We start from the raw sequence: 71,379 nt of genomic DNA on the forward strand, positions 1-71,379 counted from the left end.
AATAAAAGCCTGGGTACCCTACTACCGAGGCTGGATGCTGACAGACGCAGTGCAAGTCGTCACTCACCGGAGAGGCTGCGTGTTTGCGGAGCTGTGACACAAAATCAACTTCCTTGTGGGAGTCAGATGGGTTGTCTGCTTTAACTCTGCCGTCCGTACTGAAGTGAAACTCTTTGGGTACAGTGATGGACAGGGCCATCCTTTTTGGCAGGTGACCTGAAATCAGGAAATGGTTTAGGAGAAATTAAAAGTCTTACATGGTCACAAACTTGAAGATTTTGACATAACTGAATTCCCAAACAGTCACTCACTGCCACTCAACGCTGCCTCATTTTTCTTCCTATGTTCAGCCACTTCCATCTGTAACCGTTTGATGTGCTCCAGCTCCTGCTGCTCAGAGCTATTTGGTCTGAAGTGGAGGAATATATATTGCATTCAAACAGTTTCCCACAGAATTTCCAACTACATGTTGTCAAAATGCTTTTACTCACTGTACAGGCGCTGCTGCCTGCGTCTTCCGGGCAGCCGCTTGTTTCTTCTGGCCACTCCTGATGGTACTTGATGCTATCTTTGGTCTGACCACCGCCTCTGGCTCCTTGCGCTGCCTTTTCTGCAGAAACGGCATCAATAATGGGTTAGGGGTCAGAACATAGTACAACCACAACTTTTTCCCAGCCCTTGTGGTTGTGATATTTAGCAGGAAATTAAAGTCATTTACAAAAAGACACTTCAGGTAGTTCCGACGAGTGTTTGCAAGTTGCGTGTTTACATGTTATCACACGTAAAGATGAAATTACCTACCTAGGTTCCATCCTGGAGGCTAATCTTTCCAGTGATAAAATGGCCACCAACATAATCAAAAAAGTCAACCAAAGAACAAGATTCCTTTACAGCAGGGGTGCCCACACTTTTTTGACTTGAGGTCTACTTTTAAAATTGCCAGCTCAAGGTGATCTACCAACCAAAAGATAATTATCCCTTTGCTTAAAGGGTAAGACCACTTTTTTAGAGGTTTGGGTTGTTTTCTTACCTTATTATGGTCAAACTAGTCCAGTCCAGGAGTTATTTCGCTCCATAGTGCAGTTTTACAGAAAATAGCGTTATAAAAATACCAGCCCATTGACTTACATTGTACACTGAAACAGCTCTCAAAATCACTCTTTTAGTTCGTAAACAAACACAAACAAAGTTGTTTCAGACAATATAGAGCAACACCAAACCTCATGTGGTTTTTTTTTTTCATAAAAATGTTTAACTTCCTGTTGATTTGTCCATTTTTATTCAGAAGAAAACCCGGACTGGATCCATGGATCCGGATCCAGATCTTCATATAGTAAAATCAACAGGAAGTTAACATTTTTATGAAAAAAAAAAACCACATGAGGTTTGGTGTTGCTCTATATTGTCTGAAACAACTTTGTTTGTGTTTGTTTACGAACTAAAAGAGTGATTTTGAGAGCTGTTTCAGTGTACAATGTAAGTCAATGGGCTGGTATTTTTATAACGCTATTTTCTGTAAAACTGCACTATGGAGCGAAATAACTCCTGGACTGGACTAGTTTGACCATAATAAGGTAAGAAAACAACCCAAACCTCTAAAAAAGTGGTCTTACCCTTTAAAATACTAAAAATATGTACCTATATGGCGAATAAATAAATAACATTAAGGCATTAGGACTTTCAAAATCTAGGTTTCAAAATCAATTCTATTTATTTATCTTTTCAGTTTCCCCGCATTGCAAAGAAGAGACTTAATTTCTGACTTTTTCGGATTTTCTGACTTGATCTGGCCTGTTAACATTTTCATAGACCTGGTTGCTTGTTTCTCTCTCAGTCACGAAATGTGGCAACAGTCAAAGCTAGTCCTAGTTTGTTTTGGTTGTGATGCATGGTATGGCATCATGATGCTACCACACAGACCACACAGAGACTACCGTGGAGGCGCGGACCCCCACGCAGACTATCGCGGATCCCCACGCAGACTATCGCGGACCTCCGCGGGGGTCCGCGCCGACCTCCGTGGGGGTCCGCGCCTCCGCGGTAGTCTGTGTGGGGGTCCGCGGATAATGGGGGTCCCCGCAGAGGAGTCTAGTCCATTTATTTTTTAGAAAAGGGTCCTTTGGTTCCATTTGAAGCAGGCTAAGGCTACACTCGCAGTTACAGAGACCCAGCTCCCATACCCAACTTTGAGAATGAACAATGATGGATAGATATCCTTTTAATTTGTTTGTTTAACAACAGAACAGACCCGACGTTCTCCTTCAAAGCCACCGGCGCGCCGCCGCCTGCCCGAGGCGAGGATTGTTTTTCTTTTTTTCTTTTTTCATGGCAAGGCCAAGCGGTCTACCTGCGCAGCGCTTGCGATCGACTGGTCGACCGCGATCGACGTAATGGGCACCCCTGCTTTACAGGATCTCCTCACTGGTCAACAAAAACACCTTGAAGACCTTAACAGTCTTTGTATTGAGTTTGTACTTGAGTTGAAATGTACTGTAATTCTGCAAACTGTTAATAAATATTGCAAACTGTTAATAAATATTGCAATCAATCAAAAACACAAACCTGGGCAGGCTGGCTTTCAGAGTCAGAGTCAGCGTTGGCCAGGAGACGAGAGACGGTCTTGGGCGGACTTGCGTTCTGTTGTATATTATACACAAAGATTTAAGTTAAATCTTAGAGCAAAGAACCACCGAGAAAAAAATAGTTACCATGATAGACCGTGTCGGGTAAATAAATTTAACACCGGTGACCCACCTCCATTGTGTTCCGTTGATGTTCTTCGCAAACAAAGGAGATCTTCTTCCTACAGAGAAACTGTTGTTTGGTAACCTCGGCTCGCCAGACTTTATCTCCTACGCTGATTGGCACACACGTGTGTTCGAATCAGTGTTGCCATGCCCGCTTATAATAAGCGACTTTGGGCTTTTTTCGTGTTTCATTTTCAAGTCAAGGACAACATTTATATATTTGTCTGCGGGCCGACCCCCATCTGAAAACATTTTATGCCAGGGACCCCATACAAAATTTGTGTTATTAAAATGTTTAAAAAATATTCAAAATGTTTAGAAATGTCTTCCAATATTTATTTTTAGCTTGTAGTTAGCTCGTCTCCATTAGGACTTCCCCCTTAAAGAAAAGTCAATATGGACCAGAGCTAGACCAGAGCCAGCCTGCCCTGTAGCTGTAACTTGTAGACTAGAGTATACCAGTAAAACGCCTTAATATAGGTGACGGGCGACCGAAGGGGCTTGTAACGGACCCACATGGGAGGGTTCCAATTGTCACAATGTGTTGTCCCTAAGGCTTTTATTTTGACTGTTTCCTGCACAAACTGGTACTGATTACACAGATCAAGATCACCTGTGTGGTGCTGACACCCAGTATGGGGCTAGAAGGAGGCATTAGCTCATAAAACTGTCACTTGCCCACCTCGCTGGTAGAGGAACAGATATTGCCAGATTTGCCACAAGAGAGGAATGGCAATGGCAAACATGGAGAAGTTTATTTGAAGAAGGGAAGGACGGACGGACGGACGGTCAGACCGCAAAGGAAGGACGGATGGCCCAAACGAGCCCTGGTTTGATTGATTGATTGATTGATTGATTGAAGAATTTATTAACAGTTTGCAGAATTACAGTACATTTCAAGCACAAACTCAATACAAAGGCTGTTAACTGTGAGTGGACGACCCAATTAAGCATTACACTTGTTTCCAATAGGGTCCACCATGTTCAAATCATCAAAACATTTAGAGACGTACAAATAGACACTTCTATAGACAGAACAGGAATTCATCATAAAGGAGGTAAAAAGGGTAAAAAGGGAAAAGAAACATATACAGTGAGGGGAAAAAAAGGGGTGGGCGGTGGGGGGGATTCACGTTCAGCTCCGTTAATTTGTTTGTTTTCCTTGGAGGAGCTGCGTTGGGTCCCCAAGTCGGCTCCGTGGCCGTACCTTGAGTTGGCTGTGTGGCCGTGACCGTCTCTTGTGTTGTCCTTGCGTTGGGTCCCCAAGTTGGCTCAGTGGCCATACCTTGAGTTGGCTGTGTGGCCGCGACCGTCTCTTGTGTTGTCCTTGCGTTCGTGTTTGAGGGATTCCGATTTTACAGGGGCCAGTTTCGAATTGCAGCCGTCCGTAGGTGCCCTTTGAGAGCGGTTTTGAAAGAGTCAAGGGATTCGCATGTCTTAATGACAGTTGGTAGGGCGTTCCACATTTTGGTGGCATAGGAGCGAAAATAATTTAGTCCCTTGTTTGTGCCGAATCTGGGTTGTACATGGTTCGTTGCACTCCCTCTGGTGTTGTGGGTGTGGACTTCGTTAACATTAAGGAAGTATCTAGACAGGTACATGGGTATCTTGGTGGTGTATCGAATCTTGTGGACCAGACCCATTGCAAGATGCTGTACTCTGTCGTCGACCCTAAGCCATTCCAGCCTGTCGAAGTGGGCAGGGGTGAGGTGGGTTCGGGGGGCTAGGTCAAGTAGGAGCCTGACCAGTTTGTTTTGGGAAGTCTGGAGCCTGGTTTTAAGGGCCTTTGAGGTGCTGTGGTACCAGGAGGTGCATGCATAGTCAAAGAAACCCTGTACAAGGGCTCCTGTTAAGGTCTTCAAGGTGTTTTTGTTGACCAGTGAGGAGATCCTGTAAAGGAATCTTGTTCTATGGTTGACCTTTTTGATTACGTTGGTGGCCATTTTATCACCGGAAAGATTAGCCTCCAGGATGGAACCTAGGTAGGTAATTTCATCTTTACGTGTGATAACATTGTCACCCACTCTAACCAAGAAGCCATTTGCCTTGCTGAGATTACTAATAGAGCCAAAGAGAATGGATTCAGTTTTTCCCAGGTGTAAAGATAGTTTGTTATCAGCGAGCCAGGTGCAGATTCTACCGAGTTCAGAGCTGAGGGCATTTTCAACCTGCAGTTTGTCCCTGTCCGAGACCAGTAGTGCTGAGTCATCTGCGAACAGGAACAAGTTGCAGTCACAAACTGAAGTCATGTCGTTTACATATATTAGGAACAGTAGAGGCCCTAGTATGCTTCCTTGTGGAACGCCACAGCTCACTGGGAGGGGGGGGGGACAGTGTTCCGTTCACTTCCACCATCTGTTCTCTCCCCTCCAGGTAGGATTGCATCCAGCTCACTGATGTGCTATCGAAACCAATTGCTTTTAGCTTGTTAACCAGTATGGAGTGGTTCACGGTGTCAAAAGCCTTTTGGAGGTCCAGCATGACCATGCCGCAGTATTTGCCAGCGTCCACCTCTTGTTTGATGTGGTCGCTCAAATAGAGAAGGCATGTGTCAGTGGAGTGGGATGTTCTGAAGCCGGATTGGAACTCGTACAATAATTTATTAGTGGCAAGATACTTTTCAACCTGTTCATAGACTATTTATTCCATCACTTTCGAGATGGAACTAAGAATAGAAATAGGGCGGTAGTTGCCGGGGTCTAATTTACTCTCTTTCTTGTGCAAGGGGGTTACTTTGGCCAGTTTGAAATCTTGGGGGACCTGTCCCTGTTTGATGGAGAGGTTTACTATGTGGGTGATGATTGGAGCTATAGAGATGGCTGAGTCTCTGAGAAATTTGGAGGGAATGTTGTCATGGCCTGTGGCATTGTGGGGTTGGAGGGCACTCAGTTTCTTAATTACCTCATCAGTTGTTACCATAACTAGTTTAAAATCGTCTTTACAAACACCTAGGTTTCTGTAGAAGGTTGTAATGTGCTCTACACCAAAGAGCCCAGAGTGGGAGGGCAGTTTGTTAACCAGAGTTGTTGCTATGTTTGTAAAGAAGATATTCAAGTAGTTGGCCACATCAAGGTTGTCAGTGATGAGAGTGTTGTCCGATTTTATGTTTATGTTTGAAAACCTGGTTTTTAGTTTCTGACCATAGCCTAGTTGATTGTTTAGTAGCTTCCAGAGCTCATGAGGATTGTTTTTGTTTTCCTGTGCTTTATCATTGATGAAGTTACTTTTAGCTGATTTGGTCATGGCAGTTACACTGTTTCTTAGCTTGATTCGTTGGGTATTTAGGTTGTTCAAACGAGCTTGGCGAACACTGTCGAAGCGCTTGGCTAGCTTTGACTTGCATTTTAGAAATTCAGAGCATTTTTTGTCTCTGGCTTTCATTGCAGCCAGTATGTCCGAATTCATCCATGGTTCCGAGCTGGAACAGAACAGTTTTGCACAAGCCACTTTAGCACCGAGCTGGAAAGGGGAAAAAGGTGATACTTTTATTGTTGGTCAATCTTGTATGAGGGATACTGTTAATTAGTCTTATTGTTGTATGTATTGTCTGAGGGTTATTTATTTCTATATTGCATGTTGATATGATGGATTCAATATTGTATAGTTTTGTGATGTATACAGTATGCTCATGGATGTTATGGAAAATGTATTATGCCTTTTGATTATGGAATGTTATATTGATATAGCCTATATGTTATGTCCTTTTTCCAGTTTCTAGGTTGGGTTCTGAATAAAGAGAAACGTCAAACTCATCAGTCGGCTTTACCCAATTATTATCCAGCCGATCCGCTACAGTAGAAACTTTACCCAAGGACTGCAACTCTTCACCACTCATCTACACTGGAGCTCAAACTATGCCATCAGGCCTGCAACACATCGGACAGTCAAATGAATCTGGTGAACGGTTACATTAACACAAACGCTACAACTGCATGACAGAACATTACACGGTCAGGAGACGGAACATATATGGACATATTGTATATAAGGGTTCTTGAATTTAATTTCAGTTAATGGTTTACATGCAAAGATTATGGTGTTTTACAGTGAGATTGTAATACAGTGATTTAAGGTCTATATTTGTTTTTGTGTTGCATTTATTTATGGTTATTATATTCAAGGTCTTTATTTTCAGTCACACCCTTAGCCTGTTTTTACATTTTATTTGAAATCTAATCCAAAATGGCAGACATTAGCATGATGGTGAATGAGTCAGATGACAATGCAGGTCTAGAATTTGTTGAGAATAAGGTAAAGAGGCTTCTATCTATGTATGACCAGTGGAAGGCTATTGCATGGATCACAAAGACACAGTTAAAGGCCAACATTGCTGAGAGCGACCCAGGACATGTCCTTGACACTTTGGTTAAGTGTAAGGATATTTCGAAACTCTACTCTGACATCTTTAAACATGGCACCCCAGATGATTATGTGAGAAGAAGAGTAAATTTATATCGAAGGACATTTTTGAAGTTCTTTTTGAAAGAATTGTTGATAATGAATTTGGAACAGGGATGCAGGATTGTTTTTATGAACTGCTTGGCCATGATCCTTTTCACTCTCTTTTTGGTACTTCATCACACGTTGGTACCAAGAGTAGCTATCACTCTGCATCTGTGGCAGTAGAGCTTGCCAGGAAGAGGCAGGGGAGGAGTTTATCAGAGCAGATTGAAGATGAACGGAAGGAGCAGATTGAAGCTGAACGGAAGGAGCAGATTGAAGCTGAACGGAAGGAGCAGATTGAAGCTGAACGGAAGGAGCAGATGGAGAAACCCCTGACTGCCATGAAGGAGCAGCAGGAGAAACCCCTGACTGCCATGAAGGAGCAGGAGGAGAAACCCCTGGCTGCCATGAAGGAGCAACATGAGGAGATTCAACAAAAACGGCCAGGCCCGGGTGCTCCGGCTGGCGAGGAAGAAAAGGGCATCAAAAGGCAGCTGGAGGTGACTGAGGGAGCAGCAGCAGTGAAGCCCAAAGACCCGGCCCAGCAGGGTGCAGCTGCCCTGGCCTCAGATCCCGAGGCGCCAGGGGTTTCAGTTGGAGCTGGTACTCTACAGGCCGGAGGGGGTGATCCTAATGCAGTGGCTGCGATGGCCTACAAGGTGACTACCAAGGAAGACGCCCCGGCTGCAGTCGAGGTGGAACGGCGGCCTAGAGGAGTGCCACTGCAACAACGACAACCAGACGAAGAACGGGCATCCCTGCCCAAACAAACCAAAAGGAAACCAGCCATGGCTGGAAGGTTCAAGGCCCAAGACACTATGCTCATCAGTCAATGCTCATCGGAAGTCAGTGCGGAGCATGTTCTCATTGGAGATGGAGTATTTAAGGTGGGAGGAAAGGTGGGAGACAGACTGCACAGCCCCTTCCTACATATTGTATTTAGAATTTTAAATGAGTATGGGGTCACGTAAATTGACAAAAAATCTTTGATTATGCCAAGTTTTTAAATCACTATGATTTTGGTGGGAGTGTAACGGACCCACATGGGAGGGTTCCAATTGTCACAATGTGTTGTCCCTAAGGCTTTTATTTTGAAAGGCTTTCTGTCCAAATGTCAGGTCTCAGGCCTTATTTTGACTGTTTCCTGCACAAACTGGTACTGATTACACAGATCAAGATCACCTGTGTGGTGCTGACACCCAGTATGGGGCTAGAAGGAGGCATTAGCTCATAAAACTGTCACTTGCCCACCTCGCTGGTAGAGGAACAGATATTGCCAGCCGCCCAGATTTGCCACAAGAGAGGAATGGCAAAATGGAGAAGTTTATTTGAGGAAGGGAAGGACGGACAGACGGTCAGACCGCAAAGGAAGGACGGATGGCCCAAATGAGCCCTGGAACAGAAAGAACAGTTTTGCCCAAGCCACTTTAGCACCGAGCTGGAAAGGGGAAAAAGGTGATACTTTTATTGTTGGTCAATCTTGTATGAGGGATATTGGTAATTAGTCTTATTGTTGTATGTATTGTCTGAGGGTTATTTATTTCTATATTGCATGTTGATGTGATGGATTAAATATCGTATAGTTTTGTGATGTATATTATGCTCATGGATGTTATGGAATATGTATTATGCCTTTTGATTATGGAATGTTACAGTATATTGATGTAGCCTATGTATGTTATGTCATTTTTCCAGTTTCTAAGTTGGGTTCTGAATAAAGAGAAACGTCAAACTCATCAGTCGGCTTTACCCAAATTATTATCCAGCCGGTCCGCTATACCATTATACCGGAATAATGTCACTTCATTATGTCAGCACTGTCATAGAAGTTTCATTTTAAATTGTCTCATATAAGCAGGGGTGCACATTAATATTTTGGGCTAGTTCTCAAAGGAGCACCTGGACATGTAAGTTACGTGTGTCACGGGTAGTGTACTAGTACTCAATAGTCCACCAGATGGAGGTGTGTGTGTGTGTGTGTGTGTGTGTGTGTGTGTGTGTGTGTGTGTGTGTGTGTGTGTGTGTGTGTGTGTGTGTGTGTGTGTGTGTGTGTGTGTGTGTGTGTGTGTGTGTGTGTGTGTGTGTGTGTGTGTGTGTGTGTGTGTGTGTGCACCGTTCAATATTAATGTAGTGTTATACGTGATATAAACCAGTTTTGTCAACCTGTCCAATGGGAACGTGTTGTTAGTTAACGTGTCTGGTTATATAGCCTAGAACCTTCCACTTCATTGAGAATATGTTATTAGTTAACTGGTTTTCAGTATACCTTTATATTATTTAAGTAATTCTGCCAGTCAGGTGAGAATAAGAGGAAGATAAAATGTCTCAGTTTTTGAAAGAAAATTCAGCAAGTTGAAGAGCAGATTGAGCAGAGTGTTTTCAGATAAATGTTTCTGATTCAGCAGTTGCCTGTCACAGCCATAGGCTACTATCATGGCAATGTGTGCAGTCATTGGTTTTATTGATTTGTTTTATTAGCCTAATTGATCAATAGTCTGGGGCTTTTGAGAGGGAGAAATGATAGACAATTTTGACTTCAATAACAAATAAAAACTCTTTGCTTTTAGGACACAAACTACAAATAAAACCAAAGTGGGGCCTTTGGTCCATGGATTATTGAGTGAGTGATTAATATGTGTAGATAGATGATAGATGAATGATGGTAAAGTATAGTACAGCTCAATTATTTACTGTAAATCAAATGCAGGTCAAACTAAAGCTAAATTAAAGAGCTGGAGAGACAGCTAGGGATCGACACTACAGGTATAGCAATGATTACTATCAGAATATTATAGTGATTTAACCTTTTAAACAAAAATATATATAATTTACCCTCCGCGTGTGTCCGTCCGTGTGTGTGTCCGTCCGTCTGTGAACAGCTAATCTCCGGCACCGTTAACCCGGTCGATGTCAAATTTTGCACACACACTCCCTGGATGCCAACGATGAACCTCTGCCCCAACATTTCCAGAACGGCCTGTTATAGCGCCACCAGGAGGCCGCTTTGTGCAAAACAAGTTTTTGGACAGTACACCTACAGATTTTGTCCAAACATCACACAAATTGGTACACAGTCTCTCTAGAGCCATTCAACGAAACGGGTCTTTCAGATTTCTCAGACTCCATCCTGATTGGCTAAGATTGGCTTCCAAAGTTTGCAGGAGTGCTCAGTTTCAAACAAAATGCTGCAAATCATGGACACATCGTGTGATTTCTGTGAAATTGTGCACGCACATTCCCACTAGTCCGAGGAAGAAATGCCACGTGACCATTTTCAACTCGGCCTCATGGTGGCACTATAACTCGCCAAAAAGTGTTTTACCTCTAACTGCACGGATCTGTGGATAACTTTGTATGCCAACTCCCTAGAGGCCAAGGAAAAACCTTTGCCTGGAATTTTTCACATCTGCTCTTTATAGCGCCACCAGGAGGCCGACATATGTAAAACACATTTTCTAATATTACTCCTTCAGATTTTATCCAAATTTCACGCAAATTGGTACACATGCTCTCCATAGTCATGTGATCAAGACGCGTTTGTTTGATTTCTCATAATCCACCTTCATTGCCTACGATTGGCTTCTAAACCTTTCAGGAGTAGCCCGCTTTGTACCCGTTTTGTACAAATTGCCACAATTACTCAACGCAGCGTCCGATTGCGGTGAAACTGTGCATGCATATTCCCACTAGGCTGAGGACGAAATGCCACTTGACAGTTTTCAAATCAGCCTCATGGTGGCGCTACAACAGGTCACACACACACACACACACACACACACACACACAAAATACTAGAAAAGATTGTATTTAACCAAATACAAAGCTACTTCATTATTAACGATTTGATTAGTGAATATCAACACGCTTATAGAGAGGGTCACTCAACAGCCACGGCACTTACACAAATGACAGATAAATGGTTGAAAGATATTGATAGGAAAAACATGGTGGGAGCAGTACTATTAGACTATAGTGCTGCCTTTGATGTAATAGATCATGGAATTTTAATTGATAAATTGGAGTGCTATGGTTTTGCCCCTGTCAAGTATACGAACGCGTTGGCTTTGCTTCAGTAACCCCACAGGAGTCCCGGTTTATTATAAGAACAACAGACAGGATAGATAGAACAGCTTAGGCTATAACATGTGTGTGTCTGGCGTGACCGCTCAACCACACTTGACTTCATACAACACTGGCTCTAGTCAATGACGTCAGAGCATTCCTATTGGTTGGAAGGTCTGTCCTTCAACATACCTTGACATCTCCCCTTCAAGTTATCATCCCTCTCAATAACAAGTTTACAATCAGTCACTGAGCATCAATCACAAATCAATCACAAATCACCAAATCCCCCACTTCTCTTCCCTTCCTTTTTTTTTTCCTTTGTGTGTGGGGAAACAAATCAATAAACAGCGCACTTTCCAGTACCAATATTCAAATGCAAAATACGACATTCAACTTTCCTTTGTCAACCTACAAAACATTACAATGCCTTTCACATATGTCCCTTTTTTCCATTTTTTTTTATACATTTGGCTCACAAATCCATCCTCAAAACGCGTCTGCACACTCTACCCGACCGTGTCACCACCTGACCTTCTGGTGCGTGTCTGACAGGTCCATCGTTTTCACCCTGTCCCTGAGGAGGGCCCTGCGTGTCAGCCCTGTCCGATCCTACAGTCTGTGACAGTCCAACAGTCTCCGTATTCCCTGTTGTAGCAACAGTTTCTGTATTCCCTGTCGTAGCTTGCGGCACGCGTTGCAGATGCCGTCTGTTCCTTCGCAACTCTCCGCCCCCTGGTGTATTCACCTGATATGAGCGCTGTGTACAGCTCTCACGGACGACCGATGCCGGCCCTTTCCATGTCTTTTCCTTGTCCAACCTCAGCAGGACATTGTCTCCCGGATGTAGTTGTGGCAAGTCCCTTACTCCATGTCTCCTGTTGAAGTAGAACGCTTGTTGTTGTTTGGCCTCTGCGTCTCTGCGTCTGATGAGGTCCGCATCAGGCCACCCGGGAACCAGATTCTTCTTGAGTGATGGGAGTGTGGTTCTGATCTTACGTCCCATGAGTAGCTCCGCTGGGCTTACGCCCGTCGACGCCGTTGGTGTTGCTCTGTAACACATCAACGCCAACACTGGATCATCTTGTTTGAGTATGCGCTTAGCCAATTGCACAGCGCGCTCTGCATGACCGTTTCCTTGCGGGTTGTGAGGACTGGATGTGATGTGTTCAATGTCATATTGTCTACAAAAGTCCTTCCAGGCCTCGCTAGTGTAACAGGCGCCATTGTCGCTCTGGACTTGCTCTGGGGCCCCGAATCTGGCAAAGGTCGCCTTCAGTACTTTAACAACTTGGTCTGTTGTCATAGCGGTCAACTGTAATATCTCCAGGTACCGTGAGTAATAGTCCGATACCACACAGTAGTACTTGCCGTTATGTTCACACAAGTCAGTTGCCAACTTTTGCCACGGACGTTCTGGCAAGGGCGTAGGTTTCAGTGGCTCCTTGCGCTGTGTGCGTCTATTAGTCTGACAAAAGCGGCATGTTTCCACCCTCTGTTTGATATCCCCTGATAGTTTGGGCCACCACACGGTCTCCTGGGCTCTTTCCCTGCACTTTGATAGGCTCTGGTGTCCCTCATGTATGCGCTCTAGTATCTCTCGTCTCATGGACTGTGGAATCACAATGCGACAGCCCAATGTCACCAGGCCCTCACATAATGACAATGAGTCTTTCACTGCATAATAGTCTCTCGTATTGAGCGGTGTGTTACTCACTTTTGTTGGCCATCCCTCCGCGATCAGCTTCCATACATTCTGTAGCTGCTCATCCTCCTGTGTAGCGGCTCTGATCCTATCCAGTTTGTGCTGTGACACTGGCCAACTGTGAGTGACAGCATCCACGTGACATTCGACGATCTTCTCTGTAGTGTTGTCCCTGTTCTCTACAGGACTGCGTGACAGGGTATCTGCAATCACCAGTGTCTTCCCCGGTGCATATTCCGCTCTGGCGTTGAAGCGCATCAACCTCATCAGGAGACGCTGACACCTCACTGGCACTGTATCCAAGTCCTTACTGTTTATCAATGGCACCAGTGGCTTGTGGTCTGTGATGAGTCGGAAACTGTCCATGCCAACCAGGTATTTCTGGAACCTCTCACAGGCCCATACTCCTGCTAAGCATTCCTTCTCGATCTGTGCGTATCGAGTCTCTGTATCCGACAGTCTCCTGGAGCAGTAGGCGACAGGTTTCCAGCTCTCCCCACTGTGTAGCTGTAGCAGGACGCCTCCTATCCCATAGCTGCTTGCATCCGCCGAAACAGTTGTCAGTCTTTGTGGGTCATAGTGGGCCAAGACTGGCGAGGTGATAAGGGCTTCCTTCAGTTTCTGGAATGCCCGCTGTTGTGGCTGGTCCCATGCCCACATATGTTTCTCTTTCAGTAGGTCATACAGAGGACCTGCTGTTGACGCCAGGTCTGGAATATATTTGCCCATGTAGTTAATCATGCCTAATGCACGTTTTAACTCGTGTACATCAGTGGGCTCCTTTAGCTCGCTGATGGCACTGACTTTGTTTGGGTCCGCTCTCACTCCATTGGCATCCACGATGTGGCCCAGGAACCGCAGCTCTGTTTGTCTGTACACACATTTTTCCTTGTTGAGTTGGAGACCAGCCTGCTCCATTCTCCCCAGCGCTTTCTGCAGGCGTTGGTCATGTGTATTCATGTCTTTTCCATGGACCACCACATCATCGACGTATATAGCCACGCCCTCAAGCCCCTCCAACAGTTCATTCATTTTCCGCTGGAAAATCTCTGATGCAATATTTATCCCAAACGGCAGGCGCTTGAAACAGTACCTCCCAAAAGGTGTGAGGAAGGTTGTCGGGAGACTACTGTCGTCGTGTAGCGGTATCTGCCAAAAGCCGGACGCCGCATCCAGCGACGTGAAGACTGTAGAACCTGATAGCTTGGCCAGGGTCTCTTCTGTCGTCGGCATTTGATATTTCTCTATTTTGATGTTCCCGTTGAGTTTTTGGAGCGCCACGCAGATCCTCACTGCGCCTGTTGGTTTCATGACTGGCACCATGGGTGCGCACCAGTCAGTAGGTTGCGTGACTTTCACTATCACGCCCTGCTCCTCCATTCTCTGTAGCTCCTTTTGGACTTTAGGTAGAAGTGGTAGAGGAATCCGTCTGGCAGTGTGTACAGCATACGGTTCGGCTCCGTCATTCAAGTGGATCCTAACAGGGTCGGTCTTCAGTGTCCCCTGAAGACTTTCTGTTGCTCTGACCTGCTGTACTCTCTTAACTAGGCCCATCTCTACAGCTGTCTCTCTGCCTAGTAGGTTACTAACTGTAGGCCCTCTTGCTACGTATATATTAAAAATATACTTCCTCTGCTTGTGAAGTGCACTGGCTGTAAACTGTCCCATTATATCCAGCGCCCCACCCGGGCTGTCCAGTGGTGCTCTTGACTCTACTAGCTGTCTCTCGGGTCTGAGTGCACTGAATGTTTCTAGGTTCATCACAGTAACGTCGGCACCTGTGTCAATCCTGAATTTAACTGGAGTGTGCCCTATTTTTATCTGTTCTGACCAGTTATCTGTGCTGCCCTGGTTCACTTTGCTCACTGCCCCCAGGTAAAAGCTTCCCTCATCCTCTGTATTATCCTGAGTGACTTCTCTCACTGACTTAGAAAAACATAACCTTTCCCAGTGGCCTTTCTTCCCACATTTCCTACATTCTGTGTCTGATGCTGGGCATTTGGCCTGGTCAGTATGTCTTTCTTTACCGCACCGACGACATCTGTTGTCTCCCGATTGGGCTTGCTCCCATCTGCCCCTGGTAGGCTGTCTCCCGCCTCTTCTCCACGACCGCCGCTGTGTCACCTCCTGTACGTTGAACGACGCTTGTTGTTGTTGCTGGTTAATCTGCACCTCGACGTCCTCCGCTTGTCTCACCCGCTGTATTGCCTCTTCTAGAGTGAGTGTGGGTCTCAGCTGCAATCGTTTGGAGAGTTCTTTGTCCCGGATGCCGATGACCAGTTTGTCTCTGATGTTTTCATTTCTTGATTGTCCAAAATCACAGTTCTCGCTCAGCTCGTAGAGCGCTCTGATGAATGATTCTGCTGCCTCTCCTTGTCTCTGTGTTCGGTGGTGAAAGCACGCTCTTTCGTGTATCAAGTTCTTTTTCGGTATGAAATAGGCGTCGTATTTAGCTAGCACTGTATCGTAGTTATCGTCTTTCTCACCCGCAGCAAAGGTGAATGATTTGAAGATATTCTCCGCCTCGTTGCCCATGGCGTAGATCAACGTGCTAACCTGGACTTCCCCGTCTTCAGCCCCCAACTTTGTAGCCGACCGGTACCTGGAGAATCTCGCTCGCCAGGCGGGCCATTCCGACGGTCGCTCAAAGTTGAAACTTTCCGGTGGACCAGGTGGACCAAACTTCGCCATTGTTGTATTCGGTTCTTTCTCTTAGACTTCTGACACCATGTCAAGTATACGAACGCGTTGGCTTTGCTTCAGTAACCCCACAGGAGTCCCGGTTTATTATAAGAACAACAGACAGGATAGATAGAACAGCTTAGGCTATAACATGTGTGTGTCTGGCGTGACCGCTCAACCACACTTGACTTCATACAACACTGGCTCTAGTCAATGACGTCAGAGCATTCCTATTGGTTGCAAGGTCTGTCCTTCAACATACCTTGACAGCCCCTAAGGCGTTATTATGGCTTGAAAACTATCTATGTGACAGAACTCAAAGTGTATTCTTCAATGGCAGTATATCAGATGCTAGATGTGTTACGAGTGGAATCCCCCAAGGAAGTTCATTAGGTCCTTTTATTATTTTCCATTTTTACAAATGATTTTCCACTAGCCCTTGAAAAAGCACAGGTCTCCATGTATTCAGATGACACGACAATATATACACAAGGTACTACAATAGGTGAGATAACAGAGATTTTGAACAAAGAACTGGAAACAGTAATCAAATGGGTGACCAGTAACCAATTAGTGCTTAACATTCAAAAAACAAAAAGCATTGTATTTGCCACAAATCATGTATTAAGTTCCAAACCACAGTTGAATCAGACGTTGAATAATGTAAGGGTTGAGCAGGTGGAGGAAACAAAGCTTTTGGGTGTTAAGCTAGTGAACAATCTATCATGGTCGAGACACATTTATTCAGTGTTGGCAATGAGATGTAATGTTAGAAAAATGCATGTCAAGCTCTCCTGGACGACAGTCCAAGAGAGGCTGACAATATCACTCCTTGTTTTCTTGAGACATATTAATGAAATGAAACATCCTACCTGTTTATACAATCAACTTACACATAGTTCTAAATTACATCAATATGAGACTAGACATGCCACAAGAGGGTGCTATCAAGTCCCTAAAGCCAGAACAGGGTCTATGCAGCACACAGTACTGTACTATAGAGCCATGGCTGAGTGGAACAAACTGTCAGCTATGATCACAAAAGAAAAAACTAAATCAAGTTTCAAGAGACAATTGAAGAGGCATCTTGAAACCCTAAGACTGTAGGGCGCTCGAACGTGCACGGACACGTATACACACACACACACACACACACACACACACACACACACACACACACACACACACACACACACACACACAGCAGTCATGATCGATTAGGATAATATTTTCAATTTTGATCTCTACTTTTGTTTTCTACCCCAGGAGAATGGAAGGCTAATATGTAACTGAGGCAGATATGATGATATGCTTTTTGTTTGTTTTTTTCTCTTCCAAGAAAATGGGGAATCAGAAGGTGGATGAGGAAATTGTTGATCAAATATATATTTTTATTTTATTTATATATCATTGTCCTGTAATGTCATTCATGTCGAATGTCATGTTTTTATGTTCTGTGTGGACCCCAGGAAGATTAGCTGCTGCTATGCACCAGCTAATGGGGATCCTAATAAAACTCTAAAACTCACACACACGCACACGCACACGCTCACACACACAAAACATCCTCCTGGTGGAGACCTGTGCCCAGAAGGGCACTTTTTCTAGTTTTACCTCCACCTAGTGATCATCACGCAGCACCACATCACATCAGTTCATTCACTGACTGACTAGTGACTACACTACACTGTCCCTATTAGTTGTGTTATTGTTGTAGTGTAGTGTCATGATCAGGTGGTGAATGGAGCTGACCTAACTCAGAGAAAAATGCTTAATAGACTATTATTGAATCAATAAAGCAAAGGAAGTGGAAAACACATTGTTCTCTTGGTGCTGATCAGGTGCTGATTCATATCAGCGTCGTGTCGTCATCGCATGTGACCAGGTCACGTGGTGGTGTATGTTGGTTTCAGAATCAGGTCACGTGGTTGCAGGGAATAAACTCAGAAGTGAATGTTGTTTGATTTCAGTTTGTTTGGAAGCCTCGTCGCTGAACACAACTTCAACTTCAAAGCAACAACTGATCACAAAGAAAGAAAGGGCTACAGGAGGTAACGTTCACATTATCTTGTCCAGGCAGCGTTACTTACTTGACTTGTCCTGGTTTATAGTGTTAAATGTGCTCCGATGTCCGATCTATTTCTATGACTTAGTGCTGAGGGAACATATTGGGGCTATGACTTAGCATACTTAATGATATAAAGACAAAAAATAACAATACTCACGTACTTAAATATACACGTGATTTTCTGCGTTTCACCAAAGGTCATTGTTTGAAGTGTTCGTGTTCTGGTGCCAGGCTAGTTCATTTAGCAGTTTGAAACATACTTGTGTCTGTCTCTCTGTCTGGCCTATGTTTGATTTGTGTAAACACTTGACGAGATTTGTGTTTACCTACCGTCGGTGCTACCAGAGTATATATATTAATATTAGCTCTGGTCCATTAGAGCTATGGACCAGAGCTAATATTAATATATACTCTTACTCCTAAGGTGTTACCCTGTTACATTTAAAGGAAGGAGTCACACACAATGAAGGCTGTGTCATTACACAATTACCTCGTCTCAGTCTTTGGTAAGGCTAATTTAAAAGCTTTAAATTAAAAGGAACCTATTGTTAGACAACACCCTCGCTACAATTTGCTACAATCTCAGACAGAGCCAGACGTTTCAAAACCAGAAAGTGAAAGCCAAGGTGCATAATATAATAGGCGGCTGCTGCGAATGAAACCTTGGCTCACTCCATTACTTTGAAAATTGGATCTATAGATTTCATTGGCATGATGATGAATGAACATCAGAAGATCTTAATCGGTGGTAATTTCCACACTGTTCCTCACTATGCATAGGTGAGCCGAGCCACTGATGACTATCTGGCATATTATATACATGCAACAGTATCATTCATAATGTAGAGACACCCAATCCTGTTGATTTTACTACAAGAGAAGAGAGGTCTACGAAATGGTGCTATAAAATGCCTAAATTGTACAAATGGTAAATGGAAAACCATTCTTGCTATTTGTTATAATGACCCTAAATGTATAGTTTCCTCCGACATAATGTGGTGGTGTTGCACTCTATAAAATGTCATCCTTTGAAATATGTTATAATAACTTGACACCCCAGAGGACTTAAATTCAGACTCTTTGCTGTAGTAATGGAACTGTCACAGAGGACACATAGGACAGTGCTCAGAACAAAGCACCATATGTAGGCGTACATGTAGGTTAATACTGTCTGACTCATATATACAGGCTCACTCACAGTTATGACTGTAACCGTACCCGCTCATTGTGGTAACCTGCAGCTCTCTGATTAATGCAACTTGAGCACCACAGAAGTCAGTTTCCTGGAACGCGATGAACTGTATTTTCAAGCCTATACAAATAGTATCACGTGACGTTACCAATTTGTATATTATTTAATATTGTGGACACCACAAAGAGGAGGTGCTGCACGCAACATTGTTGTGACATTTTGCACAATTTGCAGTCTTTTGCAGTTTACGGTATTTGCCTTTTATACTGTGGTGGCTGGACATGATTGTGTGGTGGCCACCATGCATATAAATAACCGTGGACCCATGTCTCACTTCCCTGTTCTATGCCTGTGGCGGAGTCTTTCCCTACTCTCTCTTCCTTTTACGACCACCCACCCACCCCCCCCCCCCCCCCAATCAGTCAACATGCTGATTCATTGAACCCACAGATTGGAAATATTTGAAATGACACGATTTGTTTCACTGACATTAACTTTACCCATAGTCTATACTCTATAGAATGAATCATACGCTACAACCTGTGGAGGGAGAGAGTGTGGGACTGTGACTCGCTGTGTGGCATTGTTGGAAACGGAACATGTTGTTGTTAAATCAGTTCAAATGACAAAGCAGCACTTCCCGTTAAGAGTATCTGTCACCTGTCATCATACATACAGCATATCTCTCAGTCAGGAAGAGATTCGGTAAACACATTATGATTTCATACATAGCCCGAGAGCTGTGATTGGCTAGCCTGGGACACAACCAGCCTCTGTTGTGCTGGGAGCTTTTAGCAAATCATATTTCAAATTCTTATCCAATCTTATCTTTTTTCTGTTGCTGTGAATACCTTATGTTCTGCAATATGATCTATCTGTTTTTTTCTTGTGCACTGACTTGTGCACTCATACAGTCTACTAGTGAAAACCATCAATTTACACTCAATTAAATAATTTAATATCTCAGCTTGTCCAGCCCAGTTTTGTGTGTGATGCATGCCAATGATGCCATTATATGCTAATGTCTTGAGTTCATTAATAGTTTTGTTGTTTTAGTTTGTTTTGCATTTGACTTATTATATATTTTTTTAAATTTATATCCCACGATTTTGTAACCCATTTTTCACCCCTGTGTCAATTATCTAATGTGATCCTGGGCTCTACACACCCTCTGCCAACCTGGGGAGAGCAACGGACTTGAACTCATGCTTCCTTCATGCCTGAGTGTCCAAGTTGCTCCTTTACACCTGACGGGGGAGTTTCCCTGGTTGGACGTAGCGCGTGGAAGGAACACATTATAGAGCGTCGCAGTCCCGCCCCCTACCATGGACCAGGAAATGAATCCCAATGCATTTTAACCATAGACATTTCAAAAAGTATTTATTTAAGAATCATTTCCTGGGCCATGGTAGGGGGCGGGACTGCAACGCTCTATTCCAACCAGTTCCTTTCCCCTCCATCAGGCGCCCCGGCTGGCCAGGGAGAGGCGGTATTAGAGACCAGGATTACTGCATGTTTTTTGTGAGGGGACGTAACCAAAGTAAAACTATGCGTAAACCTAACCTTTATCCTAATCTTTTCTTATTTTGTACGATATTTTTGGGGCTTTTCTGCCTTTATTGATAGTGAACAGTAGACTGACAGGAAATGGGGCGTGACCCGCAGCAACAGTCGCAGGCACCGCTACACTAGCTGCCTGGGCCCTTATTCCTAATCTTAACCTCAGTAAAACTATGCCTAAAGTTAAACCTAACCTTATTCCTAACTTTAACCTCTGTAAAACTAACGCATGAATGCAAGAACCGCTGGGGGCGAGTGGTCCGCGAGAAGAAAATGGAGGGCGGGTCTTCCTCTGTACTTACAGTCTTTACAGGAGTTGAAACAAGGACATGAGTCAACTCATGACAGGTCCCAACAGGAGTCTCTCAACTAACCATCAAGAGTACTAGCTAAACATCCTGTCCTAGAGGTCTTTATTATGAAAGAAATTGTTGAGCTTCCATTGATTGCCACAGTCAGTGTTAACTTACCATGGAACTTGGTTATAACTTGTGCATTTCAGCTCAATAGGTAATTGTTGATATTTTGCTTGTTTTAAATGTCTGTAATCTTGATGAAATTGGAATGAGGGAAACCTCACCTGTCTTTTTGAGAATCAATAAATCAAGGTCCTGAAAGGAAAATAAATGTGTTTTGTTGAAATACAAGGCATTGTTGTTTTCCTTCTTTTGCAAGCCCCTTTGCAACAACATGGCTAGTATCTACAGCGTGACATTCTGTTTTTCGGATGAGAACACCAGTTTGAGATACGAATACAGTGGTGTTTACACAGGGATTTGTTTGGTCTGTACTCTGGCTGCACTTATGTGACCTCTTTATCAGGTCTACACCCAAATGCTGCCATTGTATAGGCTCCATGAGGACTTGAGTTGATAAGCCTGGATGGATGTAGGAATGTAGGCTAAGCCTGGCTGGCTCTGGTATTGATAAGGGCTCGGCCTGCAGTGCCACCGAAACCGACATTAATGAATGTAGTTTTTGTTTGTGGATTATTTCGTCCAAATACATATTCATTCACATTTGTGACAGCGTTTCACAGTACTTTCAGACTCGATGCTATTTGATTATTTTGTCCCACTACCAGAGAGAAAGAATCTACCTGAGCAAGAATCAATTAACCACACATTTTGATTCTTTGTTACTTAGGATAACCAAATGTTAATTTGATCTATTGTGCCTTTTTTATTTTAATAATTGTGTTCAGTATGATTTACATTATGATTTCGGTTGAAGGAGTTGGTTTAACCCATTTAGGCCGGACGTCAAACAAAAAAAAAAGAATATATGTTCAAAGATTTGTGCCGCATTTTCATGATATTTTTCAAAAATAGCAGACCTACAAGCTTGTAGCGTGCCACTCGGTGGTGCGCTATGAGCTTGTAGATCTGCTATTTTTCAATAGCTAAAGTATAACAGTTAAAACACCAAAAGGGGTTCCCGCCCAAAATGGGTTTAAGTAATTTGAGTGGGTCTGCACAACCAGGCACGTGAATTTTGGCATGTGTAGCAAGCTGTTCACCTGTTATCACTGAGTGACTGTGGCCTCTTAGTTCTGTTGTGTAAACCAGAGAGAGAGGGAGAGAGAGAGAGACTGAATAGCGTGCGTGTGGCTTGTTACCGCAGGCAATGTCTTTCTTATCACATGACACAACTGGGTTATGCGTGAGCGTGATTAGAGAACCTGTTATTTTGTGATAGCGTCACACAGCGGGTTGGTTTTCACAGTGTGAATGTGCAGAAGTCTCTCGTTCTTGTCATCTATCTTTGGAATTATCTTTAAAATAACCAATTTATTTTCTTTGTGGTAATAGCGTGTTATGTAATTATGCTATGTATGTTTATTAAATTAAAGGTTAACCCCTGATGAATCGTATTTTTGAATGTTTTAAAAGTTAATTTTTTTTTAACTAAAGTGCGTGGTAAATAAGAAATGATCTCTTTCTCTCTTAGGCATAATAATGTGGCATGCAGCCCTCTTGTTGTTGGCTGGCAGCTTGTCAATCAGCCTGGCCAGACCACACCTCCAGCCACTGTCCGGTGAGATGGTCAACTACATTAATAAAGTCAACACTACCTGGAAGGTGAGCTGAATTTTGACACATACTTTTCTCTCACATAATATCAACAAGTCGGCATGAAAAAGAAGAAAAAACACACTTTTGTGCGAAGTGAGGCCGCCTTGTCTCAGTCTTTTGCTGCCACATGATGTCATGGGGGGCATGAATAGGACATTACGGGCAGTATTATGCGTGTCTGAAGTACCAGGTCTTATTACTTAAAGGGGCATTCCACTCATTTTCAACATTTTACTATGTCATTAATATACCATAGAGCTGTTGTGTGGAAATAATAAAAAAGTCCCCCCCATTCTGTGTTTCCTTGAACTAGATCTGAAAAAAAGCATTAACATGGTGAAACACATCTTGATGATGTCATCAAGATGTGTTTCACCATGATAATGATTTTTTTCATACTTACAGTTCTAGGAAACACAGAATGGGGGGGACTTTTTAATTATTTCCACACAACAGCTCTATGGTATATTAATGACATAGTAAAATGTTGAAAATGGGTGGAATGCCCCTTTAAGTTAAGTCATAAGACCTGGTACTTAAGACACGCATAATACTGCCCAAAAAGTCCATAGACTTCTTCCTTCCTTCTCTTTCTTTCCCAAATGACGTCACGGGGGGCACACACAAAGCCAGGCGTTAGGAGAGGCTAGTCTGGTGCCCCTCAAAATGTATAATAGATATTTTATAATCAACTAAATTGATGAATCGTATTAAACATTTAAAACTATTTGACTTGCTTTGTTGTACAATGCGGCGGTGTACAAAAATTGTGAAAATGGTATATCTACAAGCTCACAACGTATCGCAACGCATTGTAGCTGTATGGCAAAAGTTTTAAATCGTAATATTGATTTGAACACCAAGCCGAACTCAAGAAATTGAAATGATCTGAACAGTCCTAGTCCTAGTCAGTGCATTTGGACTCGACTAAAACTAACCCATTTGTTTGTTCATTTGGTGCGGTCCAAACATGAATTTTAAGAAGATCAGAAATGGCTTGCTTCAATGATTTTTGTGGATTCTCTAAAATTCACTGACTTCGGTACCGATCGGTGTGTGCAGCTTCTTGAAAACACATTTTGACCTGAGATCAGATTCTAAAAATGTCTTCTACATCCTGACAGTTTTCTGAAAAAGCTATGTTTCTATGTCAGTCGTTCTTCGATTTTTCAAAAATAGCAGACCTACAAGCTCGTAGCGCGCCACTCGGTGGCGCGCTACGAGCTTGTAGATCTGCTATTTTTCAATAGCTAAAGCATAACATAATGCTAACACCAAAAGGGGTTCCCGCCCAAAATGGGTTAAAAACCCATTTTGATGAATCTACTGTTGTTCCTAGACTTTTATGTCATCAGCTTGAACAGTATGTTCTCAATCTCTATAGGCCGGCCACAACTTCCGCCACACGGACTACGGCTATGTGAAGAAACTCTGTGGAGCGCTGCTCAATGGACCAAAGCTGCCCATCCTGTGAGTCTTGCATCATTTTTCTATACAGGTCACAGGATATTGAGTGTGTCTGTAAGTGCAGTATATTTGTGTCTATAGATATGTATGTTTGTGTGGTGTGTGTGTATAGTACAGTATGTCTATAGGGGTGAAGTGGTGTGTGGTGTAGGTGTGTGTGTGTGTGTGTGTGTGTGTGTGTGTGTATGATGGCGTGTGAGTGGGTGTGCAACTGTGGATCACACGGCTGAATGACTGGTGATTCCGCTTGTGCTTGTGCATAGTACTGTCTATTGTCTAACCCATTTTGACCTGAGATCAGATTCTAAAAATGTCTTCTACATCCTGACAGTTTTCTGAAAAAGCTATGTTTCTATGTCAGTGGTTCTTAGATTTTTCAAAAATAGCAGATCTACAAGCTATGAGCTTGTAGATCTGCTATTTTTCAATAGCTAAAGCATAACATAATGCTAACACCAAAAGGGGTTCCCGCCCAAAATGGGCTAATAGACGATGAAAGGAAAGTGAATGTCGTGTTCTGTTGCATGCGGTCCAGAATTGACGCACAGCAGACTATCCACGTGGGTCCTCCTGGATCACAGAGACATTTGAATCAATTCTAGTCTATAATCCCATGTCATCTGAAATGTGTGTTGTGCGGTTTTTTTTGCCGCTTGTGTTTAGGGTTCAATATGCTGGCGACATGAAGCTGCCTAAGAACTTTGACCCCAGAGAACACTGGCCCAACTGTCCCACTCTGAAGGAGATCAGAGATCAGGGTGCATGTGGCTCCTGCTGGGTGAGAAACGAACAACAACTGTTATTTCATCATGAAGACAGAGATTAGGTGAACTAAACACTAAACATGCCGTGGTTGTATACATCAGTGCTTCTCAACCAGTGGTCCGGGGACCACCAGTGGTCCTTGAGGACGTTCCAGGTGGTCCCCAGTCAAATGATGGAGAGTTGGTAACCACAATGGACCCTTATTAGATATTTAACCCTTTTAGGCCTGACCTCAAAATTCAAAAAATAAATCTTCTAAATCCTCCAGTTTTCTGAAATAAATATTTTCACGATTTTTCAAAAATAGCAGACCTACAAGCTCGTAGCGCGCCACTCGGTGGCGCGCTATGAGCTTGTAGGTCTGCTATTTTTCAATAGCTAAATTACAACATAATGTTTAAAACACTAAAAGGGGGTTCCCACCCAAAATGGGTTAACTCTTGAGAATGTAGAAGAATTGTTGTTTTGCTCAACGTTTGCCTGTTACTGTATCTCTCCTAACAAAATGTTATCCGATAACAAAATCTTCAAAGTTTTGGGTCTGAGAGGATAAATGTCATCAAATGGTGGTCCGTGGCTCAAATTCCGACTAAATAATGGGCCTTGAAACGGAAAAAGGGTGAAAACCACTGGTATACAAATGCATGGTAAAAAAGGCCTCTGCCCGTGGGCCCTGCATAGGCTCCATATATGGAGCTGGCCTGTTCTGACATCACAACACTGTTCTGACATCACAAACAACCATATTTGGGCATGCCAGACACATAACTCCATATATAGGAATAAAGGGACACAGAGAGATACAGAAATATCCATATATGGGCATAAAAGGGACACAGACAGATGGGTGGAGTGGGTACTCTGACACGGGTACACAACGGGTATTGCATAGCCGGGTGGGGCATGGATCTCCAACTTCCATCGTTACCGACTCGGTGCTCTACAGCCGGGCACCGCTCTAGTGGTGTGGTCACTCATTTTTTGTGGCTTTCGCCTTTATTTTATTTTTTTTATGGAGGGACAGACAGTAGGCTGACAGGAAATTGGGGGGATGACATGCAGTAAAGGCCGTCGGGATCGGGAGTCGAACCCGCGGCACACTGCCAGACTGGATTACCAGCCAAGGTGCCTGGACCGCTGAGCCACAGGCCTACTTGAAGCTTTTTTTTTTAAATCACTGCCTGGGCGTTGTCTTACTGTCGCTGTGATGGTTGCTGTGCCTGGGTGTTGTCTAAGGCTTCACTCACACTGTCACAACAGAATGTTGTATAGCTGATGCATGAGACTTGTTGACTGTTGCAAGCTCGCAATTCATTTCCAATGGGAGTCACGTGGTTTGAAGAGACAAACGTGTTCTATGAGGGGGAGGGGGGCAGTCGAAACACATACAACATACATACATCAGCTTGTAGGCAAAAATGTTGTATCAAACCATGTGACTTCCATTGGAAATGCATTGGGGCGGCCATGACACTTACAACTTGCTTACATCTACCATGCAACATTGTTGTATGCTAGATGTATAGGTGTGAGTGAAGCCTTACTGTCTCTGTGATGGTTGCTGTGCCTACAGGCGTTCGGTGCTGCAGAAGCCATATCAGACCGTGTGTGTATCCATAGCAACAGCAAGGTCAGTGTGGAGATCTCCTCACAGGACCTCCTTACCTGCTGCAGCGAGTGTGGTATGGGGTAAGGACAAAGTGTGTGTGTGTGTGTGTGTGTGTGTGTGTGTGTGTGTGTGTGTGTGTGTGTGTGTGTGTGTGTGCGTGTGCGTGCGTGCGTGCGTGCGTGCGTGCTGCTTTTACTGTCTTCCAAAGTTCAACTGTCCCCACCATCAGATAAATACAATTTAGGCATTTAGCAGACGCTCTTAATCCAGAGCGACATTAAGCAAGAACAAAAAGCATGGCAATACATAAAAAGTAGCTATCATGAAACATGCGTAATGAAACTATACATGTAAACTATACATACTATACATGTATACTATAAAGTGCTATGACTACATCAAATTCAATTCTAGTGCTGTCTACTCTACGTAACATGCTTTAAGTCTGTATAAAATGCTATCTAAGTCTACATAAAGTGCTAAAGTGATAAAACATGTTAGCAGTGAACTGACAATTTGGCGAACCCTTGTATCTCTCTATTTTAAGTTACTTTTAATGTTTTTTTTTTGTTTTGTTTTTTTCTTTCTTTGTATCTTTGAAAGTGTCGTCATTTTCTTTGTCAAGGACGTTTTTCTGGGGCATTTTTGTAGGACAGCTTGGTGCGACAAGCCCTATTCATTGCCACTGATGATATAACACAATATAAAATGAACAATCATATCGCCCAACCGTAAAGCTAAGAGTTGGGAGTTTATGGTGGTTACAGTTACCATTTCTGTGTGTAGGTGTAATGGTGGTTATCCTGCCGCTGCGTGGGATTTCTGGACCAGCGAAGGACTGGTATCTGGTGGGCTTTTCAACTCTCATATTGGTAAGTGCCCTTGGCCCATTCTGTACGAGAACCCCTTTTGGCATTATGTTATACTTTAGCTATTGAAAAATAGCAGATCTACAAGCTCATAGCGAGGCACCGAGTGCCGCGATACGAGCTTGTAGATCTGCTATTTTTTTTTTTAATCGTGAAAATGTGGCACAAATCTTTGAATACTGTATTTCAGAGCAAACTTTTTTAACTCGCATCTTTGCTTCTGGGGGGGTCCCTGGAACTACATATTTTCAGATGGGGGGTCGGTGGCCAATTACATATATTTTTGGGCGTCCTTGACATGAAAATGTTTGAGAACCACTGACATAGAAACATTTCGTTTTTCAAGAAAACTGTCAGGATTTAGAAGACATTTGTAGAATCGTCCTCAGGTCTAAATGGGTTAAAAGAGAAATGCCTGCGTTGTCCTGGCTAAACAGCTGTTTCTTTGCACGAGAATGCATAAATATTGCAATGATAGTTGTAGTTTTTGGACTTTTTTTAAATGATTCATGACTTTTACATTTATTTGTTACACACACACACACACGCACGCACGCACGCACGCACGCACGCACGCACGCACGCACACACACACACACACACAGTATTGGTAAAGCACAGTGTATGTTCCTGGTGTTTCTCCAGGTTGCAGGCCCTACACCTTAGCTCCCTGTGAGCATCACGTCAATGGCACCAGACCTCCCTGTTCTGGAGAAGAAGGTGACACCCCCAAGTGTGTCAGCCAATGTGATGCCGGATACACACCTGATTACCAACAGGACAAGAACTTTGGTAAGGCATCGAAGACATGCTCGCATGCGTCATTTCTGTATTGTATTCTTTGTTAGCAGCCACTAAAATATTTTAACAATACTGTCTGCAATTCCGTCCACCAGAGTGTGTTGAAACTAGAAAAAGTGTGGTTGCCGCAGTCGCTTACATGGGCCCCTCCCACTAATGTTGCTAGCCAATTACAATGTCGCGTCGACCTTGTGATCATACGTAAGTAATTCGGAGGGGATTTATCCCCCAAAAATCATGTTTTTGCACCATACGGTTACATTTTTGGCATTTGCGGCACGTGAGATTTGTGAGATTTGGACAAAATCTGTAGGAGGAGGAGCAAAAAGTGTGTTTTGGAGAAAATTCTAATTTTGCAGGATTTCTTTCCCGGTTGAAAATGGGCGTGGCCTATATGTGGAAATGCATCATGACCCAAGGAATCCATGGAAACATTTTGATTTTACGACTTACGGTTCAAGAGTTATAGGGAAAAACGCAAAATCATTTTTCTGCAAGAAACGGTTACATTTTTCACATTTGCGGCGCCCCCTATGGATGAAAATGGAATCGCTTTTGGCTTTTGGTTGATTAAACTACCCACGACATCTGGACATTCCGTTCGTGATTTTAGGCATTTTTTGTAAAATAGGCCCCTCCCACTAACTTCGGACGACGATTAAGGCCGAACGATACGGACAAAAAATCTGAAAAAAATTGAAACGCAGTCCGATAGGTCCAGAGATCATGTGTACCGATTTCTGTGAGATTCGGAAAAAATCTGTAGAATCAGAAAATAAAAGTGTGTTTTGAAGAAAATTCAAAATGGCGGAAAATCTATCCTGATGCAAATGGGCGTGGCCTATATGGGGAGATGCGTCATGACCCAAGGAATCCAGGGCAAAAACTGTGGGAGGAGTAGTGTGCCAAAGTATCCAAATGTACAATAACAATAGTCTGGTTGCCCTGTTAGGGCAACCACACTAATAACCAAATGCTCAAATGTGTACATCTCGGTTATCAAGTTGTCTTGACCTTATAGGTCAGATGGTACAGAAACCCAGTCTTGACATTAAACAAATTCTCTCACCTGTTGACTTACGAAATCCGTTTCAGTGTACCAATTCCATGGGGCGCTACAGTATGCTTGTACAGTGCACTGTATGTCATCACTGGCAGGGACTTTTCCATAAGCTAGACTCGAGCTACAAACCCTCCAGTCAACAGCAAGTTACCGTGAAAGTCGAACACACACCGACCTGTAAAGAATCCATTTCAAGTGATGAATGAATATAGTGGTATGCCGCTTACATTTACCCACTGAATATAATGTGTGCGCACTGCATACAGTTGTACATAAATGAAATGATTACTATATTTACCCAGGGTATCTGGGCTAAGCTCAAGAACTTGTTTCCAGCCAGGCCCTGCTCATAGAACATTTCATCGTAGTGGTTCAATGCCTTGTTCAAGGGCACTTCAGCGGTTGAATTTTAACGTGTCGGACCGCTGATTCGAACTGGCGACCTTCCGGTATCAAGACCGCTCCGCAATCCGTTCGGCCACCGCTGCCACCACCAATATGTAGACGGCCTAACCCTGTGATCAGTTGTGTATAGCTGTGTCTATACGGTGCACAGTACAGCAGACTAACACTGGTATGTGTGCCGCAGGTAAAACGTCTTACACAGTTCTGTCAGAAGAGCATCAGATCAAGAGCGAGCTCTACAAGAACGGCCCAGCGGAAGCTGCCTTTACTGTCTATGAAGACTTCCCGCTTTACAAGTCTGGTGAGAAGTGCACACTTATGCAAGCTCACACATAATAAACACCAGAGAAGATCCATCTCTTCAGACACTTGGGGACATATCTCTAAACTTCATTTTTTTTTTTTTTTATATTTCAAATAGCCAATCTACAAGCTCACAACGTGTCGATGTAGATTGGCTAGTTGATTTTTTTTTTTTAATAGGGCCCCTACTCTTTTATTGTGTCAGCATTTCTTGCTGGTTGATTATCTAAATAGTCAACAAGTAGGAACTTCAAACAAATCTGTCTAAAATGACTAAACTATATCTATTCCCGCTGTCTGAGTCGGGCACCTCAGACCCATTTTCTACATAGCCAAAGCCAGAGAGTAAATGAGTCATCCGCGAGGGTGCTGTGTTTTACTTTTTTCATATTCTTTTTCAAGTGCATTTCAAGTGAAATACCCCTTTTGGTGTTAGCATCATGTCATGCTTTAGCTATTGAAAAATAGCAGATCTACAAGCTCATAGCGCGCCACTCGGTGGCGCGCTACGAGCTTGTAGATCTGCTATTTTTGAAAAATCAAAGAACGACTGACATAGAAACATAGCTTTTTCAGAAAACTGTCAGGATGTAGAAGACATTTTTAGAATCTGATCTCAGGTCAAAATGGGTTAAAGACAAATTATAGTAAAACATGGAGTATAATATTCTGTATGCCGTCATACATACTGATCTCATATTGTATTGCATGTACTGTAATTATACTAGTCCGTCTAGTTTGCCCTATCCCAGTTTTATAAATAAAACTAGCCCAAAACTTAGAATGGAAGTTTGTAACATTTCATCAATACGTTTCACTTACACAGTATAGTAATATACATTGATGATACATGTGTTTGTTTATTTGATGCATATCAAGTGTGAAGACCTACAGAATATAGTTGTTAGCTGATCTTAAAGGAGCATTCAGTGATTTGGGTGATTTGGAAAACCACCCAGTCCGCCCCGGTAACAAAATGTGCACATGCACGCTCTACAGTGGGGGGAAGTGCAACAGGCCAACAGCATGTGCACCAAGGCCCGCCCCCACTCGATCATGATTGGAGGAAGTCCCCACTCATCCTGATTGGATGAAGGTTTTGCCACCCGCCACCAAAACTGAAACTAGGGTTTTTTGACCCCAGGGGCTCACTGGGGACAGGGAGGAACTCCTTATATGGTCAGCACACTCTATAGTAGGGAGGATTATCCAGAAAAAAAGAAAAAATAAGTGATATTTGAATTAAGTCAAATCACTGAATATACCTTTAAATAGCCTGGGCGAGACCGGTATACCGCCTGGTGAACTGTCCACCACACACAACTTGGTGGACAGGATCTACAACAGTGCACATTTCTCCCTAGGAGGCTGCAACCAAAACAATTCAACTCTTAGACCTTTACGGTCATGCAGTAAAAACAAAGACTGACTCCATCACCAAGGACCCTTCACAACCCCTTCACCAGTCCTTCCAGCTCCTCTCATCAGAAGAGAGAACGGCTTCAGAGCACTCGATAACTATTTTAGACGAGGCCAAATGGACCGTCTTCTTGCGTCATGTTTTGTGTGTGTTCTTGTGTCTAGGTGTGTATCAACATGTGTCCGGCTCTGCTTTGGGAGGTCACGCCATTAAGATCATGGGCTGGGGAGAGGAAGACGGCACCCCCTACTGGCTGTGTGCCAACTCATGGAACACTGACTGGGGCGACAACGGTGAGTTCATACACTATCCTTGTACTACGTATTTGTACAGTTTGAATACATTCATTCCCCAATCTGTAACCCTAACCTTAATTATCACTATGACATGCATGACGTTTACCTTAACGTAACCCAAATTCTATTCATTTTTGAGTGGTGTAAACCACTCCTACAACTGGCTTTGTTAGTATGTCTGTGCTCAAAAAATGAGCACGGTTGCTATGGTCACCCAGTTCACACGGGTGTGATTTCATTACGTCAGACCACAGCTGATCAGTCTATATAAGACCGTACACCACTCAGTTCACACGGGTGTGATTTTTTACCAACATTTTACTCAACACAAAGATAGGATTCCAATTGTACACTCAAACACATAGGGCTCTATGCTAAATATATTAAACGGGCGCATTTATTTACTCAAGCACAATAGCGTTGTATCATTATGTGTACAGTACTTGACATTAATGTAAATAATCTTCTCTTCCTCAGGGTTCTTTAAGATCTTGCGTGGGTCAGATCACTGTGGCATTGAGTCTGAGGTTGTGGCTGGAATTCCAAAGTAAAATGTAAGAAAATAATCTTATGGAAACTCTTGTGTACCTAAAGCCATGTGTACTAGCCTGTTTGGCCCAGATGGCTGTTAACAGCATACGGTCATTATCATCTGGCCACAAATTAAATCCATGCTTGTGAAGAACAGTGTTTTAGCTAGCTGAGGACTAATGATACTAGTGTGTGAAACCAGTAGTGCTGCTGGTCAAATTCCACTCCTCATTTGTTAAGAAGTGTAGAGAGGGACATAAAATCAGTACGTTTTGTTGACCTCTCTCTTTTTTTCTGGTTTAGGGACTTTGGGCCCCGGCTGTGGTGTCATGACATGACCAGTAGATGCCGACATTCTCCTTCCTCCCTGCACTAGAACCACTAAAAGGTTTCAGTCATGATGGTTTCAAGATTCATTCAAACATTTAATGTTCTTTACAAAGACCCCACAAGAGTCTGTTCATGTGGCTTTTATTTTTTAATGTAGTTTTTAGGTTTTTGAAGGTGGTTATTATTGATTTATGATGCGCAATTTGTGCAAAGTGCTACCTATCCACCACTTCTCAAATGAAAGTTTGGTACTCTAAATGGTAACAATCTTTGGACTGGTCTTAGTGCAGTCTAAAGGTGGTTGCACACTGGGCGTGTTTTTTTTGGAAAACCGACGGAAAATCTTCGTTTCTCAGGTGATTCTTGCAGACGACTGAACCACTGGTTTTAAGCTCTCCACATAAATTATGTAGCTGTTGCACTCATGCTGGATGATGTGATGTTTTGTATGAAAGGAAGTCGCTGTATTCAATTCGATTTGATTTTGAACTGTTTGGAATGTATATCAAAGTTTTCAGTTTTTCTAGCTTCATTACCCTTCTCCCTCCTTTATTTCAACAAAATGTGGGTCTTGTTTGTTTTGTTGTTTTTTACACATTGACTACTTGAGAGATGGATCACTTTCATTGTAGTCTGACTTTTAGTTTTTTAAAGCTTCTCTGCCTGACTTGATCAAAGTAAAGTATTGCCACAGTGACATAATGTTACAGTATATAAAATGGTAAATAAATGAGTAATATCTTAATAGTTGGTTTCCAATGTGCTGTTTTTGGTGCATCAGCATTTTCAGGCTTTGTTCAACTAGACTGATTTGTCTTTTCATGCCCAAGGAGATTTTCAATATGTGACTTAAGTTGAAGCTAGCCTCTTGTAACTTATTACCATAAGTTATTAAGTGTAAAAGCTCAAACAGTCTTGAGTTTAATGAATTATATCCCATTGCAGAAGCAGCTTAACAGACATGCAATGATACACACTGTGTACTTTAGTTTGTAAAATCCAAAAACAATTATTAAAGTACACAGCTCTGGATTCAAGTTGTTGCTATATTTTAAATTTAATTTAAGATTATTGTAATTAGTATGGGAGTTATTGAAGCTCCCATACTAACTTACTTTACAATGGAGAAGTGTTGTGTGCAATTTAGATGTTATATATTGCAATTCATTCTCTTGTCTGTATTGTATGTATATTGTACACAGCTGAGCAACAGCAAGCATATGGTTACATCATGGGTTAAATCCGGTTAAATCCATAGAGTATATAAGGTTAAATCGATCTCAAACTGACACTTCCGTCTTGTCAGCGTCAACAAACACTCCCCCTTCGTAGTAGAGCTAAAAAGACGCGCTCGTTTTGCCGACTGGCGCTTTCCACACGACCAGGTGACGTGACCAGTCATAGGTTGTGACCAGGCTTTTCTCTTGTGCTAATGTGTAGTAGGGGAAAAATAAAATTGCAAAATCATTCAACTTGGATCTATGATTTTTTGTGTGCGAGTGTTTGCTTTCCGAGGGGATCCACCCCTTTAACACTATGACGGGACAGCCCTGGGTATCAAAACGAATGTCTCACAACCCGGTTGGTCTGGGTCTATCCTGGGAGGTATCCGGAGAACTCGCCAGTTTTCCGACTCGCCGCGGTTTTAGTGTATTTTAGTTTTACTTCACCTTCATTTAAATTGCATTCAATTGAGAGATAGAGAGGATAGTTAGTTAGAGTTTTACACTAGATGAAGTAGGAATGCAAAAGTTTAAACACCAAAGTACCGAAACAATGTCGGCCTAATTAATTTATAAACAATATCCTGAAATTGAAACCAATTATCATTGGTATTCACATACTCAACTTTTTTTTATCATCATCTAGCTGACCATTTAATTGCATGAAATAATTTGATCACTTTGGAAATTATATCTGTGGGTTTGACATACACTGATGAAGACAGCATGTTAGCATAACGATGAAGACATTGACGAAACATTTTCGCTGTGGTGAGTTAATAATAATAAACTTTATTTATATAGCACCTTTCATACAGAGTTGCAGTTGAAAGTGCTTCACAGGCAGGACAGAAATCAGGTACTTTACAGTTAGGTGATAACATATCAGACAGGTCACAACACAATCACAACATATCAGACACAATCCACATAGTATGCATATAATCATGAACATAAAAGGGGAATAAAAGGTCAGGCATAGAGTTAAAAAAAGACATACATATAAGATCATGAAAATAACATTTATTAATTTAAGTCTAGGGCATTTGAGAGAATAAGCACGGTACCGGGGAACCTTCTATAAAGTTGGTAAACTGGCGAGTTGTCCGGTATCCCTCTGGGAGCAGCAAGCAGAGTGTAGTGTGGATGTGGACCACTGTCTGGACCAGTCAGTGTTGCTGCTGCTGGCAGCCAGATCAGCAGCGACAATGGAGGGAAGGAGTAGGTTCTCAGTCATGAAGTATGGCTCCGCTCTGTCCCTGTTGGTGGTTCTGTTGGCTTACTGGTTCAGAACGCCACAGAACAATAATAACATGTTGGACGACCGTCTGGACGCCGTGCTGTCCTCTCTGCTCCGGGCCGAGAGCAAAGTAGGGATCGACAGCCATGCAGCCAGACCCAGGGTGGCCATTGGTAAGAGCTAACGTTAGCTAACATTATCATTTCATTGATGTCAATACGTTATTAACAGGTTTATTTATGCAAAGGCATTCTAAAAGGATAACCCAAAGAAGCGGAATATGCCTTATTTCCATTGAGGTCCTGTATTCAATTCATCGAGGTGGCTTTTGTTGATTGATGGTTTAGTATACAGGTGAATTATGAACAGGCAACAGCACAGCAGCCTGTTTTGATGGTTTTAATTAATGTATAGTGGGTTAACTGGGTTTGTTATTTGCAATTTTATTTACTGCACAGGATAATTGTTGTTCACTAAACGTTTATTAATTTAATTTACAATGTATCTGCATGCTATAGGCTAGTTAGTGGTTAGTGAGATTCGTCAGAATCGAAAAAAACCTACGAGAGTCTAAATCTTGGGCTAGGTTCACTAGACTGTTATCTGTCATAATATGCATGAAATGAAATGAAATGAAATGAAATCTATATTTACCCAGGGTATCTGGGCTAAGCTCAAGAACTTGTTTCCAGCCAGGCCCTGCTCATAGAACACATTTCATCGTAGTGGTTGATGCCTTGTTCAAGGGCATTTCAGCGGTGGTAATTTTAACGTGTCGAACGGCTGATTCGAACTGTGAACCTTCCGGTATCTAGACCGCGCCGCTATCCGTTCGGCCACCGCTGCATCAGTAGTAGCTCCTGGCAAATCTTTCTCTGGGCGAATTATATATATATATATATATATATATATATATATATATATATACACACACACACACAGTCTTTCTATATAGCTGGAGAGACTCATGTTGCTGAACAAACAATGTAGCAATGGGGGGGGGGTTGTAGTTATCAGTGAGAACCAGTCATAAAACAGGTTTATCAAGCTGTGGGTGCAAATCAAGTGCGGCCTACAGCTACAGAGGACTCTTGACCCTGATTGTGACATTCGGTAGTTGGTTTGAACTAAAGACACCACTCTCCATACAATGGAGATTTTCTTTAATGTTGTCTTCTTTTCTCCCATGGGGGAGGGGGGGGATTGTTCAGCTCAAACCAGATTCAGTTCAAACAAGGGGTTACTCCTCCTATGCCACAAAGATTTAGCATAGGACTAGGAGCCCTGCCATATGTAAAGAAATGTGAATCCTTACTTACTTCCTTACTCTCCTTCAAAACCACTCGTCTCAACAGTCAACACTTATGGGTGGTTGCAATTCGAAACTGGCCCTGGTAAAAATAAGTCAAAAGTCATTGTTGTCCCTCATTAAATGTGCTTGGTATTTCAATCCTCTTAGCAGACCATGTATTGACCTGTGCTGCAGCTTTACTGTGTTGAACTTTACTGTATTGAACTGTGCTCACTCTACAAACTGTTAATTCATTTTCCAATCAATCAATGGTTGTTTTTTTAAACTCGTTTTATATTATCTGGGTTGCTAACGGACCACAGCATCTCATCTCAAGTGTTATTATGGATTTAGAGGTGAACTGAGATGTTAAATACTGAGTCATAACCATCCTGATGATCACTGACTTTATGGAAATAATCATGAGTTTATCAGCCAACTGGTGATGAAATGGGTCATAGTACCATATACCATTACCTCCATAGTATCCTTTGGACCTGATGACAGTCACAACATGTATAAGCGTTCACCTTATCTTCTCAACCTTGTCCTTTAGCCGGTCCAGCAACACGCCTTCCCTGCCATTGATTGATTGATTGAAAAATGTATTAACAGTTTGCAGAATTACAGTACATTTCAAGCACAAACTCAATACAAAGGCTGTTAACTGTGAGTGGACGACCCAATTAAGCATTACACTTGTTTCCAATAGGGTCCACCATGTTCAAATCATCAAAAACATTTAGAGACGTACAAATAGACACTATGCTGTCTCTTCCATATAATTACCACCAGTTACGTCATTATAATTTAACTGGTTAACCCATTTAAACCTTTAAAATAGAATGACGAATGATGAGTGTAAAAAGTAAGGCTTTTTTTATACCTGGTCATACACAGCATTGTATTTTAAAAACTGTGTTGTGAGCTTGCCATTTTGAAAATGAGAACATTTTCACCTATGACAAGTTGAAAGGTTGAACGTGATTTAGGGTGCGTTCGGAAATGCGCACCGGAAATGTGGTCAGTTGAGTGTGGTGGGCGGTGACGTCGCAGAGTGCGTTCAGTGTGCCTTATTTACGAACGACCACAGCTGTGACTCATTTACACCGGACAACCCCAGCTTCAGGGTAGGGTCGCACAGTGCGGGCACTCGGCACACCCGGTGCGCAGCGCACTGGATTTTCGAACGACAACGCACCGAGTGCACTGAATAAACGACGAACGACAAGAGAGCACACCAGTGCGTTCACAGGGCGCATTTCCGAACGCACCCTAATTGAGGGGGTGCCTGGTGGCTTAGCCAGTTTGTGCACAGACCATGCTCCTTGAAGCTGCGAAGACTGGAATGTGAATTTTCGGTCTTGTCTTGCGTGACTCTCCTCTCTCTGCCCTTGGTCTCGATCTCCTATATCAAAACATTTTTGACTGAACTCCTTGATATTGATAATGTGACAATATTATTGTTTGGGTACATTTTTGATCAATAGTCATATGGATGACGTGATGATGACCAAACTGGTAGAGGTACTAGAGGCATTCACTGTTCCTCACTTTCACTATCTATAACAAAAAAAACATTGCATGCACCTGGGATCCTCAGTGATGTATCCCAAGGTCATCGGGGTTCCAGGTCTCTCGGACATCATACCCCTCACTCAGGTGACCCAGCCGGGGTGATCAAGTCCCGACTTACGTCCCAGTAGCTACCCACGATCAGTCCCATTAGGGGAAAGACCAAGGCCACACAATCCGTTGGAACTACTCCAGAACTACTCTGCCAGGGCTGGGAGGTACGCTTCTGGTGCATGGAAGGACTAGGCTCTGTGGTTGGGTTGACTCCTGTCTCCTACGTCTCACCAGGTCCACTCCTGCTCTCACCAGGCCCAGGACCTGCGCGTTGCACCAGAGTCCCAGCCAGCACCAGACACTTCTAAAGTATCTGGTCTAATACATACAGAAAATGTCAGCACTTTATGATAATGCTGCCCTTTAAGACGTATGTATGTATGTGGGCGACTGTGGCTCAGGAGGTAGAGCAGGTCGTCCAATGATCCGTGGGTCGGCGGTTCGAATCCCGGCTCCTCCTGTCTACATGTCGAAGTGTCCTTGGGCAAGACACTGAACCCCAAATTGCTCCCGATGTGCTGGTTGGTACCTTGCATGGTTTCCGTCGCCATCGGTGTATGAATGTGTGTGTGAATGGGTGAATGTAATGCACAATCTATGTAAAGCGCCTTGGATAAAGGCGCTATATAAATGCACCATTTACCAAAATAACAGATGACCTCACTGGGAGGGTTAAGTCATGCCGAGGAGGAATCAAACCCTGGTCTCCACGGGGGCTGGTTGGTTCTTCTTGGCATGACGTGTTGTTCACATCTACAATACTGGTGTTTCTGTTCCTCTCTCCTTCAGAATCAGAACCCTTCCGCCAGGCTCTCCAGGTTTTGACCATCTGTGTGTTTTTTTGTGTTTCCTGCAGGTTTCGGGGGTTGTATCGACCTGATAGTGGACGGTGTGACACTGTTGAATAAAATGGGTCTGACTCCAAGTGGCCAGCCGCTCCACCACGACTACATAGAGAACACGGAGCAACTCATTCAGAGCTTCGCTTACTTCTTCCCGCCGGGAGCCGCTGCAGAGTGAGTGAGGCTGCTGTGTGTGCAAAACTGTGCATGTGTGCGTCTGCATTATGGTATGTCTCTGTCTGTGCACGTTTCTGTGTTCACACAGGATGTGTGTGTGGTTACTAGGAGTATGGTTAGTTTCAGAGTAATGGCTAGTCCACACCAAGCAACTCCTTGCAACATGCAACTACTTTCAACCATTTTCCCCAATAGCAGTTGCATTTAGTAAGGGCATTTTATCAGGTATTTGACCAATCTGGGAACTAAATCGTTACCAAGAAATTTCTTCACCAATGTGTTTCTAAAGGTGTCTAATAACATATACTAAAAGTTTGAAATTCAACTCCCGTGGGAAATTGAGTTATTAGCATAATATGTGACCATACCCTTAACATCCTATATAAGGCAAAAAAGTCCAAATTTCATCATTCTTTAAGTAGAACCCTATAGTTTCATATGTCACATGCTACTTAAAGAATGATGAAATTTGGACTTTTTTGCATTATATAGGATGTTAAGGGTATGGTCACATATTATGCTAATAACTCAATTTCCCACGGGAGTTGAATTTCAAACTTTTAGTACATGTTATTAGACACCTTTAGAAACACATTGGTGAAGACATTTCTTGGTAACGATTTAGTTCCCAGATTTTCATAGATTTCTCTTACTAATTGGTGGACTGGCCTTGAAACTGTTTTGTTGCATTGGTGTGGACTGGCCTTTGAAACTGTTTTGTTGCAAGGAGTTGCAACTAAGTAACTACCGCATTGATGCGGTCTGGCCTTTAGTTCATGATGTCCTAGTACCTGCATTTGTCTCACTTCCTACTTGCATAGATTGTCTGTGAGTCATCTAGCTGATGTGCTGAGCATGTAAGACACTCTGTATGTCTTTAGAATCAGTTTAACCCTAATATAGGCTCTAATCCCAGCAGTGAGTCCCTGGTTCCATTCGAATACTTACCCTTATGTACAAAATTAGGCCCTGTCTCCAGACTGAACTGAAACGGAAACGTTTTAGCTGTATCCGCAAACGTTTTGAATCGTTTTGCCGTTCCAGCCACATGGAGCCAGCGTTTTGGGTGACCGAAAACGCCCATTTTTGAAACCCGGGTCCCAGAGAGAAAACGCCACCCTTGCAGTCTCTGTGTACACCGAATATGCTTCTTTCCTGAACCACCATCCCAGACACCCCCCTCACCCCCCACAACACTGCTACGTTCTTTTCTTATTTACTTACAATGGTGCAGAACAAAAAACAATATTGATTCTTGAGCCACGATGGTTCTGCAGGCTCCACCTGGGCAACGGTTGGTGCTGCAGGCTCCACCTGCGGCTTGAATGGCCCTCCTAAAGGCCTCACCATGGGTTTGTTGGGCTTCCTCCTCACGGAAGACACAGTCTGGGGGCGCCAACCCATACTGCTCCCGGGTGCCGTCTACATTCCTGCTGTCACCCGTCTAACCCGTTGGTCACCAGACTATTCCCGGGTTATTATTCCTGCAGACTTGCTCAGTTTATAAGTGCAATAACGGGTCACGTTGAGGGAATATGGCAGAGAAAGGAGTTCTATTTTTTTTTCAATCAATAAACAAATTCAGCTATTGAAAAATAGCAGATCTACAAGCTCATAGCGTGCCACCGAGTGGCGCGCTACGAGCTTGTAGGTCTGCTATTTTTGAAAAATCGCGAAAATATTTATTTCAGAAAACTGGAGGATTTAGAAGATTTTTTTTAAAAATTCGAGGTCAGGCCTAAATGGGTTAATGCTGAGCCTGAGTCAGTCACTCAGGTGATGATGTGTGAACAGATGGAGCGTTTGGTATCCTGGTAAAAACGGTGAACTTAACTTCTGAACAGCTGTAACAATCGCAAAAGAAACCAAATCAGGCTGATTTTAAGCTCTGTGTACTGTGTTCATATTTCATAAATGATGAGAGAGGACTTCATTGTAACGCTGTGAGTAGCTGGTGTTGGCTAGTCCTCCCTCTCGCAGTAACTAACTTAACTAATCATTCCTACAGTAAAATACACGGCATTCTCTTTCCTTTTATCTCGTGATTCTGTCTCTTTGACTGTAATGGCCATGTTCATTTATCTGGAAATAAACCCTAAAAACAACCGGCTGTCATGCTCACTAACTCTGCACAGAGGGAATGTGAGTGAGAGATTAGAGACAGAGGGAGATACAGTTGGGTGCCACCGATATTGTCCCTTATCATTTGACCCATTTAGGCCTGACCTCAAAATTTGAAAAAATCCTTCTAAATCCTCCAGTTTTCTGAAATAAATATTTTCACGATTTTTCAAAAATAGCAGACCTACAAGCTCGTAGCACGCCACTCGGTGGCGCGCTATGAGCTTGTAGATCTGCTATTTTTCAATCGCTAAATTATAACATGTTTAAAACACCAAAAGGGGTTCCCGCCCAAAATGGGTTAACTGTCCTTTTGCGCAGATCACGCAAACCTCAGCAAAAAGAAAAGGACAATATCGATGGCCTCCAACTGTACCAATTGTATGCTGGAGAGAGAACGTATACAGGAACAACTGAAATTGGAATTATCCTCTTGTTTCTTCTACCGTCTTCTCTCCTAACGTGTGTTCTCCTTCTCCTACCTTTTTACCGCTCTCCTCTTTCAGGCGTTTTGTGATAAACGACACCCTGTTCAGTGAGCTGGTGGAGGCCTCCCGCGAGTTACCTGGCAACAGATGGTCGGTGGGGGGCAACGCCCCGGTGATGGCTGGTCGCATGGCAACCGAAGGGTGTGACGTGCTGCTAGGGGGAACCTTTAGTCCCGACTTCACTGAGGTCTTGTCTGGACACATTGCAGGTACACACACACACACACACACACACACACACACACACACACACACACACACACACACACGAGGGCTGAACAATTAAATTGAGGTCATTTAGTCACTGTAATGAGTGTCTCTGTGCCATGTAGAAACCGCAAACCCCCAGGCTCTTATTTCCAGGATGGTAAATCCAATCGCTTTGGCTGGAATTACAGGGTTTTGTAGCAGATCTACAAGCTATAGCGTGCCACGAGCTTGTAGGTCTGCTATTTTTGAACTTTTTGAACTTTTAAATAAAGTTTATCGACCCACATGGGGCGACGTCACACGGGGCGGAATAAAGTTCATACAGAATAAATAAAGTCGGGCCGTATGGTTGAACCACACTAATGAAATCGTTGATTGCAATTATTTGACAATTAATCGTCAACTTCAATTTGGAATGGTGACAACCCTATTCAGTATTTAAGTCCGACGTCATTTTGTAGTGCTACGTCACGTCCGGGTCCAAGTGGCACCAGCTCCCGTCCGCAGCTCATTGTAAATAGAATATCTAAACGTGTGAATCTTTTTACAATGACGTTATTTTTCAGAAAGGAAGCCATTGAGGGTTAAAATGGGTCTTAATGCTTCCAACTCGAGTAGAATTATTAATGTTTTGTACAAGTGTCCATGACAAAGAAAATATATGATGTGGAGACAATAAAGACTATTATTATCATTATTATTGAAGGTGGTAACAGTCCATTTGCTCAGTACAATATTTCGGGGGCATATTTAGAATGTGTGCAGGCTTGAGTATGTTGAATCTAGTTTGCATTAATGAGGATTTAGTTGACACAATGAAATAAAATGGCGATAGTATTCCGTGTGGGGGCAAGACGGCCTGTCACAGCCAGATTTGGGAGAGCAGCAGCTTTGTTGTTGCGAGGAAAGCTGTAAAATGAGACTTTCGTGGTTGTTTTCGTCTCAGATTTAGTCAGACGGAGCGTCACAGTATAACTCTATGGGGACACAAAAGCGACACAAAAGTAGGACCCGGAAGTATCTCTGGAGGGGGTGCTCACGTTAGGGCATTCACTTCTAGTCATTTTGACTAGTTGGTGTGTGTGTGTGTGTGTGTGTGTGTGTGTGTGTGGGGGTGTGTGGGTGTGTGGGTGTGTGTGTGGGTGTGTGTGGGTGTTCAACTAGTACCAACAAGGTCGACTAGTGGATTTACTAGTCGACTAGTTGCTTAATGCCCTAGCTCACGTCACGGCTAAAATACTGAATTAATCTTTGCAGTGGCAGGAAACATAGTGGAGGAGCCCGACATCCACCTCATCCTGGAGTATCCAATGGGAGCGAGCTGGGGACAGTACACCTCACGCAGAGCCAACAGGTATACACACATACTTAGAGAGCTATGTTTGCTTGCTATATTACAGGTTTGAATGGCAACGTCTTAACTTGAGAAGCAGAACTGGGGTTCTGTTCTGTCAGGCTGATTCTGTGTGTGCTACTTGTATTGCATTGAAGCTAGGCATGTAACGATACACTCAACTCACGATACGATACGTACCACGATATGAGGTTCACGATACGACTTTTCACGATATTTTCAACACAATTATTTTTCAGACAAATATATAATGAAAAATATATATATTTTTTAATGATTTATCTTCCCCCCAAGCTTTTTTCACAATTTGTATTTAAATACATTGCAAAAGTAGCATTACTTTTCATGTAAAATTACTTAATTTCTGTGCAACAACTGTAAACATGCTTTCATGTTTAAACCTAGCTCGAGTTAACATTTCTTCTTTTCTTTGATGGCATCTTAGGATAGATGTAAGACCTATTTGACAGTGCAGAAACATAATTGCCTTCCTTGATGTATTAATGAGCATCAATAACGACCATCACCTGTGTCACAGACACATACAGCTCCCCTCTGCAGGCCTCTACTACTGAAAGTGACTGCATGGAGTCTGTCTCATTTATCTCCAAAAGCACGTGAATATGATGGAATATGATTACAGCTCACATTTCCTATCACACACTAGCCCCCCTTTATTTTATTTTATCGATATTAATTTTTAATAAATCGATACATATCGTCGGGATATAATATCGATATATATCGATATACGATATATCGTTACATGCCTAATTGAAGCATGTCTGTTCATAGTTCTAATAAACATGTGTTGTTTACTGTGTTGCTGAAACGTTGGTGAGAGGGGCTTTACATGCACTACATACAGTAGAGTCAACCCACGCATCGCTACTGTGTGTACCTGTTGACCCATTCAGGTCTGACGTCGAAAAAAAAAAAAAAAAAAGATTTCTAAATCATGACAATTTTCTGAAAGATTTGAGGCACATTTTAACGATTTTTCAAAAATAGCAGACCTACAAGCTCATAGCGCGCCACTCGGTGGCGCGCTATGAGCTTGTAGATCTGCTATTTTTCAATAGCTAAATTATAACCTGATGTTTAAAACACCAAAAGGGGTTCCCGCCCAAAATGGGTTAAGTACTGTACAGCAGGGGTTTTCAACAGGTGGTCCGTGGACCACTGGTGGTCCGTGAAGGTATTGCATGTGGTCCCTGACCATATGCATTTAGTAATGTAGCAAAGAGAAATATTTTGTATTTTGTTCCACGGAACAGTGCTCTAAGCTTTTGTGCACTGTTCCGTGGAAGTGCGTCAATGAATAATCAGAATTACTGGGAAGTCTGAGGTTAAGAAATTCCACAGAAAAGGCAGTTAGAATCTCAAGAAGGGTGAAGTGTACCAGCTTGCCTGATTGAGCCATCATTATTAGGAAATGTGCCCATAGAATCATGTCATTATGTGCTATATTTTGCATATATATATATATATATATATATAAAAAAAATTGTTCAAATAGCTGATCTACAAGATCATAATGTGTGGATGTAGATCGGCTAGTTGAACTATTTTTTTTAATATTTTTCAAGATAGTAAAATATGGCAAAATATAAGGGATAAAGGGTAAGGCGCGCCCAAGATGGGGCCACATGTGTCAGTACTGTATATTAGTTAAGTCCGTGGACCCTCGTTTTAGAGAAACAGTACAGTATATACATGGGATGCATTCCATAGCGAGTTATGCTATGGAATGGAGCAGGGGTGAGCAACTGGCAGCCCGGGGGCCACATGCGGCCCCCACCTTCACTTAATGTGGCCCTCAGGTTAATGTCAGAATACTGATATAATATTGGTTTCAGCTGTTTACAATTCCACAACATGCAAACATGACCCGCTTTAATTACTTCAGTCTAAATTAGTAGCTCATTGCTCAACACAAATACTTAATAACACAAGTATTATAAAACATGTACATTTTCAGGATTCCAATTCAAAAATAGCAAAAATGTATTCAAGATTTCAATTAGAATATAGCAAAAATAGCCGATCTTTAAGCTCAAAACGCGTCGCTTTGAGCTTATAGATCGGCTATTTTTGCTACGACAGTAATATATGGCCCTCTAGGGAGCGAGTGTGGAAATATAGTGGCCCTCTCCATCGTCAAAGTTGCCCACCCCTGCTATGGAGTGTTACGAAAGCACTAATCTTAGCCCATATCCCATAATTGCAACACCACAGTGGTCCCCAGGTTGATTCTTAGTCAAGGTGGTGGTCCCTGGTTCACAATCAGTTGAAAACCCCTGCTGCACAGTATATTGTCAATAGTGATGATTACCCTAAAGGTGGTTGCACACTGGTTCGCGTTTTTCGGAAAAATGCGCTCTGTGTTGCAGGGACCTTAACCCATTCTGGGGCGGGAACCCCTTTTGGTGTTAGCATTATGTTATGCTTTAGCTATTGAAAAATAGCAGATCTACAAGCTCATAGCGCGCCACCGAGTGGCACGCTACGAGCTTGTACGTCTACGAGCTTGTACGTCTGCTACGATAGAAACATAGCTTTTTCAGAAAACTGTCAGGATGTAGAAGACATTTTTAGAATCTGATCTCGGGTCAAAATGCGTTAACTCTATTGTTCTGTGTATTCTATTGTATTTTTAAGGTATATAGTCCATAGTGATGACCATAACCCCTACCTGGACTCCATGGAGGACTTTGCTGACAAATTAAAAGACTTCCAACCGGACCTTCTAGTGGTGGGCGGGCTACAGATGATGGACAGTTTCCCCTTCCAATCAGGTCAGCGGAAACAGCTAGCATTGACATTACACAGACTGTGTGTGCAGCTGACCCCCCATCCCTCCCCTTTCTATATGATCCCCATATTATCCCATAATGTCTTTTTTTTTAACCCATTTAGGCCTGACATCGAAATTTTCTTCTAAATCATGACAGTTTTCTGAAATATAATGTTTTTATATCAGTCGTGCTCAATATTTCATGTCAAGGACCCCAAAAGGCATAGGTAATTGGCCGCCGACCCCCATCTTAAAATATGTTGTTCCAGGGACTCCCCAGAAGCAACGATTTGACTTAAAAACGTTGACTCTGTAACAATATTCAAAGATTTGAGGCACATTTTCACGCTTTTTCAAAAATAGCAGACCTACAAGCTCGGCGCTATGAGCTTGTAGATCTGCTATTTTTCAATAGCTAAATTATAACAATGTTTAAAACACCAAAAGGGGTTCCCGCCCAAAATGGGTTAATGCTTCATTGAAGCTTCAAATGTAGAAACGAAGGCAACATAAAGGCATTGTCATTGAACTTCTACCTCCTCCTCAGGTGAACGTGAACGTCTCCTCTCCCGTCTGGCCGATCTCCTCTCCTCCTCGCACCCTCGCACCGGGGTTCATTTTGAGATGGCCAGCTTTGTGGACGAGGATCTCATGGAGGACCTCCTTCGCCTGGTCATTCCACACGTACGTGGAAATTCATTTATTCCTAATATTCCTCCTAGGCCAAGGCAGGATTTGGAGTGTTTACACAGTTCTACAGACTAGCCCTTACCTGTTGTGAGATATTGCCCCCCCCTTGTGGCCGCAGGGGGTACTGTGCCCTGTGTGCGTTTTCGCATTTTTAATTCACTAATAAATTCATTATTAATCATTAATGTGTAAAATCGAAAAAAAGTGGGAGTGATTGGTGCAGGCAGTGAAGAGATACGGCGATGTTTCTGACAGACACACACACACACACACATTCAGACATTCAGACAGACATTGTCAGAATTATAGTATGATGAATCAAACTGAAAATCTACAAGCAGTGATTTATGAACAAGCATAGCATGGGTGATGATTGGCTAAAAGTCACATCAGTAGCCATCTATATTCTGTGTCTTTATTCAGTGCTGTTGATGAATAAACGAATCATATATATATATATATATATATATATATATATATATATATATATATATATATATATATATATAGAGGGTATGCGCATGCCTAAAGTGAATGGCACATCGAGTGGCAAAGCAACAGGCAAAGTGAGTTTAAGGGGCGATTCACGCTATGGTCCCGGGTGCGCACCCGGGACCACTTGGTAGATGTTGGGTTAGTGTGAATGATGCGTACCGTTCCCGGGAGCGGATCGCCCCCAAAAGTCCCCGGGACCGCATGGGGGGGGCGGGTCTCTGGACCGTTTGAAGCGTATTCAGATACGGATCGTTCCAATGTGAATGCATGCGTACCTAAAGAAGGAAGTGGACTGTTTTTTGTTTTTTTTTAGAACGTGACATAATCTCTAGTCGACGAGCCAAGCGTCAACAAAAAAACCAAAACACAGACGCTGCACAACGCGTAACACCAGTGCATTTCTCAACGCCGCCCGGCTCCTGTTGAATCTGCGTATTACGTGCAGTACACGCTGATCTTATTCTGCAGACTACATGTGGCTCTTGGGCTTTGCTTGGCATATAATCTCTGGCCGAGCTAAACAAAATAATAATGATGCTGAAGTAGAATCCATAGCAAACTAATCGAACACGACACTGGAGCACAGAACTGACTGACACGGTGAATAGCAGGCAGGCTGACAGTGAAGTAGTATAACGGCAAAGAGCCAAAGAGGCGAAGCAATGCAGTGTGTCTGGATTTATTGGAGACAATGTTGCAGAGTTGATGGTCAGTGTCCGTGCGCGCCAGCCATCAAGCACACCGCCACCTGGATCAAAGTGTGTTATGCAAGTGTACCCGGGTGCGCTGTTGAATCTCGGGCAATGTGAATCATGGCCAGCGGGGGGGGACCAGGCAACCGTATTCGGAAACGGTTCGAATGAAACGGACTCAGTCCGTCTCAGTGTGAAAACTGTGAATCCCCTATTAAACATTGTTTAATGTTGTTTAATGCAATCAGATCAGATGCATGGGTTGTCAAGGCCAGGAAGTAGTTTTTTTGCCACTCGGTAGGCATTCCTGCATAACTTCCCGGGTTTGATGATGTCACGCGCATACCCTCTATTGATACTCAAGATCTCAGTATGTTTGACGTCGTGGTCTTTTGTCTTCCAGTCTGATTCTTTAGGAATGAATGAACAGGAACTTCCGAATCTCCTCAGTCTGATGAAAGGCACCAATATCACCGTGCTCTCCGACCCCAACCCCCGTGTCGCCACCGTCCTGGACCAGATGAGGGAGCTCTACCGCCTGGTCAACCAGCACCACAGGGAGGCTGAGGCCGACGCTGAAGGACGACCTCTGACCCGGCTCCACGTTCACACGCTGGCCTTCCAGGCCATGATCGTGACGCGCGGCTCTCAGTGGAAGAACATCATGTCCGCCACGGCCAAGGCCTCGCTGACGGCCAACCGCCACGTCTGCGGCTCGTCCGACATCGACCCCAGCAAGGCCCGGCTCATCATGGACGACTCCTTCGCCATCAGCAGGCAAGAGGGCAGCCAGCGGATCCCCCTGCAGGAGGCGAGACCCGTCAGCTGCTGGGAAGAGGACGACTATCAGGTCTGTGTGGCTCCGGTGTTGGTGTGCACCGACGTCTACCAGACAGCTGGGGGAGGAGACAACGTCTCAGCCGCAGGGCTGGTGCTTCAGATCTAGAGAGAGAGAGAGGGGGGAGACCGGTTGGTCTTATCTGTATGTCATGCTAACTAGATGTTAGCAGCTAATGAGGTGAGGAAGATTGGATTGATCGTTGTATGTATGATGCTAAATAGCCATTGGGCAGCTAATGTGGCTAAGATTGGAGCGTCAGGCTGAAAGTAGCCACTCCCGCACCTAATGCGTAGGAGGCTGTGCAAGGAGAACTGTGTATTTTGGGGTGGAGGACTTTCGTTCAGTCACACTCTTTGGCTTTGAATAAACAGCGCAGCCTGGAGAACAGGATGGTGAAATTCTATAATCAGATAATACGTATTTCTGTAACAAATTTAGAAATGATGTGCAAACCACAGCCCGGCGTTGCTGCAGAACAGGTCTGTGTTTTCTCTTGGGCAGAACAGGGGCGTGACGTTTTTTTGCATCCAATTTGTTTGATTTACAACAGGATTGTCCTGTTTTGTCCCTGTGACTCGTCCAGCCAATTCTCTGCATCCCGTCATCTTGACTCGCTGTGGATGACTTTTTCCATTGATTTAGGTTATTGCAGCGGTCCGAATCAAATAAAAAACAGACTGGACAGCCAGGGATAAATTCAGGAACACATGATGAAGATATTTTTTTGTTTCAGGACATTGTATATTTGTCTATCCTGCTGAGAATTCCAAAGAAGCCCAACTGTGCTATACTGTTATCTCCTTGTGTCTGGAGACCGACTGATGTCTGCAACACTTGGACTCTGGTAGCTCTGGGAAACATCCTGCAATTCAAACCAACTTTCACCCCTGTCCATTCTCTACATTTTAACCACTTAAACCCTTTATAGTAAGGGCATTTTATCAGGTATTTGACCAATCTGGGAACTAAATCGTTACCAAGAAATTTCTTCACCAATGTCTTTCTAAAGGTGTCTAATAACATGTACTAAAAGTTTGAAATTCAACTCCCGTGGGAAATTGAGTTATTAGCATAATATGTGACCATACCCATAACATCCTATATAAGGCAAAAAAGTCCAAATTTCATCATTCTCTAAGTAGCATGTGACATATGAAACTAGGGTGTTTTCATGATTCTGAATCCATTCCAAGCATTAGTTTTGCACAAAAAACACTCCTTGGGCTAAATTAGGCCATATCCACTGTGCTGACCTCATCACGTTTGTGATGACGGCTATGGCCGTTTTCCTTCCAAGGAGTGTTTTTTGTGCAAAACTAATGCTTGGAATGGATTCAGAATCATGAAAACACCCTAGTTTCATATGTCACGTGCTACTTAAAGAATGATGAAATTTGGACTTTTTTGCCTTATATAGGATGTTATGGGTATGGTCACATATTATGCTAATAACTCAATTTCCCACGGGATCCCACAAAATCTCTTACCCCGAAAATAGCCTAATCGGTCTACAAGTTTACAAGGTCTACAAAGTGCTGCTTTCTATCACTTCTGCAAAAAAACAGTTGGTCAGATGGAACCTTCCCATAACATGTGACAACTGGCAAACTGGGTTTGTTTTTGACGGATGATGTCATTCCTGAATCCTTTTGTTCACCTTACAGTGCAAATTGCTCATAGCCAGATATGACATTTGTTTTTCTCCCTACCTCCACCTACCTCCCGTTTCCTTCTCTCCGTTAAAGGAACACTTAACCCTTTTCTATCTTATCGCCGTACTGTATGAGTGGATCCACTAATGCTCACTATATCATTTCTGTCAACTCAATGAAATAGTTTGAAGACCACTGATATAGAAACGGGTATTTCAGAAAACTGTCAGGATTTTGAAGACATTTTTTTCAGGCCTAAATGGGTTGGACAGAAATCATTCCCTATAGTGAACATTAGTGTATAGATACAGTATATGGATATAATACGGGTGAAAATAGGTGGTTTTTCCTTCAACCCATGTTCCTTCCATCTACAGTAGAGCTGCACTACAGCTCTGTGTTGGTAGCAGATGTCCTGGTTAAATCCAGCTCAATAATGTGTTGTGCTGCTGGTGACACCCAAAAAATGCACACTACACACATCTCATTCCCAAGCCACTATGTCTAAGATCCAACTGTCACTATTTATATATATATAATATGGAGACGATGTCATTGTACAATCTCATTCCATTGACGGCTGGGATCAGCTCCAGTTGCACCACCACGCCACTTGAAATAGGATAAATTATTAAATTTTCTGTTTTGTTATTCGTTTTTTTCTGTATTTCCTGGATGGGTTCGTCTTAAAACGTGACTCATTTCATGTTCTGGTTTCTGTTGTCTTGTTTCTAATGAATTAAACATTCCAAAATGTCAGCAATTTTACACTTTTCTCTTGTTCGCATCCAAAGATGGATGGAGGACATTTTCCTCACTAGCCAATTATTGTCTTTGTCCGTTTTGGAGTAGAGGCTTGTGACCTTTTTCTTATTTAAAGATGAATGATGGCGAGCCATTTTAAAGTGTGTAGCTCCAGTCGGTGTAAAAGATGTTCAGGTCTCCCTGAAGGGAATAAAGGTATTTGATGCTGTAACACTTTCTCCATTCTGTACTTGAATGTTTAGTGTAAAAGGGAATGTTTTAGTTTTAAAGTGTGTGTGTGTGTGTGTGAGATTGTTTACTAATCATCATTTCTGGTTGGATACCAGAACGGGTCATGTTTCTACTGTGAACTGCTTCTGTTCAGTGCATAACGTCAACAACATGTGTTCAAGCTGACTGTTCTGTCATGTCATATAAATTATATCATAATATATTTAATATCACATCATGATATACTATCATATTGTATGATGTACCCGTGTATATATCATTATCTAATTTATAGGTGGTTGATCATATCCATGTTCTAAAGACAGATTTCTGCATTACATCTCATCACAGTCTTCTGTAATCACTAAGATAAAAGCTATGCTGGTTAAAGAAAAATGTCTTATTTTATTTGTATTCATGGCCAGCTCACTGCAGACTGGGGGGCACCAGTATTGCGAAAGTAAATTATTTTAAAATGTAGTTTCCAATGGATACATTCAGTCTTGTATGGTCATGTTACAGTTGGAGGCCATCGATGTTGTCCTTTTCTTTTTGCTGAGGTTTGCGTGATCTGCGCAAAAGGACAGTTAACCCATTTTGGGCGGGAACCCCTTTTGGTGTTTTAAACATTATGTTATAATTTAGCTATTGAAAAATAGCAGATCTACAAGCTCATAGCGCGCCACTCGGTGGCGCGCTATGAGCTTGTAGGTCTGCTATTTTTGAAAAATCGTGAAAATATTTATTTCAGAAAACTGGAGGATTTAGAAGGATTTTTTTTTAATTTTGAGGTCAGGCCTAAATGGGTCAAATGATAAGGGACAATATCGGTGGCACCCCACTGTATCTTTGACAGAAACACGCTAGGGGTTCTCCACCTTTGTTTACACCAGGACCCCATTTTATGTGGAAATGCTTTCATGGCCCCACACTTGACTTACAGTGCAATTTCAAAGTTTAACGCATAAAAGAAAGCATACATTAATTAGCCATAGAATAGAAATATAAAAAAAATGCTTTTACATAGCTGTTATTCCTGCTGATTTTGTAGTTTAACCCATTCTGGACGGTATCCCCCTTTTGGTGTTTTAACTAAGCATTATGTTATACTTTAGCTATTGAAAAATAGCAGATCTACAAGCTCATAGCGCGCCACTTGGTGGCGCGCTACGAGCTTGTAGGTCTGCTATTTTTGAAAAATCTTCAAAATGCGGCACAAATCTTTGAACGTTTTTCTTATTTCGACGTCGGGCCTAAATGGGTTAAAAGCTGTGTTTCTGTACACAATTAAGCATACAGTATAGAGCAGGTGTGCCCAAAAGGTAGATCTACCAGTAGATCAGAGGCTGTGCAGGTGACATGCCCCTAAATAATAATACTTTATTTAAATATTAAAAAAACTAAAACAATGGCATCTGCAATGCAATGTCAAATCCACAATGCAATATTAAATATTTAATTTAAATGTTAAATGAAACCCTACATATTTCATTTCTCCCGCTCTTATTTCCCATTCCAATAATGAATTGCATTTGTATAGCACTTTTCCAAAGTGCTCAAAGCGCTTTACAATGGTGCATTCATTCATACATTGGGAGGTTCCAATTGCATTTGTCTTATATAATGTCAGCGCCGCTATTCCAAAGCCCCCTCAGGCACATATTTAACCTTTTGGTGTTACGTTATGCTTTAGCTATTGAAAAATAGCAGATCTACAAGCTCATAGCGCGCCACCGAGTGGCGCGCTACGAGCTTGTAGGTCTGCTATTTTTGAAAAATCGAAGAACGACTGACATAGAAACATAGCTTTTTCAGAAAACTGTGAGGATGTAGAAGACATTTTTAGAATCTGATCTCAGGTCAAAGTGGGTTAAACTATTTTCAGCAATGGTATATATATTTTTCAGTGGGTAGATCTAGTTGAGCTGGTCATTTTGAAAGTAGCTCTCAAGTCAAAAAAGTGTGGGCACCCCTGGTATAGAGCTGTCTTTTGCCAGAACCTTTAATAATAAATTAACCAAACGAAGCAAATGCATTTACCGGCTATGCTTTTCAAAAACAGATCTGATGGAGAGGATATACTCTCTTTCAGTTGTCAATGTCACCCCAACCAATAGTTTGAGAACCGTTTCCTCTAGCCTATATTTCAAGTCTGTTTCATTGGTTGGGATATTATTAGGAACACTATCAATAGATATTACATAGATTTAGAGGGTATTACAGAAGAATCAATATAATCTTTGTGATAATATATCACAAAGAATCATGAGACAATCCTAATTTAAAGTCATGGGGCACAAATTGATCCTAGGTTGTACTTAATCTGGGCACGCCAATAAAAGCTCAAATTGAACATTTGGAAAGAGGCAACCTGAAATTGGATTTATCCCAGAAACAAGTTAATCATTTTTTTCCGTTTTATCTACTAGGATCATCTTTATTTCACTTGTCTAATGTCCTGGTTTATGCAAAGAACTTCCTAGAAAACCTTGTATGCATCATGTGTATGGTGATCCTAACTGGAGGTGCAGACAAATGTTTAGAGACTGTAAAACGTCACTTACATAAAGTCTACACACCTTATTACAAATAAACATGATGAAAAGAAAAAAAAGGAGCTGTATACTCAATAGCACTATGTTGACCTTTTAATCTCTTTTAAAAGATCCAACTCTTGGACGGATGCCAATCATTTTCTTTACCTGTAAAAATGCACATTCATTCAACTTAGATCCAGATCCAGACATAACATAACAAAAACTATGTGGGTGGGAGCACAGCTGTAGCTCTGAAAAATGTTTACTGTTCAATAATCAGGTCAAATGTTGACACTGTGTTGTCAAAACATATTTTAATGCTAATCAGCAAGTTATGGCATAAGATGGAAAATGCTATAAGCAATGGACGGTAACTTACACTCCCTTGTCAGTCATGTTGTTAATATGGATGTAGGCTATGGTTGGGGTGCATACTTAGTTTAGACTAGTCATTGGTTAGACATGGGTTAGGTTTAGGTGTGCTGCCCCGTGGGAGGTTAGGGTGAGGGTTTGAGATAGGTTGTAGTTGTAGGACTAATGACTGGTCTAACCAATGACTAGTCTAAACCAAGTACTGTCTAAACTAAGGCCCCATTTACACTGGCAGACAAATCTAGCCTGAATCAGATCTGTGCCACATCAAGATTGAAATCCGATTGGTTTAAATGGTCACATGACTCATTTAAACAAATCAGATTCCAATATGGATGTGGCACAGATCTGATTCAGGCTGGATTTGGCTGCCAGTGTAAATGGGGCCTAAGTACTGCACCCATATGGTTATGTTCCCACAGCAAGGAACTGTGAGACAGCATCATCTTCTTTCCCATCATAATGTACAACTGTACCGTCTATGACCGTACCCTATGCCATCCTATCCGAATAGCCCTGGTCATGATGGCTGCCACCGCGCCACGATACTTAAGTTACAGTAGGAACCGTCGCATGGCAACACACCACACCTAATCTCCCAGCATGACACCATTAATATTTTCCACTGACAAACTGGGTACACTGAAAACTGAGATAAACTACTACTGTAAACTATATCATCTAGGGCGGCTGTGGCTCAGGAGGTAGATCAGGTCGTCCAATGATCCATGGGTCGGCGGTTCGAATCCCGGCTCCTCCTGTCTACATGTCGAAGTGTCCTTGGGCAAGACACTGAACCCCAAATTACCTTGCATGGCTTCCGCCGCCATCGGTGTATGAATGTGTGTGTGAATGGGTGAATGTAATGCACAATCTATGTAAAGCGCCTTGGATAAAGGCGCTATATAAATGCACCATTTACCATCTTGAATAAAGGAGGAGTACGAGTGCCTCTGATGTATAAATACAACAATTAATGTCATGTCCCATGACGGTGTCAACACCATTGTGTGGCATGGCCATGGGCTGAGCAACAAAGGCTTTTTAGGAACGTGTTGCTCAGCTTGCAAATGTATGTCGAAGTGTATTACTTTATGTATGGCCACTTAAATCACCATACCTTGTACAGACTTAATGTTCATCACCACAGGCATTGATGCCATCAATTCAAGTGCAAACCTATGTCCACGAATTACTTACAAAAGATTTTAATAAGAGAAAGCCAGGTCAACATTTTCAACATTTCTTTTAGTTTCCAAACTTGTGTTTGGAAACAAAAAATGTGTTGTACGCAATGAAAACAAAATTGTCGAGTCCTGTTGTACGTTTAAACCATGTTCTGGACGGGAACCCCTTTTGGTGTTTTAACTAAGCATTTTGTTATACTTTAGCTATTGAAAAATAGCAGATCTACAAGCTCATAGTGTGTAGGTCTGCTATTTTTGAAAAATCGTGAAAATGTGGTGCAAATCTTTGAATATATATTCTTTCAGAAGACTTGTTTTTTTTATTTCGACGTCAGGCCTAAATGGGTTAAGGACCGGGACCGTGCGATAGCAAACTTTCTTCTTATACAGAATATATATTATTTTCACAGCTGGCATGTACATGTTTCTTTCTTATTCTGCTCCAGTTGCTCCCATTTTAGCTGCAGTTCTTCCTTCTCTTTATGCAGTTCTTCCCTCCGTTTATCCAGGGCTATGGACTCCTTCTCCTGCGCTTTCCTCAGGGATTCAATTCTCTCCCGCTCCGCGGCTAATTCCCTGGCATTTGCGTCACGCAGCATTTCGAGTAACTCCCTCTGGTGCTCCAGAGCCTTTGCCTCCTGCCTCTGAGCGTTCCTCACAGCTTCTATCAGCTCCCGCACTCTCTCCAGTTCACCGATTTCATCTTCTCTCATGCGTTCTCTTGATACATCAAACAGGTCTGTAAGGAGGAAGAAAATAACAAGTATTGTTTAACTGTGGACCAAGGGACTGCAAACTCATGTTATGAACTAGCCCCTCTCGGGACCCCCTCGGTTGAGCTCTTTTCATCGCTCACCCGTAGAATTTTCATTTGGCGCAGATGCCGTTAAGTATTTCTTTTTTTTTTTCAGTTTTGGCTGCTCTGAAATTATCTCTTCCTTCCTTCCTTGACTTCCTTATTGACTTCCCATTGTACCGCCTCCCGCACCGACACTGGCTAGCTGCGCGTCCCTACGTTCCTGCCTCTGATCTGCTCTGTCGCAGCTAGCCAGTGTCGGTGCGGGAGGCGGTACAATGGGAAGTCAATAAGGAAGTCAAGGAAGGAAGGAAGAGAGAATATCAGAGCAGCCAAAACTGGGGGAAAAAAAGGTTAAAAATACTTAACGGCATCTGCGCCAAATGGAAATTCTTCCACGTTTCCGTTGTCTCCTATAGCAGTTTTATGCATCTTTGAAACATCTCACCACCACTTAAGCGGAGCGCAGATCGGCCTGAACGGAGCATATGTACAGCTGTCTACCATAGAGAGTGGAAGAAATGCTAAGGGACCCTACGGGTGAGCGATGAAAAGAGCTCAACCGAGGGGGTCCCGAGAGGGGCTAGTTATGAATTTGATGATGCAATTGAAATCTATACTAGATCCATCCACTTTGCTTGTGTTTGACGATTAACTTCATACCTGTACGTTTTTCGTTCACCACACTAGTCGACGATTTAGTAGGCGATTTATTTTGAACCGGTTTCAGATGCACCGAAGTTTTAGAGGACTGTTCGTTGACTATGAAACCCAGGCCAGCAAAAGCCCCCGGGTGTTTCTTTGACAGATGCCGTTTTAGGTTGCTCGTGCTGTTGTAGTGTTTGATCTCCTCCATGCAAAGCAGGCAAAGTGAACTCGTGGGACTCTCCAGTCGTTTGTAGTGCTTCCAAACGGAGCTCCGCCTGCGTAACGACGGGCCGTCGGCCGTGGATTGACGGGCTACCGTTCTCACCGCGACCCCTTCGGCAGCTTCCAAGATGCCGTTGATAGCAGACGTGATATCAGCGCTGTCGTCCACCGTGATGGGCCTGGTCTCGTCGTTATCCATCTCCACCTCCACTGTTTAACACACAAAAAAGCATGACAATCAATGTTAAATGTATTTTATGTAATATTCCCCCCCCCCCCCCACGTTTTACAGTGGAGAATTTTTTTGTATAAGTTTGAAGTCTTCAAGGCTGCTGAAATGTATGCCACCTACCATGAATCACCTTTGATGAATTGAACACGGTGGACCCTCTTGTAAACAAGTGTAATGCTTAATTGGGTCGTCCACTCACAGTTAACAGTCTTTGTATTGAGTTTGTGCCTTAAATGTACTGTAATTCTGCAAACTGTTAATAAATATTTCAATCAATTCCAATCACCAGGAGGATAGTGATACCAGATGTTTACGAACGGGAAACAGCCTTTTTTTATATAAAGTTACAATTTCTCTACAATTCAGTGCCCAATTTAATTAGACAGATTACCATTATTTCATCAAATGCACATTTGCAAATAACTGCTCATGTGTGTTGTATTGTTGATGCGACTGTGAGTGTGTGTTCATGTTTGATTGATTGATTGAAATATTTATGAACAGTTTGCAGAATTACAGTACATTTCAAGCACAACTCAATACAACGACTGTTAACTGAGTGGACGACCCAAAAAGCATTACACTTGTTTACAAGAGGGTCCACCTTGTGACTTATTTTGAACTTTGTTTACGTGACTGTTTCTCTTGCAACTGGCAACAATCAAAGTTGCCAATATTGTAGTTGAAAATATTGTAAGGTAGGAGCTCTAGGCCTACTCCAGAAATACACAAACACACACACACACTCTCGTCAAAATAGCCATTCCTGTACGTTGTCTAGTTGTAGGTAGAACGGTATTTATTAGTGCATGTAAGATGTAATTTGTAATGGTGAAGATTAGACCGAAAAAGTATGAATATGTTTGTGTTGTTTGTCAAATGTCAACATCACCACCACGACAGCAGCAGCACAGACACATCGCCCCGGATTCACTCTTAACATGGACTAGTACTTTGTTTACATAGGCTTTTGCATTTAAACAAAACCAAAAGCCATAGAAGCGTTAAAGACTAATTAATACCAGAGTCGAAGTTGCCGTGAATGTGTAGATCGTCGTCGTTATTTTCGGTCATTTCAGATCCGTGTTGACTCTTTCTGTGGTCACCGTTGGCGTCGCCGCCGATCTCAGCGGGGTGTTTGGTGCGCAGATGCCTCATCATGTTGGTCGTGGTGGGGCCGTTATGAACCACACACACCGTGCACAGAAGACACTGCACCGTTTTGGCGTCTATCATTTTAAAATACGTCCAAACCAAGCTCCTCTTGCGCGGCGCCATCTTTAACTAGTATAGATAGTTCATCTTCTTCATTCGTCGTTGTGTTTTGTTTTGCTTCGCTTTCTAGAGGACGCGGAAGTGAGAGTCGCCCTCTGGTGGTGGTGGAGGAGTAGTCTCACTGTTGACTCAAGGTTCCCAGATTGGTGAGGTGCCCCCCCTCAGTCTTTTTGAGTGGTGCAACATTGGACAGACCCAGTGTGTGTCCATGGGTCTGTCCCTATGGTCTGTCCCCTGTGTCCCTGGCTCTGTCCCTGTGTCCCTGGCTGTGTCCGAGCACAGTACAGTACAGTACAGTACAGTACAGTACAGTACAGTACAGTACAGTACCACTCACTTCAGACAGGTCTGATTTTTACTTTCAAGGAACCCCATGACTCTCACCAGTCACCACTGAGGGTCCTTTGACCCCAATTTAAGAACCACGTACTGCAGATCCCCGAGACAGGAGGATGATGAAGTGCCTCCTCTCTCTAACGTCACTTAATAGCAATATCTGTTTATCACAGATATATATCAGTTAGCCCCTTTTAGGACCCTTGTTTCAAATACAGAAAAGGTAAACAAGAGTCCCGAAAGGGGAAGATATCAGTCTATTTGACTGGACTGCATTTTATATAGTCCTTTACATGTGTTACGTGTGTACCAGGACACCTTCCAGGTTCCATGTGCTCCTTTAAAAATAAATTGACCAGTCTGCAGATTATTTTAGTGTGTTTATAAAACAGGTTATTGAACCAGTTCACTTTACCTGAAATTAATGGTTACAGAATTATTAAAGTGTTCACCAAATCAATGAACCGTTTACTTAAAACTAGGGATCGACCAATATGGGTTTTTAATGGCCGATACCGATTAGTAGTGATCAAAGAGACAGATAGCCGATATTAAAAACCGATGGTAATTAAAATTATATATTTTATTAATTGTCAAAATGTACCTAACACAAAACAGCGTTCTTTAAATGCATGTAAGAGGGAGCTCCTATGTAACAGCATTTCTTATAAATTGAACTGACATTTAAAAAATAAACAAAATACTATATCCTATGAAATGCTTTGTTCTATCAAATGCAACATTATAATTAGCTCCCAATTAGCAGCATTTCTTATGAACTGAATTGTAAATAAAACATGACAAAACAGTTCCCCAAAGCCTTTTTTCCCCTGTAAAAGTAATAATGAAAATAAATAATAAAAACGAATCAAGCTGGTCTCTTCAATTCAGCAGCACCAGGTTGTAAAGCACAACCAACACACACACACCCTAATGTATTCCTCTATGTTGCATAGGAAATTTCAGCCAAAATGTTTTTTTTGCCACGATTTTCAATATCGGTGCCGATAATCGGTCGTGGCTGATCTAGAAGTCTATTGCTACTTAAAACAATTGTCTCTGGTCTTTATTCTCAATTATTCTAGTGTCAGTAACAGTGCATAGAAAGAAAATCAAAGTAGTTTGATAAGCAGGGAACCAACCAACAAAGGGCCATTCTTGAGAAAAGAGGCCACAAAATTAGTACAACAGTATTTATTTGTCAAAGAAATGTCTGTCAGTTAAATGAACAGCATGGTTTCAAATGCCAGTACTTCCTCAACGTAAGTGGATCACAGGTAGTGCTCACAAAGTGTTATCAGTTAAAACAATGCTAAAACTAAACACAAAATACAGCTTAAACATAAGATTTCACAGGCTGAAATAGACGCAATTGCTGAATAGAACAGTGGGACTTTTCACCCACATTAATAAAAAAACAAAAATAAATACAATACATCTTTCTTAAGCAGACAAATGTTCTATTCATTTGCAGTAAGCTGACTGGTTCAAACAGTAATATTACACTGCACATTATTAAATATGTGGCATTTTATCAGTGCAAAAAAAAAGTCGGACTCTGAAAACTTGGGTCGGGATGAAGATAAAGTAGTAGCTAAAACATCAAACATTCTGCAGGCATGTGTATCATAAAGACACTTAAATGTAAACCTGACTCACCTTTCTGTAAAGCACTATTGGGATAGTGTGAGGTAAGTGTGTAACATTGTAGCATGTATCCTTATCTGCGTCTGTCAAAGTGCAACAAACCATGAGTCCTAAGTGACTGCATCTACTTTACAAGGCATTTTCGTAGATCTAGGACAGATAAATCTAATTCTACCAGTGCTGTGTATGATATTACTCGGTAAAATCATCCGTTTAAAAGAGCAGAGCATTTTATTGTGTAGTCCAATAGACATTTTGCTTTGTACAGTATATCTGTCATCCCCCAAGAACTAAAGTACAGGGTCATGATATTAATTTAATGTATTCAGCAGAACTGTGAGACACAGTGGAATTGTTTAATAACACTTCGTACTCTCATTACCGAGTTGGCGAGTCCCTCAAGGATGCATCCATCCAGACTTACTCTCGCATATAATGTACATCAAATCCAGTGGTTCTGCTTAATCAAAGGGTTAAATTCAAGAGTAGGCCTCACCTTGTGTGAGGTGGGGAAGTGTGCCTGAGAGTATGGGAATTAGAACATATCAGTAATAGATTCCAGAGGACAGACTCATAGGCGTGAGTTAAGCTTTTTCATGAACCATCTAATATTCTATTCAATTTATTGTAAAACATATCAGCTTACGCCAATGTTTATTACCATGTGTAAACAAATCTTACAATTTCAACACTTCATATGAAAAGCTGTAAATCAATTTTGAGTATAGATGTAAACAGTTCTGAGAATCTATGCTTTTGTCAATGTATGGAATAATAGTTATAATACCAAAAAAAGACTATACCACAAGCTATTTTTTCTGCCTGTTAATTCCTTACATAGCCTTTTCTATTTTAAATGACCCCAGGGTAGTTTATACGATTCAGTGGAATTAATGTCACACATGTTTACGCTACCTTCTAGTACAGACCATGTTCTAATTCAATAAAAGTGTATATAAATTCAATCTAAATTGGCCACACTCTTCATGCAAATATATATAAATACAAGATAACATGTTAATAGTACCTCTTGCATTCGTTTTTCCTTTCTTTTTGGGAAAAACAATTTGAATGGATTATTCAAAAATAAAAGGACCTGGATCTCTCCAGCTACATTCATCTGAATAGAAAAATAATAAGAGTAACTTTTTAACATATGAATATGAAATACATTTTGAACATATTTTTCATGTGCATTAACTATTATGTCCAAGTGTTGTAAGTGGTCCAACCACTGAAAGTCGGTTTAACTTACTCAAAAACAAAAAAAGCTGAAATGACATGCCCTAGTAACAACATTAGCTCAATACTCAACGGCTCAATTCAGTCAATCATGAAGATTTTTGGTCAAACTTGTCGACATGGGGGGAGTTGCTTCCAGGTGTAAAACTGACCGTGGAGTGTGGTCAGAAGATAATATGTAAGTAATCCAGCACAACTCCAACTTAGTCAGCAAATATAGAAGAAAGAATATTGTTGCAGACAGCTACAACTACAAAAGAATACGGAAGTGCCAATGTTTGCTTTTCGTTACGTTGCATAGGTGTGGCGCCTCACTGAAAGTTGAAAAGTCTCCCCCAGTCTTTCAAAGTTACTGAGATAAATAGTCCTATTTTTTGTCCTTTTCTGATTGCAGAGTTAGGTTTGACAAATAGCTGTTCTTTTAATAAAGGTTTCGCTAAGGACGTGTATACACGTATTTTCTAATCAAACCGCAGGAGGCCGTGGACGTGTATACACGTCTTAATGGCTTTTTTTATTGATATAAAACAAAATAAAATCTCCTTCTGCACCATACTCCGTTCACTTCCTGTTTATGGCTCCAAAAGAATGGCTCGTAACAATCTAGGGAGCTCTCCATGGTTTTCACCAGAAAACCATGGAGACTTCAGCATGCATCTCGTTTTGGAATATAAACACTTCTAGAGAGACTTTAGCATGACCAGCGTGAGGTAAGAATGATTATGCCTCCCGGTTTTTGGGGAACGGAACAGAACTACGGAAGTAGTAAAATGGCACTCTAGCGCCTATATTTTGAAATATGCTGCCGCAAATCTGCCAATAACAGCAACGTTTTTTTATTCACCTTAGATAAAATAAATAATCAAAGTTGCAAGGACATTAATAAACGCATAAAATAATTGAGTTGGAGTAGCTGCTGAACTAAGCGTTCTGGTTGAAAATATGATAGAATTTGAAAGAAAATACTTACAATCTGGGGGTCATATAAATTAGAAAATAAATTAGATCAGTAGGTAAGGTAACTGTCAAGAGATAAGTAGTACTTAGCTACAAGGCCTTTAAGCTTTACTGGGTGTATGAGTTTTATTTAATTCTTGTTTCTTTGCAGAGCTTCACACAAGTTTTGGTTAGGATCTGGTTCTTGAGTCATAATCTCTACACATTCCCATTCCCCACTACGGCTTGACCGTTTAACTGCCTCCACAACTGTCTGCACATATAGCCCATCCTCAAATGTTGGCGCTACGGCAACTGGCCCACGTGCCCATGACCTGCGCTCCTCATGTGCCTGAAAAGAATGTCTCAGTGCCGTTACCATGGAGCCAAGCCCCCGAATGTGAGGCGAGGGCATCTCTTGGACCTCTGGTCCGACCCACCCACTGTCCCCCAACAACAGCTCTTCGTCATTACAGCCATTGCGTTGTCCATATAGTTCTGTCCCTCTGGCAACCAATCTCCCCATGGATCCGACCACCATCACTTCATGCAGAAATGACCCTGGCATGTTGAAGTTTAGTGTCACAGTGCAACACACGCCACCTGAGCCAGTCCCAGACACAGACCCGGTTCCGCCCATTAACATTTGGAAGAAACAGAAATCATCACTTGTGACGCGGCGTATCCCATGGATTGACCTGTTCTGTTGTACAAATGTCCGCAATAGGCCGTGGACACGATGGGCTCGTGCCCCAATCAGATGACTTAAAAGGTCAATGATGGCTGAGCCAACAGTGTGCAACCCACCTCCACCCATAAGCTCTTCACAAGTCCAATCGTATGATTGGTCAAGGAGACTGGGGCCATATACTCTGACGTCACACACCTGCACTTCACCCACATATCCCTCTTCCAGCAACCGTCGCATTGCAATGAAAGCTGGAAGGAAGCGCAAGGTGTTACCCATAATGCTGAGCAGCTGGGGATAGTACCGGGCAGCAGTCACCATCTTGAAGGAATCCACAGCAGTTGCAGCTTTCTCAGAGACCACATTCTTACCTATGCCTGTAAAGAGATGGAAAAAGGAGAGTAAAATATAGAAATACTCTATGGTGCCACTGGGGGGTAGCATTCACCTACGAGAGCATGGCCATTGACAGATGTGCAGTACTCTGACTATCTTATCGAGTTAATTATTCTCTTCCAATAATATAAGATTAAGCAGCTTGTCCACGTCTTCTATTTCAGACCACCATATTCACTTGGTAGTCATTTTGCTCTTACATGATGTAGTCAGCTGCAGCATGAAACTCAGGGTGGCAAAAAAAACACACCCAATCAGACTGGCATCAATCTGGTGATAAATATGTGTTTTGACTATCATCACACATAATATATATATATATATATATATGAGTGCTCATTATGAATTATGCTTCCTAAAAAATAAACAGTTTTTATAAATGGAAAGACAAGCTGTTGTTAAAAATGGGCAAGTCTCTGTGGAGACAAACTCAGGAAGTTGGAAATAAAACAGGAAAGTGAGGTCAACTCTCAGGAATTCCACTAGATAAGTTAGCCTCACAGGGCTAGGCTAACATTATCCAACATTGCGGCATGCTGAGAACAACAGCATGCCAACAACTGGGAAAAGTGTTTTTTGTTTGGTTGTGTTGTTTCTAAAATTGACACTTACACAATAAAAAAAAGAGTGGGGAATATAATACAATGTAAACATGGCAAAGCAGGGCATCTACTTGTTGTAGCAAACAATCTTTTCAGAATCATTTCTTAGTATGTGTGTTAAGACAATAACTGAGCAAAAATAGTTGTGGCTATGGGCCGGGGAACATAAATTGTCCTCCTTGCTACTTTCAAGTAGCCTGGTAAAACTTGAACATAAAATAGTATTAGTCACACACTCAATGTGAAATGTATTTATTATGCTATGCAAAAAAGAAAACTAACTTTGGGTTGGCAATAGAATTCCCCAATCTGTATTGGAGTGTAAATCAAATACCAAGGTGCAGTACAAAACCATTATCTTTGTGAACCATTATACCTCTTTACCTAATAAAGAAGACATCAATCACATACAGACCATATAGTCTCATTTCACATGAACTTAATAATAAGGATTAAAGGATCTACATTTACGGTTTACGGTTACTTCTATATATCTAGTTAACAATGATTTGCTAAATTCATGCCAAATTAAGTCTAGGCTGCTACGTGCCATGATACCGAAACATTTACCTAATGCTTTGACAGCAATCTGCCGTGTCATTGGTGGTGGAATGTAGATGCAGACAAGGTCAACGTCCTGGTGCAGCAGCACATCGTCCGATCGACTGGTGTGAAAGGGAATTCCAAGCTCTTTCGCCAGACAGCAAGCTTCCTCTTCACTCCTCCCCCAGAGTGCGTGAACCTCAAAACCTTCTGCCTGCAACAATGGCACCAACACTCGGGCCGTGCTCCCTGTGCCAAACACACCAACTCCTGGCAACATGGCAGCAGCAATCACTCTAGTTCACATGAAGTGAACCATAGAGCCCATCCTTTCAGACACAGATTGCCTCAGTCGCTGTCCAGGGATTTCACCTATAAAAGTAAACAAATGGCATGACGAACAAAGCCGAGGAACAAGTCCTGGAGCGGCCTATAGCCGTTTGTCTTCTTATCAGACATCTGTGATAGGCTACTGAGACATTGTCCGACAACATATTTAGCATGCCATTCCCGAAAAGGTTCCACGCCCAACACAACTCAAAAACATCTCTGGCTCTTAAAGTGTGTGCTGCCACTGACATTATAAATCATGAGTACGTTTTGAGACTTTTTAACCTAATTACATACATTACTACTTGTTTAACTTAATGTACAGCAGATGAGCACCTTTGGGCGTGTGACTGCTACTTATGGCATGTCAAGTCAAGTAATCAGACTGACTAAATATACAATTTAGATTGTTTTTGTTATTACTGCAGGGTTGCTAACACCCAACTGGAAGGGGGAAAAGTAACAGGAAACAGGCTATTGTTGCCTGAGATGTGGTTAGCAGCTTTTTAAAGTTTTAAGTTGACACTCCAGCAAAGGTCTGGGCATTTAACGCTACCACATTTCTGAGTTATTCTATAAAATGCCTGACCTTGTTCAAGCATATCAGCAAACATCTAAGAATATCAGCAGGGTACTCCCAAAATGTCCCAATGTGAGCTACTGGATAGATGTGGCGTGCCATTGACACATGACATATATTCCATACATTTCAAATACATGCAAAGTAGGAATTATGAAATATGATATCAAACATTCGAAAAGCTATGGCATGGCAACCCAAGAAAGAAATGCATGCAGAAATACTGACAGAAGAACACGGACACACAGATTGTCGAATACAAACATGTACATTTCATTAGCCTTCTGATTCAGGGCCAACATATGGGGAGAAACGGTTCACACAAATCTGACTTCAAGCCTGATCTTGTCACAAAATACAAAACATACTAATTACGTTGGTGTGTTAACTGTGTTTTGTTATATATGTCATTTCTTTCCACCGGTCATCTATTTAAAAGCGCGTTTGTACTATAAATCAGGAAGAATAATGAATGTGTTCTCGTTAGCTAATACAAATGTTAGCAGCTGCTACCAGAGACAGACAAATCGATGAAAAAAAAACCTAACGTCATCCGATGTTAGTTCATTAAGACCATGTGCCAGGAAACGAGAAAGATGACAGTTATTTCAACGTTAATTCTTAGAGAACGTTAATTTCAAGTAACGTTAACTAACGTTAGCTAGCGATGCTAACGTCAATTTGATAGGCAACAATAAAGCAAAATGTATCGTATCCAGTCGCCTAACATAAGAACATCTCAAAACGTTGTCTAGCTTAAGATGGGGTAACAGACTGTAAAGTGTAATAACAAATAATAACGTTACCTACCTATTTTTCGCAGTCAACAGTCATCCACGACGTCGGTAGGTAATCGGTCAGTCAGCCGCCTACAGGGGGCGCTGCCCAGTGAAACGTAACGTTGGTAACGCCAGTAGCCGTAGGATGCTTCAACGCTAACCTAACCTCGCGTCACAGGCTTTCCTTTACCTTATATTATACTCTAAACAAAAACTATGTTTCTATTTACAGCACAGTGCTCATGTCCTGTCTATAGCCCGCCTACTGTATCAGGTAATAAAGCACTGTTCTTTTGGCAAATCTAAGTGAGCAAATATAAGACTTCCGGTGGGCGATCTCTTCAAAATAAGAGTACCCTCTAGAGTATTGAAAAAAAGATTAATTTGCACATTAAAACTATAAATTAAGCATTTAAACGATGCTATAGGACACACATTATGTTTCTGTGTAAAAATAAGTAATAAGTAATGTTTCTGTGTAAAGATAAGTAATTAAAAAGTTATCTAAATGGATAAATGCTATTCACTGGAGAGCATGGACTTTATAAAGTGGACGCTGGACAAAAATCCCTGCTATGTTTCGACTAGTGTGACATACGCACGCGTCCGGGGAGACCTCCTCTACAACACCACACTGTCTGCTAAGCAGCAGAGGTGTAAAACAAAAATTGGCACCAGGTCAGATGTAAAAAAAATGTCAAAAAACTTCCCATTTCCAGACTACAGTGGACTAAAGTGGACGCTGGACACAAATCCCTGCTATGTTTCGACTAGTGTGACATATGCACGCGTCCGGGGAGACCTCCTCTACAACACCACACCCTCCGCTAAGCAGCAGAGGTGTAAAACAAAAATTGGCATGCCATACAGCAAGGTGAAAGGTCAAAAAGTGGACTAAAATACAATAGAATATAAAAGAATACAGACAAGGCTTTGAAAGTTACAAAAAAATACCTTTTAATTAATCATTGCTAATATAACAGTGTACACTTTCAATGGAAAGAAAAAGGCATACAGTTTGCTTACGGTGTTTCTCATTCACTGTTACACAGAAGAAGAAAAATTCACTCTGCAAAAAAAGTTTCCAAATCCCTACAATATTTGTTTTTAAACGTAATTTGTCTTAAGGTGGACTGAGAATCTACTTTAATAGTTTAGTAGTAACTTTTGATCAATTTACTGTATGTGTGTGCATCTGTGTTAATACAGCAAACATTATTCAAACACATGCAAAACATGCAAAAACTACAAACGTCAATCAGTGCAAACGTCACTCAAAAATTCAAAATGATACTATAAGTGCAAACGTACCTATAAGTGCATACATTACTCAAATGTATAAAAAGGTAAGACGTTCAATGTACCAAGTGCAAACGTTACTCAAAAGTATAGGTACAACATGCAATGTACTTCAATGCAAACGTCACTCAAATGTATAATATGGTACAACATGCAATGTACCTATAAGTGCACACATCACTCAAATGTATAAAAAGGTACAACATGCAGTAAGTACCTATAGTGCAAAACATCATTTTACATCTGACCTGGTGCCAATTTTTGTTTTACACCTCTGCTGCTTAGCGGACAGTGTGGTGTTGTAGAGGAGGTCTCCCCGGACGCGTGCGTATGTCACACTAGTCGAAACATAGCAGGGATTTTTGTCCAGTGTCCACTTTAGTCCACTGTAGTCTGGAAATGGGAAGTTTTTTTAAGTTTTTTTACATCTGACCTGGTGCCAATTTTTGTTTTACACCTCTGCTGCTTAGCGGACAGTGTGGTGTTGTAGAGGAGGTCTCCCCGGATGCGTGCATATGTCACACTAGTCGAAACATAGCAGGGATTTTTGTCCAGCGTCCACTTTAGTCCACTGTAGTCTGGAAATGGGAAGTTTTTTTATGTTTTTTTACCTGTGACCTGGTGCCAATTTTTGTTTTACACCTCTGCTGCTTAGCGGACAGTGTGGTGTTGTAGAGGAGGTCTCCCCGGACACGTGTGTATGTCACACTAGTCGAAACATAGCAGGGATTTTTGTCCAGCGTCCACTTTAGTCCACTGTAGTCTGGAAATGGGATTTATTTTGACATTTTTTGACCTGTGACCTGGTGCCAATTTTTGTTTTACACCTCTGCTGCTTAGCGGACAGTGTGGTGTTGTAGAGGAGGTCTCCCCGGACGCGTGCATATGTCACACTAGTCGAAACATAGCAGGGATTTGTGTCCAGCGTCCACTTTAGTCCACTGTAGTCTGGAAATGGGAAGTTTTTTGACATTTTTTTACATCTGACCTGGTGCCAATTTTTGTTTTACACCTCTGCTGCTTAGCGGACAGTGTGGTGTTGTAGAGGAGGTCTCCCCGGACGCGTGCGTATGTCACACTAGTCGAAACATAGCAGGGATTTTTGTCCAGCGTCCACTTTAGTCCACTGTAGTCTGGAAATGGGAAGTTTTTTTATGTTTTTTTACCTGTGACCTGGTGCCAATTTTTGTTTTACACCTCTGCTGCTTAGCGGACAGTGTGGTGTTGTAGAGGAGGTCTCCCCGGACGCGTGCATATGTCACACTAGTCGAAACATAGCAGGGATTTTGTCCAGCATCCACTTTATTAAGTCCATGCACTCCAGTGAATGGACTTGGGCACTCCAGTGCATGGACTTGGGCATTTATCCATTTAGATAACTTTTTTACGTTATTTAATTACTTATTTTTACACAGAAACATAATGTGTGTCTTCACAATAACTGTAATGTAATAACAATACTAATAATGTAATGTAATAATTATTTAATTAACCACGCTTTTATTCTGAAAGCAACCGGATGTCTTAAATTTGCTAGCTCTCTGGCAGGAAGTTCTAGATTTGCCAAAAGAACGGAGCCAGGTAATAAGCACATATTTTCCGTATCCGCTCTCTTGAACCTGAGCGGATCTTCCCAACCTGCGAAGTTTAGCAGCCTCTCGGTTTTTTTTCGGTTTTTTTTTCAAGAACTGGGATAAGAGGAACGCTTGTTTTGATTCAATGTCCTGCATATTAAGGGTTACAGAAAATGCAGCAGGACTATTCCATGAATTTGACAAGGCAGGTGCGCAGCCAGGCCTTCAGGTTTATTTTTTATTTGTATTACTGTAAATCGCTCTGGATTAAGAGCGTCTGCTAAATGCCTAATTTAGAAATTATAATATAGGTCGACAAGCACGCTGTCTGAGTTGGCAAACGTGTGAAACAAAACGAGCGCTCCCTTCCCCCCAGTCTTAGCCAATCACAGGCCGTCTATGACAGAGCCGAGTAGGAATGGATGCTAGGCCAAAACATGATCATCTCCCAAATAAAAAGGTAATGAGATGACTGAGCCAGTTAAAATAGCAGCAACTGAATGGCATGTGCATAGTTTAAAGAACAAGATAGCTCTGGTCCATAGCTCTCGGCAGCAAAGGGCATTAGGGCTATAGACCAGAGCTAAGAACAGACATGTTTCTTCACATGTTTCCTTTATATGTGAAACAAACATGTCTGTAAACATAAGGGGACAATTCAATGGTCAAGCTTTACCCTTACTGAGTACTGACTAACGTGGCAATACTGGTATAAAGAACATTTTCCAGTTTGCAATGAGATTTTTATTTGTGTGTTCTGAATGAGTAGTCATTTTGGAAATGGTCTATGTGGAAATTATTGATTATGGAGATGTGGTGGGATTGAATTTGACACTGAAAAGGTAGTAGCAGCTGCCAGCAACTTTTTTCCACGGTAAACAATGCAATAAAGCAATAAACGCATGAATTCTGTGTCTGACAGGTGTTTTATCAAGGCAGTGGTTAGGCCTACTACATTTGCTAAACATTTACATATACGCAAAAGGTTTGCTTGTATCCTTGTAGTCCTACAGAAAGAATGCTTAAGAGTTGCAAATTAATAGTGTCAATGTTGTGCAATAATCCAAAAGTAGACTAGCCTAATCGTCCAAGTCATTTATTTGTTACAAAAATCCCAATGGCTACTCGGCAGCATCAACATTTTTAAATTACTCTGACCCAAACTGTTAGCAGAGGTGGCTTTTACTCATGTTAATAGCGATGAAGTCATAACGCAAAACTGTTTCCTCTCAATCACATGGAATTATGTGAACTAATTTGAACACAAGTTATAACTTTTCTATTTCTTTTAGCAGAATGCCAGAAATGTCAAGACAGATTCTAGATTCTTTACGTGGGATAGTCTCTACAGGAACTTGTATTCTTTCAGGATATGACCAACAGGTGGCGGTAGCTTCCTCAACAAAAATACACATTAAGCAGACAGCATTATGGGAGATGTAGTTCAAATTCTATGCCATTGGCGTTAGAGAATAACTAGACAAATCAGGATCAAACCAAAGTAAAATAAAAACACACAATAACCCCAAATAACAGCAGTTTGTATTCAGTGAGTAAAAAACGGGGTTAATCGCCTCGTTAAACAGAGCAGCTATCTCGGTGAAATATAAACAGGAAGTTGTAAGCATTGTGGGACGTGTAGTTCCGCTTGTAGCCTTGTAGGCCGCGGAGAGCTTGATAACAACGCGGAGAAGAAGAACGAAATAAAAATAAAAATAACAAAAAACTTCGCCAAAAAATACGAGCGATAGAGGTTCTAACACCGAGACGATCATGCCCGGATTCACGTGCTGTGTTCCCGGCTGCTACAACAACTCGCACCGGGACCGAGAGCTCCGCTTCTACACATTTCCTAAGGACAGCACCCAGAGGGAGATTTGGCTGAAGAACATCTCCCGGGCCGGGGTCAGCGGCTGCTTCAGCACCTTCCAGCCCACGACGGGACACCGGGTATGCAGCGTCCACTTCGTCGGCGGCAGAAAAACCTACAACATTCGCGTGCCGACCCTGTTTCCGCTGCGGGGGGTGAACGAGCGGAAGAGCCGGAG

At 42.2% G+C, this 71,379-nt stretch overlaps 6 protein-coding genes across 7 annotated transcripts in view; 3 read left to right on the plus strand and 3 right to left on the minus strand.

The window, feature by feature from the left end:
* The window catches only part of LOC306920152 (targeting protein for Xklp2-A-like), a 5,505-nt gene extending 2,596 nt beyond the window's left edge, over positions 1-2,909 (minus strand). The window contains exons 1-5 of one of the 2 annotated variants that reach the window (XM_079496798.1): positions 2,755-2,909; positions 2,563-2,637; positions 492-610; positions 312-409; positions 68-216 (exon numbers count right to left, since the gene is read on the minus strand). In XM_079496798.1, the coding sequence (XP_079352924.1) occupies positions 68-216; positions 312-409; positions 492-610; positions 2,563-2,637; positions 2,755-2,760 (447 nt within the window). In that variant the 5' untranslated portion in view covers positions 2,761-2,909. The remainder of the gene's footprint in view (positions 1-67; positions 217-311; positions 410-491; positions 611-2,562; positions 2,638-2,754) is intronic. The other variant, XM_079496797.1, reaches the window with a different exon arrangement.
* A 14,591-nt stretch (positions 2,910-17,500) lies between these two features.
* ctsba (cathepsin Ba) lies at positions 17,501-33,138 on the plus strand. Its single transcript, XM_079497000.1, has 11 exons — positions 17,501-17,690; positions 22,410-22,540; positions 23,919-24,004; positions 24,665-24,779; positions 26,340-26,455; positions 27,162-27,247; positions 27,890-28,036; positions 29,698-29,814; positions 31,401-31,529; positions 32,010-32,086; positions 32,367-33,138. Exons 1-10 carry the CDS (start codon positions 17,540-17,542, stop codon positions 32,081-32,083), a joined length of 1,152 nt encoding a protein of 383 aa, XP_079353126.1. The 5' UTR covers positions 17,501-17,539; the 3' UTR covers positions 32,084-32,086; positions 32,367-33,138.
* A 1,583-nt stretch (positions 33,139-34,721) lies between these two features.
* On the plus strand, positions 34,722-50,841 carry adpgk2 (ADP-dependent glucokinase 2). Its single transcript, XM_079497751.1, has 7 exons — positions 34,722-35,029; positions 38,633-38,792; positions 41,423-41,613; positions 42,872-42,968; positions 45,630-45,766; positions 46,313-46,449; positions 48,046-50,841. The coding sequence occupies exons 1-7, from the start codon at positions 34,825-34,827 to the stop codon at positions 48,586-48,588; spliced, it is 1,470 nt and encodes a 489-aa protein (XP_079353877.1). The 5' UTR covers positions 34,722-34,824; the 3' UTR covers positions 48,589-50,841.
* Positions 50,842-55,215: 4,374 nt separating this feature from the next.
* On the minus strand, positions 55,216-58,432 carry LOC306920448 (uncharacterized protein). Its single transcript, XM_079497205.1, has 3 exons — positions 58,127-58,432; positions 56,666-57,082; positions 55,216-55,945 (listed from the first exon to the last, which is right to left on the minus strand). Exons 1-3 carry the CDS (start codon positions 58,380-58,382, stop codon positions 55,611-55,613), a joined length of 1,008 nt encoding a protein of 335 aa, XP_079353331.1. The 5' UTR covers positions 58,383-58,432; the 3' UTR covers positions 55,216-55,610.
* Positions 58,433-59,893: 1,461 nt separating this feature from the next.
* gfod2 (glucose-fructose oxidoreductase domain containing 2) lies at positions 59,894-66,663 on the minus strand. The gene is made up of 3 exons (XM_079497903.1): positions 66,490-66,663; positions 64,797-65,141; positions 59,894-63,605 (listed from the first exon to the last, which is right to left on the minus strand). Exons 2-3 carry the CDS (start codon positions 65,047-65,049, stop codon positions 62,692-62,694), a joined length of 1,167 nt encoding a protein of 388 aa, XP_079354029.1. The 5' UTR covers positions 65,050-65,141; positions 66,490-66,663; the 3' UTR covers positions 59,894-62,691.
* Positions 66,664-70,425: 3,762 nt separating this feature from the next.
* thap11 (THAP domain containing 11) overlaps positions 70,426-71,379 on the plus strand; it is a 2,073-nt gene continuing 1,119 nt past the window's right edge. Inside the window, exon 1 of the mRNA XM_079497193.1 lies at positions 70,426-71,379. This exon is cut by the window's right edge and continues 1,119 nt beyond it. Within this exon, the coding sequence (XP_079353319.1) occupies positions 71,105-71,379 (275 nt within the window). The 5' untranslated portion in view covers positions 70,426-71,104.

This window comes from Electrona antarctica, assembly GCF_951216825.1.
Source record: "Electrona antarctica genome assembly, chromosome: 3".
NCBI lineage: Eukaryota > Metazoa > Chordata > Actinopteri > Myctophiformes > Myctophidae > Electrona > Electrona antarctica.

What these genes read in the sequence shown, in the direction of transcription:
- adpgk2 (XM_079497751.1), top strand. Translation starts at nt 34,825, where the DNA reads ATGGAGGGAAGGAGTAGGTTCTCAGTCATGAAGTATGGCTCCGCTCTG. An exon ending in CTTGTCTGGACACATTGCAG is followed by an intron (nt 41,614 to 42,871) that starts GTACACACACAC and finishes TAATCTTTGCAG; the next exon opens with TGGCAGGAAACATAGTGGAG. An exon ending in ACCTCACGCAGAGCCAACAG is followed by an intron (nt 42,969 to 45,629) that starts GTATACACACAT and finishes TGTATTTTTAAG; the next exon opens with GTATATAGTCCATAGTGATG.
- gfod2 (XM_079497903.1), bottom strand. Translation starts at nt 65,049, where the DNA reads ATGTTGCCAGGAGTTGGTGTGTTTGGCACAGGGAGCACGGCCCGAGTG. An exon ending in GATTGCTGTCAAAGCATTAG is followed by an intron (nt 63,606 to 64,796) that starts GTAAATGTTTCG and finishes ATCTCTTTACAG; the next exon opens with GCATAGGTAAGAATGTGGTC.
- LOC306920448 (XM_079497205.1), bottom strand. Translation starts at nt 58,382, where the DNA reads ATGGCGCCGCGCAAGAGGAGCTTGGTTTGGACGTATTTTAAAATGATA. An exon ending in TCACGGCAACTTCGACTCTG is followed by an intron (nt 57,083 to 58,126) that starts GTATTAATTAGT and finishes TGTGTTAAACAG; the next exon opens with TGGAGGTGGAGATGGATAAC. An exon ending in GGTGAACGAAAAACGTACAG is followed by an intron (nt 55,946 to 56,665) that starts GTATGAAGTTAA and finishes TCCTCCTTACAG; the next exon opens with ACCTGTTTGATGTATCAAGA.
- ctsba (XM_079497000.1), top strand. Translation starts at nt 17,540, where the DNA reads ATGTTGGTTTCAGAATCAGGTCACGTGGTTGCAGGGAATAAACTCAGA. An exon ending in GAAAGAAAGGGCTACAGGAG is followed by an intron (nt 17,691 to 22,409) that starts GTAACGTTCACA and finishes TTTCTCTCTTAG; the next exon opens with GCATAATAATGTGGCATGCA. An exon ending in GGACCAAAGCTGCCCATCCT is followed by an intron (nt 24,005 to 24,664) that starts GTGAGTCTTGCA and finishes GCTTGTGTTTAG; the next exon opens with GGTTCAATATGCTGGCGACA.